This window comes from Corylus avellana, chromosome 1, assembly GCF_965113065.1.
Source record: "Corylus avellana chromosome 1, dhCorAvel1.hap1.2, whole genome shotgun sequence".
In the NCBI taxonomy this organism is placed as follows: Eukaryota; Viridiplantae; Streptophyta; class Magnoliopsida; order Fagales; family Betulaceae; genus Corylus; species Corylus avellana.
The window spans coordinates 28489889-28561977 of NC_142490.1; the positions used below are offsets into that span (position 1 = coordinate 28489889).

General features: G+C 38.8%; 2 protein-coding genes across 3 annotated transcripts; both read right to left on the reverse strand.

Moving 5' to 3' along the window:
- Positions 1 to 2094: 2094 nt before the first annotated feature.
- VPS54 lies at positions 2095 to 58843 on the reverse strand. Of its 2 annotated transcripts, XM_059579893.2 has the most exons (18): positions 57823 to 58843; positions 57463 to 57525; positions 55929 to 56008; positions 45726 to 45843; positions 44436 to 44513; positions 32709 to 32865; positions 32425 to 32513; positions 31334 to 31587; positions 30137 to 30308; positions 29957 to 30040; positions 29446 to 29867; positions 28973 to 29126; positions 28378 to 28459; positions 24125 to 24366; positions 8416 to 8483; positions 6544 to 6624; positions 6134 to 6405; positions 2095 to 2518 (listed from the first exon to the last, which is right to left on the reverse strand). In XM_059579893.2, the coding sequence occupies exons 1-17, from the start codon at positions 58594 to 58596 to the stop codon at positions 6267 to 6269; spliced, it is 3057 nt and encodes a 1018-aa protein (XP_059435876.1). In that variant the 5' UTR covers positions 58597 to 58843; the 3' UTR covers positions 2095 to 2518; positions 6134 to 6266. The 2 variants fall into 2 exon arrangements, with proteins under 2 accessions (XP_059435876.1, XP_059435878.1); XM_059579895.2 differs by lacking the exon at positions 44436 to 44513.
- A 3010-nt stretch (positions 58844 to 61853) lies between these two features.
- LOC148588211 (uncharacterized) lies at positions 61854 to 62832 on the reverse strand. The gene is made up of 3 exons (XM_088514794.1): positions 62386 to 62832; positions 62060 to 62291; positions 61854 to 61963 (listed from the first exon to the last, which is right to left on the reverse strand). Exons 1-3 carry the CDS (start codon positions 62830 to 62832, stop codon positions 61854 to 61856), a joined length of 789 nt encoding a protein of 262 aa, XP_088370920.1.
- Positions 62833 to 72089: the final 9257 nt, after the last annotated feature.

Genomic DNA, 72089 nt, shown 5'->3' on the forward strand with positions numbered 1-72089 from the left:
AAGAACAACTTGATCGTCCACTTGTCTCCCTGACCTCAATGTGACAAGCAATTGCACATATTCTTGCCCGTGTGCAAGACTTGAGGAATTTCCAACCACGTATCGTCCTTTTCGGTTGGGCACAGGCTGACTGGGGAACTTTCCCTTTTCTCTCTCACCCAAGTGATTGGCTATCTGTCCAACTTGACTCTCCATCTTCGCAATTGCTTGGGTGTGTAATGGTGGCATTCTTCACTTCATCTATCGCTTGGGTGTTTGCCATAGTAGAGTTTTTGAGCTCTTGTATGGTTTGTCTATTCAATTGTATGAATGCCTTTATTATTTCTTCCAGCGATGATTGTGACGAAGATGCAGGAGGTTGCGCTGGTTGAGCCGAGCAACAATGATTTTGAGCATGTGGGAGAAATTCAGGAGGGTTCGTGTTTCTCGTGCACTTTAAGAACTTCGAGGCTATCGTGCCGATGTGCAGCACAAAGTGATTCGAGTTTGATTGCCCCCCGATCGGGGTTCTAAACCTCTAGATATAATTTTCGTCCTTTTTGTGAATATCAGAGGGTGAGCGAATTGGAAAATGAATTTTTCCGATTTGCACGAAATTTTTTTATGTGGTTTAAGAACTTCAAGGCGATCGTGCCGGCGTGCTGCAATAAGTGATTCGAGTTTGTTTGCCCCCGATCCTGGGTACCGAACTTCAGGAAATAATTCTCGTCCTTTGGTGAACATTGGGGGGGTGATGGAGCTTGAAAATGACTTTCTCCGATTTCTTGAAGTTCAAGACAATTATGTCGACATAGTTCACGAAGTGATTCGAGTTCGTTTGCCCCCCGATCGGTAATACAGATCTTCCGGAAAGAATTTTTGTCTTCTTATGAACATTGGGGGGGCGAGCAAACTTGAAATGACTTTCTCCGATTTCCTAAAATTCAAGGCGATCATGTTGACATGGTGTACGAAGTGATTCAAGTTTGTTCGTCCTTGATCGGTGATACAGAACTTCCGAAAAGAATTTTCGTCTTTTTGTGAACATCGGGGAGGCGAGCAAACTTGAAAAATGACTCAATTTACAGGAAATTTTTCAAGACTATTAAGAACTTCTAGACGATCGTCTCGACTTGCTACACGAAGTGATTAAAGTTTGTTTGCCCCCCAGTCAAGGGTACCAAACCTCTAGAAAGAATTTTCGTCCTTTTGTGAGAATTTAGGGCCAAGTGAACTTGAAAATACCACCTTAAGAACTTCAAGGCGATCGTGTCAACATGTTGGACAAAGTTATTCAAATTCATTTGCCCCCGATCGAGGGTACCAAACTTCACGAAATAATTTTTGTCCATTGATGAACATCAGGAATGAGTGAACATTAAAATGACTATGATTTCCTTAAGTTCAAGGCAATCGTGTGAACATGATGCACGAAGTAATTTGAATTCATTTGCCCCCGATCGGTGATACAAAACTTCCAAATAGAATTTTCGTCTTTTTGTGAACATTGAGAAAGCGAGCAAACTTTAAAATGCCTTTTTTCGATTTACATGATATTTTTTGTGACCGTTAAGAACTTTGAGGCAATTGTCTCGACATGTTACATGAAATGATTAAAGTTCATTTGCCCCCAGTCAGGTGTACCAAACCAACAACACAAGGTGGTGTTTAACACTACATAACATGAGCCATGTGAGGACATCAAGGGTTTCCACAGGAGAATTTATGACACCCTAAAAGGTTTGTTTTGCATTGAATGAATGGATTACTCCCATAATCACAATGAGTGGATAAATTATAGATATACTCATGTGCGTTACATTTTATCCTCCTTTTTTATTAGAAAAAATTGGAGCTTTAAAAATAATTTCAAGAAACTCCAATTACAATTTGGCATTTTTAATAATAACTCAGATATAAAAGCTAGAATGAAAAAATTTCAAGTAATTGAAAATTTATTGAATTTGAGGGATGAAAATGGGATCCAAGACCTAACTTTAAGGACATCGAGTTTCAGCCAAAATTCTATTACATAATTTTCCTCCACCCCAACCCACCCCCCCCCCCCCTCCCCCCCCCCACCAAAAAAAAAAAAAAAACACAATTATCTAGCGACAGGAAATTCCCCAGAATCAAATAATGAAATCCCTCACAACGTTGACTTTCTCTGCCATATACCATTCAACATCAACAAAAGCCCAATTCAGTCCCAGTTGAGGTTGCTTAACCACCTACCTCACTTATTGTGCGAATAAACGAGGCAGTAACATGTAGACGGGAAAAAACAAAACAAAAAAGCCTAATAAATGATTTAAGAAAGCATTTATAAACTATGCAGATAAACTTACAGCCCCTGGAACAAAACTAAATCAACAAATCAATATATATAAACCCAAAACTACAATCAGGGGAGCATATTCCATCAACATTACAAACTGCTTATCAAGTGTGACGTGACCCGTACAAAACTTCCCTTCCTGCCGCACCAACATCTGAATGTATACAGTAATTTATACATCTACCTTAAACCAACTGACACCTGCAAAAACAAAAAATCCCCAATCACTAATCAAACTTCTATATGAACAACGATAAGTGGGTTATAGGATTGGCATAGCAAAGCAAAATAAACAAAAACAAATAGTACAAAAGGACGGGCACAATACACATGTTCGGCAAGGATGTATACAGTATACAACCCCAAAAAGCAGTAAGAATACTGTATACAACCCCAAAGAGTAATAAGAAAACCTTCAGGAACCAAGAGCAATAAACCAAGTGCTCGGCAGTACTCAAATGCATGGCTATTCATTCCTCTCCATAGCCTCATCAAGCACAAACAGCCCACAGCCCAATGAAACTGCATTTCAAGCTTCTCAAGACTCTACACTCAAATAACTCAAATAATAAGGCATTGGGGGTGGCACGACCACCCCACTTTACCCAAAGTGGTGGCTCGCCCTTTGGTTTCTTTTTTTCTTTATTTTTTTAATTATTTTAATATTTTTAGTTTATATATATATATATATATATATATATATATATATATATTTTGAATGATATTTTTTTTTTTTTTTTTAATCTGGCGCATCGCCACATGTCAGTTTTTTATTGCGCTAACGTAGACTTCCACCAATTTTATGGACGAATTTTTTACGGAAGTACCATTTCCGTTTTTAGCCATAAGCAAGGTACCATCTACAATATGAATTGAAAATTAGGTGGGAAAAATAAAGTTAAACCACATGGAGGTAATGAGCGTTTAACCCTAAATTTAATGCATATATTTACTATTTCCTATCAACTTAAGCTTTTAGGAAAAAATAATGGTTTAACATGATATCAGAGTAAAGGTCTTGAGTTTAAACCATGACTCTATAATTTACCTCCTATTTTGTGTTAAATATTCCATGTGTTGAACATTACTTGTTGAAGAGGAGTTTTGAGCCTACACGTGAGTGAAAATGTAATCAAAGTATTGATGAAATGATTAGATCCGTTATTTCTCATCAGCTGAAACTTTTGAGATAAATGGTAATTATTACTTATGAGGTAAAAAAGGTTTTTGCATAATGTGTGAAAAACGTTCTTCAAGGGCAATTATCCCTAGAAGTGCAAGGTTGAGATGGGAGTAGGACATGTGAATCCATATACTTAGCCCAAAGCTTTACCCAACAATAGTTTATTCTATATGTAGCATTGAAGAGCAATTTCAAAGGAGGAAAGAAATCTAACGAGTATGATGATAGATATATTCAGGGAGAATGAAGCACTTGTGTTAGCTAAAGAAGGAACTGCCAAGCGTAATTGATTGCAATGTAGGCAACCCTTGAGATGAGGTAATATCGAAAAAGAAAAGAATAAGCATCGTCGAAAGTAGCTAGCGGGCAAAGACCAAAGAACAAGCAAAGGAATTCAGACTCACCTATAGAATATATGGAGTTGTGTCCAAGTATCCCAAACTCTCAAGGAGTTTATGCAACCCAATTAAGGGGCATCCCAGGCACTGTCATGTAAGGTAACTCAAGAGCTTCATGACTCGGAATATACGTTGACATGGCACCTATTTTCCCTATAGCAGACTAATAGGAAGCTCGCTCTCAAAATAAAAAAGAGTGTATATATGATGCAGAACACCACATACGAGCCACAGATCACGAGCTGGATCATTATTGGGCTTCATTGTATTTTACACATGAGCGGTCAATAATAGGAGAAAGATTCGTGTTCCAAGGTAAAGGTTTTCTGTCTTCTCATTTCTTGGTATATTACGCCTGCCATTAAAATTATATTAATATTTCTTTGTGCTTAGTAATATTTCTGAATTACCTTTAGATAATTCAGTTGCATCAAATAGTTTGTGCAAAACCTTAGTCAGCATCTCAACCTATCATGGACCCCATCCGATTTGAGACTCTTAGCAAAGGTTTGCCAGATCAATTAAAGAGAATCAGCAAGCAATTGGAAGACCATAATAAGCTAATGCAGAGTGGGAATGAACGAGCTCGAACTCTGCATGGTCTTGCAATACCCATAGTGGGTATGGTAAGATGTGTCTGAACAACCTAACGAGAACCCTGTGAATTTTCAAAAGGAGTCACCATGTGTGTCTGAACAACCTAAAGAGTCTTGTGAATTCTGCAAGAGTCATCGACTCAAGCCCATTAGCCCTATAAGAGTGGTTAATCTACCTAAGTGGATGCAAGTCCATTAGCTTAGGCTTTTGGACTAGAAGTGGTGTCCATTAGCTTAGGCTTTTGGACTAGAAGTGGTGTCCTAGTATGTATATCAACTTACTCTTGTTTGACTCCCTTGGTGTTTCTGTCCTCAACAATGGATATCAGAGCCAATGGTTAGCTTCCGCTACTGCTGATATGAGTGTTTTGGTTTGACACGTTTGGTTTGACTCCAGTAAAAAGAGTATCATTTCTCTTGGAGTACGCGTGACACTCTTGTGTGAGGGGGAGCTGGGTCAATGTGGAAGAGACTCACAAGTGAGAGGAGATTTGTTGTGCATACACTTGTGAGGTTTGTGTCCTATATTGAGAAAGTATAAAAAATAAGAATTGTTAATATACCTATACCCAAGCGCATTAGCTTAGGCTTAGAGATGGTTGTTCCACCAAAAGCAGCCCAAGCTTCACTTAGCTTGTCAAAGTTGGTGGTTGAAAGAGCTCAAGCTTCTGAGTTGACGGCAGTTGTGACGCCTCTCTTTCCGCTGCAACCCAAACCTTTGAAGAGATACAATCAAAAGTTGAAGGACATCAACAAATTTGTGCAGATGGATGGGAGTTTTCGCTGCCAGCGGTTGAGCCTTTAGGCGTATCCCTGCCATTGGTTCTGTCCATAGACCAGTCCCCACTAGCGGCTTCCCATGTTTCAGTGACCGAGTGGTGCTGTCCAAAAATCCTCTCCGGCAAGGTTTCCTCAAGGTGAGCAACTTACTATGGGCCCAAATTTCGCCGATTGCTCAATCTTCATTGGCAGTTGACAAGGGGCAGTGGAAGGGGATTTCCTTAGAAAAAGGATCATCCCCAGAAGGGTAAGGGTAGTAGGAAGCTGTTGAACCTAGAATTCTCCTTAATCTATTGTTTAGGAGTGTCATCTAAGCATGGGAAAGGAAAGGCTCACATTTGTTAGCGTCAAATGATAGGTGTTGTGAGGCTTTTGGGTTGTTGGTTGTTTTTAGGGTTTCAAGTTTGAGGGTTTTGAGGGTTTCTCTGCTTCTGATTTTTCTTTTTGGTGTCCCTGTGTACTTATAGGCGCCTCATGCTTTTTTAATATATGATTGATTATCTATAAAAAAATTAAATAATGATTACAACTAAATATATTAGGACAGAGCTATTATTTTGACTTATGGTCAAAATAAACTGCAATTTGAAGCAAAGATTACAATCCAGCTTACAACATTCACAATTTAACAGCATCATTTTCGATGGAGCAATATTTTTATAGAGAAATTAACTAACACAGCTATTAGTAATCAATTTTTTTTAAGCAAAAAGGCCACCGTATTTCACACCACTTTTAGTTATGACTTTTTGCTGTTAGTGTTATTTACTTTCATTTACGAGTTTATAAAATGGAAAAAATAAATGCATGCAACAGACATATTTTTTGACACTTTAAAAGGTATAAATGTGTCCCTGACCTTATTATCTCACAATGTAATTGTACAAGGCAAACACGTAGTCTGAAAATTGGTTCTGACAACCGCAAAAGCTCCATTGAAATCTGACGGACTTCACCAGAGAAGCAACCAATTTGCTCCTTTAAAAGAACATCTATTGGCCAGCTTCAGGCCCAAATCTTTGCACCAAAAATTCATCAAGGTGCCCCCAGTTTGGAGTAGCAGATTTACTCAAATTATCAGAAGGCAATGATCGAATACATCCAAGAATGTGTTTAACATCTCGATACAGTCTGCAAAGATAGGAAAAGCTATTTTATTATGGAGTCAAAAAACTAATTTCAGTTCAGGGATTAAAAGAAAAAATCACATCCCATAGACACCTAAACAGGATAGCATTTGATGCTCAGGTTAAAACTAAAAGGCTGTACCTATCCTTTGCTTGCGGAGTGCTGATCTCTAAGCGTGAAAATGCTTCAGAAATTTGTGAATGAAAGATAATAACCACTTGCCTGAAAATAGTACACAAAGCAAGCAGTAAAGTAGCAGGAATTATTTTTAAATTTGATCAAAGTAATGGTTTTCTCCTCGTTCGTGTCTACAAAAGACAAAAAATCTGCTATTTTTCATGAAAAGACTAGGGAGAAGAAAAAAAAAAAAAAGAGAAGATGTTCTCACATAGCAGAGTTGATGATAGATTATGTGCATCATAAGAAGTGCATAGTAAACTCTTACTGAGACATGGGAGAGATTATAAGTGCAAAAGTCAGTAGACTCAATAAATTAGGGGCTAAAAGGGATGACTACCTAGCAGCCGATGTATTTATGGAAAGGGGAATGTTAGATGCCACTAAAAATTGACCAAGTTTACAGAGAAACTTTCTTCTGTATGTCGTGTATATAGGGATCAGAACTCCCACAATATCACCTGTTAGATAAAAATAACTAATGGGAGAAACCTTTTAAAAATTTCAAACAAGAATCGAGGGAAGAAAATTGTGCCACAGATTCTTGCTTTAAAATGAATAGTGTCACAGGAAGTGGCTATTGCATAATTTCGTACAGAAATATTCAAGTATTTCATAGTTCTAAACCAAGATGCCATCACCATGTCCACAACACTACAATACTGATGCAACAACTTTTGTTTCCACCAATTCGCCACAACCACCAACAGCAGCCAAGGATCGACCACATCCATTTGGCATACCAAGTTTCATTTGGTGCCAAACTTCCAAATTACTTCCACCACCCCCAGCACCTGCTTTGCCACCATCGCATCAATAAATCACAATTACCATGCCTGCCACTATCATCGTCTTCACTACTGTAAATGCTCCAGCTAACAATCACAACTACCTTTGCCTTCAATACAAACTCTGTAACCCACCATCTCCATTTATGAGCTAATACAACCCCGAAGTCCACTTCATCTGGCACTACAATCTACACCAGCAGTATAACGCCAACTCCTGTCTGCTTAAAAGAATTCATTCAACTGGCACAAAGATTTTAACTCAAGGGAATTTGACTAAGCCTGACTTAAATCCTAAAAGTAAATTCATATTCTGTCATCCAGGCACACCAAGTGGATTCTGGAAGCTATTGAGTAAAATTGTCAGATTTGCAACAAAACGTGAGGTTATTACTGATTAAAGAAAAATTAATCCCTTTAACTCCATGTTCTTGTTTATCTCTCCAAGGTATAAATATTGTACACACACACATACGTATAATTTAAGTTTCAATTCTTAAGTATAACATACAGGATTACTCAGAGGGCAGAAATTTCCTCTATTAGATCTACGTGGGCAGATATCCAAATCTCAGAGCTAAAAAGAAGTCTAACAGCAGGTTTTGTTAAAAAAATCTCATCCCTCCATCAGTGAATAATGGGGTACGACACAGGAAAAGCATCTTCTTACGTCCTAACATAGCAAAATGATTTGAAAAATATAATTTAAAACTAAGAAAAATTTGACAGGTTCCCTAACATTCCATTGAACAGCAAGTAATGTACTTTTAAAAGTATTTTAGTAAAGAAAGGACTAAAAAGAATCCTAAGCAACAATCTATAACAGCTAGTAGACCAGGCCACATATACCAACTTCGTTATTAATTTTCATTGGTTAGTTATACATTCATAATCTCAGTTCTATATAATAAAAAGCATTTCCATGGAAATCATTGAGCCAAGGATAACTAATCTACTTATACTACAAGTTCAAATAAGTTATACTGACAAAACTAATCATTTTGCTGAAACTTTCAGAAACTGAATACGGACTATAGATGAATCTAACCTGAAAATTGCTTGAACATCTACCTCATGTAAAGTCCGAGATAAAACACGTTGAAGGAATCCAACTTCCTGGGAGTGAATAGAAGAACTAATCAGGTCCAGTCAGTTCACAAAAAATAGAGCTAAATAAATAGAAGAAACTATCACTTCCTGAAAAAGAAAAAAGAAAAAAGAATAGCACTAGAATAAATATTGAAACCAACCAACTTAAGTCAAGCTCAAATGTGTTTTTTGGTACACTGTTTTTTTTAGCTAAGATATTTGGTACACTGTTTCATAGAGGCAAAATCCTCTAAAGTAGCAATTTAGAAAGGTATGCAAACGCAACTCAGCAAAAGTTCTCTAAATAAACCTTTTGTTTCATCAAGACTTCCCAATCCGGCCATTCAGTTTTTGCCCAGACCCACAACTGGGAAAGAAAAACAGCAGCCATTTTGGGACAAAATGATTAAACCTGGCCGCCCAAATTTCAATTCATGTCCTTGAGGGCCTACAAATTGCAGAAGCAAAAAATTGAGGGGAATGACCATCAACATGAATAGGAACTTGAAAATCCTTTTCATGTGAACCGAAGAGACCAGCACCTATTCTCTTTGATGGACAGCTGTTGGGATGGTAGATTTAAGGTCGAGATTCCTGAGTTCAACAGTGACCTAAATGGTGAAGTGTTTACTGACTGGTTGTCCACTGTTGAGAGAGTGTTTGATCTAAAAGATGCATCAGAAATTAAGAAAGTGAAGCTGGTTGAAGTGAATCTACAAGGGAGAGCCTCGGCTTGGTGAGATCAACTTATTATGACGCGTCAAAGACGAGGCAAACCTAAGAAATCTAATTTTGAGGAGATGTGTAAGCTTAGGGAGACATTTCTGCCATATAATTACACGCAATTCATTTTTTTGTGATAAGTAATGCAAAATCTTTAGAAAAACACAGAGGGGCACAACCCTATTACATAATTAATTTATTTTTGATAAATTATGCAATCTCATTAGAAAAGCACATAAGGGCACAACCTTAATACAAATGAAGTATACAAGAGAAACCCTCTAAAGGAGAAAAGAAGAACAAAAGTCCAAAATATCAGAAAACTAGAAAAATGCAAACTAATGTCTGCTATTCACGTGTAAATAGATTTGAACATAATATTTTCAGCTCTACCACCAAAGTCTCTTGCTCTTCAAAGCCTTTTGCATTTCGCTCTCTCCAAATATACCACATTAAACATAAAGGAGCCAACCTCCAAAATTGCACAACGTTACAGCTTCGCACTTGACCCCTCCAACTCACCAACTCCTCCCTCACCATTCTAGGCAATTACACACAGTTCATGTATCAATGATTGCAAAATTGTTAACAAAGGGGCAGATTTGTTAATTATTACAACGAGGAATTTTATGAATTTCTTCTTAGAAATGAGTTGAATGAAGAGAGGAGCAAAAAGTGGCAGTCTATTGGTGGATTGAGGATTAGCTTGCAAGATGTGTTAAACCAGCAAAATATTTGGAATATTTCATAAGCATATCAGCACACAAAGGCTGCTGAAATTCAGCAAGGAAGAGAGGCCCTAACAGGGCAGCCTACAACCAGTTCAGTTCGGGTCGTATGGTGGCTTCAAGAGGGCAATCAGAGGGACCTAATGCAGGCAGCAGTTCCACAACAATTGGACCTCAAAAGCACAGCACAAATACTCCTCAACCACGACAATATTAGGGCACCTAATTCTAAACCGCAAACCATAAGTGCAGCTATTAAGTGTAACGAGTGTGGAGAAATAGGACACAAGTCTTCTAATTGTTGAATGAGTAATGCTAGAAGTTCTTCCCATATTTCACTTGTATGCCTCCAAAATTGATGTGGCTTTTAAAATCATTATTAGATTAAAATCTAATAGTAATCTATCACAAATCCAATGGTGATTTTAAAGCCACAAGGAAGGACACAAGAGAGTCACAAGGAGAACTTCTAACATTACTCAAAGCACGTAGTTGTGAATGAAAATAATTGCTTATAGACAATTGTCAAAAGGAAGAAGAGCTGCAAGAAGATGAGCCTTTCCATGATGAGGAAGATGAAGTGGCAGTGGTCAAAGGCGATGATTGTCTCTGTCTTGTCATGTGAAAGGTTCTTATAAACGCGATACAAGGATGATAAGACACAATGTATTTCAGACCACTTGCACTATTTTTTGGTCGTGTTTGCAAGTTAATCATTGAGAGTGGAAGCTCTGACAAAATTATCTCTCAAGAGGTAGCCACCAAGCTGAATTTGATGGTTGAGACACATCATCAGCCCTACAAACTTACTTGGTTTAAGAAAGGCAGTAAAGTAAGTGTTACTAAGCGATGCTTAGTTGACTTATCTATTGGAAGTTGATACTTGATAAGGTGTTGTGTGATGTAGCATCTATGGATGCACATCATATCCTATTTGGTACGCCCTAACAATTTGATAATAAAGTAATTCATTATGCAGGAAGAATTCTTCTTTTTTTTTTTCTTTTTTTTTTTTTTATTTTTTTTTTTTTTTATGAATTCAAAGATACGAAGAAAATAATTTTGGTCTCATTGAAAGAGGAAGTCACACCTTAACCAAAAGCAAGGGGAGGGTGTTAATTTCCTCTCGATTTCCAAATTTGAGAAGTTGGAAGAAAGAAGGGAAACCTGTGGCATTCTCTACTAAGAAGCCAAATCATTCAGGCTGCGGCGATTTTCAACTTATGATGTGGAGCTCTATGCAGTTGTACATAATATCTACAATTGGAGAGAGTATTTATATCAGTGGGATTTCATTTTACATTCAAACAATTGAGGCTTTAATGTATCTGAATGGGCAAACATATTTGAATTGTAGGCATGGGAAATAGGCAGCTCTTTTGCAATAAGTTCAGGTTGTAGTGTTTGACCACTTCAAAGATCTATATTCAACCGACATCCCTACCTAAGACAGATTTACGAGGAGGTTTCCAATGGCAAAGGTAGGCTTTAAGATTTCTATTTGCACTTCGGTTTTGTAACACTCTAGTTCCGTATTAGAAAGATAAGTTAGCCCATATAAAGTGTGGTTTAAAAATACTCATAGTTGCTAATTCTCACATTGATTACTTACTAGGTGAAACTGAGCTTTATTAATAATTATAGAGAAGCTCCGAATTAACTAGTCATTTTGGGGTGATAGCACAGATGTGACTAGCGTTTTTCCTAGGTCGCTACAAATGGTATTAAACCACCTACTAAAGTCATGTGGTATTAGAGCATTGCATAACGTGACCCTGACGAGGATATCAAGGGCTTAAGGGGGGATATTGTAACACTCTAGTTCCATATTAGAAAGATGAGAAGCCCACATAGAGTTTGGTTTATAAGGACACTTATGGGTGCTAAGTCGCACAATGCTTGCTAGGTGAAATTGAGGTTTATTATAGAGAAACTCCAAATTAACTAGTCCTTCTGAGGTGATAGTGTAAATATGGCTAATATTTTCCTTAGGTCATTATAAGTTTTCTCTTCAAGGGAACAAGATTTTGTGTTCCTGCTCTCTTAGAGAGATCTTTTTTCAGCTGCATAATGAAGGGCACTTTTGTAAGGACAAGGGATGTTGATCGACTTACTAATCGTTGTCACATTTGCAATGTGTCAAAAGGGAGAGCTACCAATGCTGGTTTGTACACATTATCCGCCACTCCAAACAGTTCGTGGACAGATGTTAGTATGAATTTCGTTCTCCTCGAACACAAAAGGGTATGGATTCTATTCTCCTATTGTGGATAAATTTTCTAAAATGACACATTTTATGCTATGTCGAAAGACTTTTTACCTATTTTTACTATATTAATTTCTTACCTTTTTTTCTAAAAGGGATTGTTCGTTTGCATAGTGTACCGAAAAAATAGAAAAATAGTATTAGGTTTTAGTTTGACCTTATTCAATGTTCTTTCTCGTAATTCTTCTTGTTTAAAACTTTGGGGAATAGCTTTTTAGGTCTTCAGGGGTTGTCTGAAGAAGCTAGTGTTTTCCCGTCAAAAGTGTCGTTAAAACGGGACATGTAACAGAGAGTTACTAGTTTCCCGTCAGGAGCGCCGTCAGAACGAGACATGTAACGGAGAGTTACTGCTTTCTCGTCAGAAGTTCTGTCAGAACGAGACATATAACCGAGAGTTACTGTTTTCTTGTCAGAAGTTGCATCAGGGACGAGACATATGAAGGGAGCAAAGTTGAAACTATTGTTTTCTCGTCAGGACGGGACATGTGAGAGGAGCAAAGTTGAAGCAATTGTTTTCTCGTCAGAATGGGAAATGTAACGGGACCAAAGTTGAAGATTTTGTTTTCTCGTCGAAAGGGACGTTAAGACGAGACATGTGACAAAGAGGAGACAATTGTTCTTCTCGTCAGAATGGGACTACTTTCTTGTTAGGACGTGGATTTCTTAGATCCACGAATTTAGCCTTCCCATCATAATGAGAGAGCTATCCCGTTAAGACGTGAAGAAGGAAACATCTCCACTATAAATGGTTTTCTTGTCACTATTCATTGCAGACTTTGAAAAAATATGTATGCACTATTCACTGAAGTCTCCATATTTTCTTCACGATCGCTGTGTCTTGGGCATTGCTGTTTTGTATTTTTGGCGTGTTGCCTCTTTCGTTCATTCACACAATATTATGGGTTTGGTTACTTGAAGGAAGTCTACCGAAGAGTCAATAAGGAGATGCACTCCATGAAGATGGTTAAGATGGAGACAAGTTGAGAAGCTTGTTGTTCTTACTAAGTCTAGATGTCCTCAAAGTTGTGAGTATCGTCTAATCTGTAACTTTGAATCTTTATATAGTGATTTCCCGGATTTGGCTGCCTAAAGTAGTTTTTACCTTTGATGTGTTCAATGGGTTTTCCACTTCATAAACAAACCTTGTGTTGTGTTTGTGATTGATGTTTTAAATTCCGTTGTGCATGTTATGTGTTTGTTGTATGGCTTAGTTTCATGATTTGTTTATTTGGCAAATAGAGGTAGAACACGATCCTAGCAATCTTTCAAATAGGATGGTGGGTTGGAAGAGGCTATATATTTGTCAAATGGAGGGAGGTTGACATTGATCAATAATACTATCTAATTTACCGACACATATTAGTTATCTTTGTTTCCTATTCCTTTGTGTGGGCAAATAGAATAGAGAAACTTCAAAGAGATTTTTTTTATAGGGTTGTATCAATGAGCAGTTTAAATTCCATCTAGTTAAATCGTCAACAATTTGTTCTCCTATTACTACATACAGTGGTTTGGGGATTAGAAACTTGAGTAAGTTTAATCAAGCACTTTTGGGTAAAACGTTATGGCAGTTTGCTGCAGAAAGGGACATCTTATAACATTTGGTAGTGTAAGCAAAATAAGGTTGTTTGAATAGAGATTGGTGTACTAAGGAAGTCGAGGGGCCTTTTCGTGTTGTAATGTGGAAAAATATGAGAGGATAGGGAGCTTTCTCAAGATTTATCAGATTTGTAGCAAGAAATTTTAACACCCTGGTCCCATATTTGGGAAGATGAGAAGAAGCCTACATAGAGTGGATGGTTTATAAAGATAATCATGGGTGCTAAGTCCCACATTGCCTAGTTACTAGGTGAAACTGAGCTTTATAATGAATTTTAGAGAAGCTCCAAATTGGCTAGTCCTTTTCAAGTAATAGCGTAGATATGGCTAGCGCTTTTCCTTAGGTCGTTACAAGTGATATCAAAGCCACCTAATAACGTCAGCTCATGTGGTATTGGAGCATTACATGACGAAACCCGGACGAAGACGTCAGGAATTTAAGAAGGGGAGTTTGTAACAACCCGATCCTATATTGGAAAGATGAGAAGAAGCCCACATAGAGTGGGTGGTTTATAAAAATAGTCATGGATGTTCAGTTCCACATACCTAGTTACTAGGTAAAACTGGAATTTATAATGAATTCTAGGAAAGGTACAAATGGACTAGTCCTTTTTTAGTAATAGCGCAGATGTGGCTAGCGCTTTTCACTAGGTCGTTAAAAGTGGTATCAAAGCCACTTAGTAATGCCAGGTCATGTGTTACTGGAGCACTGCATGACGTGGCCCTAACGAGGACGTCAGGAATTTAAGAGGAAAAGTTTGTGACACCCTGGTCCCATATTTGAGAAGATGAAAAGAAAACTCACACATAAAGTAGGTGGTTTATAATGATAGTTATGGATGCGAAGTCCCACATTTCCTAGTTACTAGGTGAAAGTGGGCTTTATAATAAAGTATAGAAAAGCTCCAAATTGACTAGTGCTTTTGGAGTAATAGTGCAAATGTACCTAGCACTTTTTCCTGGGTTGTTACAACCTCATGAGAAATGCGTAATATCATCTTCCTACAGGAAGGGGGTATTACAGAAAAAGTTTTAAGATTAGATTTTTGGCATGATGTTTGTATGGGGATCATTCACGAAAGGAAGTTTAATCGGAGTCATTTAGTATTGCGTGATATAAGGAGGAATGGGTTATGGACAAAATGAAAGTTTCTAATGGTAGTATTCAGTGGAATGTATCTTTTTTACGAGCAGTGCAGGATTGGGAAGCTGATGCGGTGCTTGCATTTTTTGGCGTGTTATATTCTCTTAGGCGGAGACAAGGTGGGGAAGATTGCATTTGAATTCCTTCAAAGAATAATAAGATTGAGGTGTAGTCCATTTTTCACTTGTTATCTCCTTTGGGGTTCTTATTTTCCTTGGAGTATTTGGAAAGTTGAAGTTTAAAAGTGAGTTTTCTTGTGTAGACGGTGGCACCTGATAAGATTATGACTTGGATAATCTGAGAAAGAGAAGAGCAATAGTGGTGTGATGGTGCTGCATGTGTAAGTGAAACAGAGAATCAACAGATCATCGTCTTTATTGCGAAGTGGTAAGAGAATTATGGAATACGATCTTTACACTCTTTGGAACTCAAATGGGATATGCCTTAAAGGGTGATAGAACTATTAGATTGTTGGTAAGGTCAGATGGGTAGTCATTCAATTCTAGTTTTGTAGAGGATAGCCTCATTGCGCTAAATGTGGGACTATAAGGAGAGAGCAGAATGTAAGATGCTTTAAAGATCGTGAGAAGTCGAAGGAATAGCTCAATAACATTTTTGTCAAATCACTTTTTACTTGGACAAGGCCGTATAATATTTGTTCTTGTTCTAACTTTTCTGAATTTGTGGGGTTTTGTGCTTCTTTTAGCCTTTAGTGGAAACTATCTTTTGTATACATCTTATGTACTGGGTTGCACCCCCCTGTACTTTTCAAAGAAATTAATTACTTATCAAAAAAAAAAAAAAAAAAAAGGGAAAAAAGTAATAAGTCTTCTAGGATTCTATTTGGATAGCTTAAGGTTTTGTCGATTCGTTTTTCATTGAGGTTGATCGGTGAGATGGGTTATTTTTACGTAGAAATGAAAGCGTTTGAGATTCGATCCAATGTTCAAGGAGGTGCACAATTCGCAGAGAAGAGCAGAGGAAGAACTCGTTCAGTGATTATGGCATGGCCAACCATTTTCTGGTTCGTGACTGCCTTTGATTATTTGACTAATAGTGAGATAGTACATGAAAATTGGAGGGCATTTCGCATTGGCTGCTTCTTGTACGTTTTTTTTTTTGATAAGTAATGTAGTATATATCAAAAAAAGCGCAAAGCGCCTCTAAGTACACAATAATGTATACAAAGGAACCCAATCAAACACCCAGAAAAACCCAGAAAAAACCCAAACAAACCAATCAAAAACCCAGAAAACCCAATCAAACCAAACACCCATCCAAAGGGGAATACAAGAGACCCAACCAAACCCCAAGAAAAGCCCTAGTGCATCTCAGGTGGAACCCTAGTGCACCTCAGGGGGAAAAGAAAAAGCATTTTTCGATCCCAAAAAACCCCGCCGACGCCGGCCCTTCACCGGAGAGATGGAGCAATCCAGATTATTGAGCTCCCTCAACCCCTTAACCTTAGAAGCCGAAACTTCAACCTTAGGGGCAGAAACTTCAACCTAAGCAAGCAGGTCCTTGTTCTTATGCAGCTGCTTTGCGACTTTTTCCTTCACCCTCCGGGTATAAAACAGTTGGGACGAGGATATAGAGGAGTAAATGAGAGTACCACTCTCTGTCATGCGAGGAAAAGGACGGCTAAGACTCCTCCCCATCTCAGCCGCCCCATCGAGAAGGGAAGTAGTCGAGAGTGAAGTGCATCCCTGCGACGAGAACAAGGAGGTAGTAGCAGGGGAAAGAAGACAGCCAACTTGAACCTCCACCGGCGCAGAGGGAACCAGAACAGGGTCCTTTCCCTTAGAAGACAAAGAATCCTTCAACACCACCGGAGCGGGAGAGACAGCTCTCGGACTCAAGAACCCACGACGAAACAAACCTTTCTCCGGAGAAGAAGGACGAACAACCAGCTCCTCCTCCCCCGAAAAAGGAACCTCCCTGCAAGAGCTCGCCGGAGAGTCCACCTCCCAAGGAACTGCGAAGGCCTCCTTGAGAATAGAAAGACGAGCCGAATCAGAAATCTTCGAAGACACAGTCGCACCCCGGCAGGTTTCAGGCATCGAAGAAAAAGAACCCTCCCCGTCCCTGCGCAACGTGCTCGCCGGTAAAGCCTCCGCAGAAAGGGAAAAAGTAGCCCCCTGAGAGGACCCGTCACCGGCAGACCCAACAATCTCGCCCAAAACTCGCACCGGAGAGAGAGAGAACACTGCCGGGGAAGACCCATCGCCGGAATCCAAACCGGTAACCTGCAAACTCAAAGAAGACCTAGCCAACGGCTCCAAACACTCTTCAGAGGCTAGAGGAATCCCAGCCGATACAGACTCCAAAGGTAATGAGAACGAGTTATGGACTGGATCTGAGAAATCCGGATCCAAGTACTGAACCAGATCCAAATTTTGACCCAAACCCACTTAAGAGACCGACCCGGAATCACAACCCAAAACAGAAGTTGATAGGCCCAAAAAACGAACCCTTTTACTCCTGCGATTGGGCTTCGAGACAACCCCTGCACGGACCCGGTCCAACTTACGTTGGATTTGCCCTAGAAGCCTCAACAATCCACTAATACCGATCTTGCCCTTCTTCTTCTTCCTCAAACTCACTGACCCAGCCGCCTCCGCCAGAGGAGAAGACAAGCTCTCCAACGCAGAGCAATCCACGGCAGAACGCAACCCCAAACCGTCATACTCCGAATCCCAACAAGACGACCCCGGAAGCAAATCGAGAGACCTCGGATACTCAACTGCTCTTGCCTCGACGCCCAGAGAAGATCGAAGGACATCCACGAAAGACCTCCCGGAATCGACCCCCAAAGAAGGACCATCCATTAGAAACCCTGCCGAAGATGGAACCCCCGACTCCGCCGTACCATCCGACTTGATCTGTGCCGCCATCAGTTGCCGAAGTTCTCCCGCGAAACGCCGCCAGCCCCTCCCAAAACGTCCCTCCGGAAGCCAAATGACTCCCTTACGACCACCCTCAGCCAACACCGATACCTCCAAGAACCTTCCGGCCTTATTACCTCCCCCGTGGACGATCGTGGCCTTATCACCCTCACGGTAAGATTTGGCAATTTCTTCCTTCACCTGAACCTGAATCGCCGCTTCCACCGTTTCCACCAACCACGACGAACACCGAATGCTCGCGTAAATATACCCCACGAAACCTTTTCTCCTCTCCTCCAGACGAAGGTTAGGACACCCAACCTTTGCCGAAAGGCAGAAGGTTTTGGCTTCAAAAGAGAATCTGCGTTCCATACGCCGAACCCTAACGCGCAGCACCAACCGCGCCACCGATCGCAGAAAAAAACTTTCAAAAATTCAAATTTTGAAATTCATCCGAGTCTAGAGAGAGAGAGAGATTGTCCGCTTAGTTTTAATTCACAAAAAAAATGCTTCTTGTACGTTATGCAGAGAAGAAAGAATTCTTATGGAAATTATTTGGAGTTGTCCGAGTATGGAGGCAAAGGCCGGAGGAGTTTTGTGATAATACCAGAGGGGTATCAAGGGAAGGGATGGGAAGAATGCCGGAAGCAATTGCAAAGGCTGAAGGTGCACTATGAGAAGCAAAAAGAAATGGCATCCCCTATTGGGGCATCGGAGGGGAAGAAACTAGTAGGATAGACGAGTGGAGCGAACAAGGAGACGCCACGGGTGGGGATCCAAGACTAGCAATCATATGCAGAGGCAGCGGTAGGTGAAAAGGGTAGGTGGGTCCAAAATTGATTATGGAAGGTGCGCAAGACAGGGAGATCGCGGCCGAGAATCTCGCAGAAAATGGACTCTAAAAATTCAAAAGCAGGAAAGTATCATGCAAGGCATTAAGGAGAGTTTACTTTCCTTGTAGAAAGAAATATCCAGCTGTTTGATTAAGCTGTAGATGGGTTGGGGGAATAAGGGGAAGGGGATTCCGCTGGGTCAAGTCAACGAGGGGAATGGGCTGAAGCAATGGGCGGCAAGGGGGGAGAAGGAGGATGGGCCAGGCCTTTCTTAGCCCAAACAAGTGTTGGATCCAATTGACAGGCCCTCTCGACAACAAATCATTAAGAGGTATCACAAAATTTACGTGCGTAGGCACCTACCCAAACGACTGGTACGCTGGCGCCAAAAAATGGTGGGTCAAATGGACCAATCGGAGACTAAGGAGCCGTCGGAGAATTGCCGGAGTAGGACGTCGTAGCAGACAGGATGTGTAACTGCCACAGACAATGCCAACAAGAGCGGGGGACACTCGAGGAAACCTAATATTGGGTTTCGCATGGCCATAGAGGCGGCAATAGGAGTGGGGGTGGCGGGTTCAAGTGAGCAGCCAAAATTGAAGCAGAAAGGGCCAAAGATGGGATAACAAACCATATCGGCGCTGTAGAGGATATGGGTCAGCTCGTCGATTAGGAATTGCAAGCTCTAGACATTGCCGGCAATATTGCCGGAGATTCAATAGGGACCGAGAAGGAAGCAGGATGCACAGAAAAGGCCAAAGAGGTGGCTCTGATTGTCGAGAAACCTATGGAGCAAAGCAAAATTGGGAGAGAGGAAGAAAGGGGAGAGGAGAGGGGAGGCAAAGAAGAGCCTGGGAGATGGAGCTGGGGTTTATGCACTGGTTGAGAGGGCTGATAAAGTAGATGAGATGGGGGGGACAGAGATGTTTGACATTCAACCATTGGCCATTACAGGGGCAAGAGAAACTCATTCATTATCTCCGGATTGGGTGTTAGAGAGGGTTTTAGAGTTTTGTCAGGATTTGGGATTAATTTGTGATGGGCATGAGGAGGATTTGTTGGCGCTGTTTACTGCAATTGAGGACAATAGACATAACAGAAGAGGGGGTAGTGGTCAACAAAGGAGTGCCAAATCGGGGAATCGAGGTAATCGTGAATTAAAGCGATTGAATGCACAGTGAACTATGATGTGAAGGGATCATCTAAAGTGAGTGGAAAAGGGAGGGCTGGTAAGTATTGTTAATGAAGCCAAAAATAATTTTGAGAGGTATGAATGAGCCTGAGAAAAGAATGAAAATTAGGAGGAGGTTACGAGAGTGGAAGGCAGATATTGTGTGTTTGCAAGAGACAAAAATGGAGGTCATAAATATTGAGGTGATTCAGAAGTGTATGGGGGTGTACGTATGTTGATTGGATTTACTTGGGAGCTACGGGTGCATCCGGAGGTATTTTATTAATGTGGGATAGGCAAGTGGTAGAGAAGATTGAGGAATGTATAGGGAGATTTGTAGTAGCCTGTGTTTTCAAAAGTGTTCCAAGAAATTTTGAGTGGGCTTTTGCTGGGGTATATGGTCCAAATGAGGATGGTGTTAGAAGTATTCTATGGGATGAACTGGGTGGTTTAATGAATATTTGGGAAAAACCTTGGTGTGTGTGTGTGTGTGTGTGTGTGTGTGTGTGGGGGGGGGGGGGGGGGGGGGGGTGGATTTAAATGTAGTTCGGACACTCTGGTGAACGATTACGTGCTCCCAGACATACACAAGCAATGATTGATCATATTTTCGAGCAAGGGCTTATAGATCTTCCAATGGTAGGGGGGCGGATCACATGGTCTAATCAGCGTGCAAGGTCCAGGCTCGATAGATTCTTGATATCTACAGATTGGGAGGAATACTTTCCAGAGGTATGTCAAAAGAGGCTGCCTAGGGTACTATCAGACCATTTTCTAGTGATGTTGGAATGTGGAATGGGAAGGGGTCGAATGCCATTTCGGTTTGAGAATATGTGGTTACAAACGGAGGGATTTGTGGAGCAGAGGAAGCGATGGTGGGACTCTTATTACTTTGAAGGTAATGCGAGTTATGTGTTGGCTCGAAAATTGAAACCTCCGAAAGCTGATCTCAAAAAATGGAATGTGGAGGTGTTTGGAGACATAGGAAAACGCAAAAAGAAGTTAGAGTAGGAATTGGGTAAGATGGATCGTATTGCAGAAAGTAGATAGTTAACGGCAGAGGAGTTAATTAAATGAGATGAGTGATCTCAAAACCTAGAGAGGACTCTATTTCAAGAAGAGGTGAGTTGGAAACAGAAATCTAGGACATTGTGGTTGAAAGAGGGAGATCGGAATACAAAGTTCTTCCATAGGGTGGCCAACTTGCATAGGCGGAAGAGCACGATTGCTGCAATGATGGTGGATGGGAACAGGACTGAGGATCCAGCAATTATACAAGATCATATAGTGCACTTTTAGCTCCAACGATGGAAAATATTAATTCCATTGATGAAGGGGAAAGAGTATGGATGGAGCGAGAGTTTGAGGAAGAAGAAGTTTGGGAGGTGGTGAGGAAGTTGAAGGGCGACAAAGCACCCGAACCTGATGGCTTTTCTATGGCATTTTTTTGGAAATGTTGGGAGGTGGTCAAGAAGGACATGATCGCGGTTTTCAAGGAATTTCATGAGAGCGGAAAATTTGAGAGGAGTTTTAATGCTACATTTGTGGCGCTCATTCCAAAGAAAGCTGGAGCGATGGAAATTAAGGATTTTCGCCCTATTAGTCTTGTAAGTGGGGTGTATAAAATAATTTCAAAGGTGTTGGTTAGTCATTTGAACTCAGTGTTGGGGAAGCTTGTGTCACACACACAAAATGCATTTGTTCCAGGTCAAATTTTGGACTCCATTTTAATGGCGAATGAATGCGAGGCTAGCATGTTTCGTTCTGGGGTGCCTGGTCTTATTTGCAAGTTGGATTTGGAGAAGGCTTATGATCATGTCAATTGGGACTTTTTATTATACATGTTAGAGAGATGCGGTTTTGGGGAAAGGTGGAGAGGCTAGATTCATCATTGTGTCTCCGCGATACATTTTTCTGTGCTCATTAATGGAACACCTGCAGATTTCTTTAGTAGCTCTCGAGAAGTGAGGCAAGGGGATTCTTTGTCCCCCTTATTATTTGTGGTGGTGATGGAGGCGTTTAGCAGAATCATGAATGCAGTGGTGGAGAGAGAGCTCTTGTTTGGATTTTCGGTGGGTTCGCGACATCCTGAGGTAATGGAAGTGTCACATTTACTATTCATAGATGACACTTATCTTTTGCGAACCAAAGGCGGAACAACTTCGTAATTTGAGGTGTTTGCTGTTGTGTTTTGAAGCAGTTTCAAGGTTGAAAATAAACTTGGCAAAGTCGGTAATTGTTCCTATAGGTGAGGTGGGAGATTTGGAAGGTCTGTCAAGTATACTTGGGTGTGGAGTGGAATCGATGCTGTTGACGAATTTGGGGTTACCTTTGGGCGCTCGTTATAAGGATCTATCTATATGGGGAGTAAGGTCATTGAGAAAATGGAGACTAAGTTGGTAGGGTGGAAGCGGATGTATTTATCCAAGGGTGGTAGACTGACGTTGATTAAAAGTACGCTTTCAAATATACCCACGTACTATCTTTCTTTGTTTCAAATCCCAGTGAGTGTGGCGAAGTGTATAGAACAAATACAAAGAGATTTCTTATGGGGAGGTGTAGGTGATGAGTACAAGTTCCATTTGGTAAACTGGTCCAAGGTTTGCATGACTAGGGAGGCTGGGGGATTAGGGGTAAGGAGTTTGATTCAGTTCAATTGTTTGTGCGTTGTTAGGCAAATGGTTGTGGAGGTTTGCCAACGAAGGAGAGGCTTGGTGGAGGAGATTAGTGGAGGTGAAATATGGTATGATGAGGGGTGGTTGGTGTTCCAAGGACCTTATGGGGTGGGAGTATGGAAATGTATTCGAAGGGGGTGGGACAATTTTAAACAACATGTGCGGATTGAGGTTGGAAATGGGTCTCGAGTTTTATTTTGGCAGGATGTGTGGTGTGGAGAGTTACCATTGAAGACTGTGTTTCCCGCTCTATTTAATATAGCATCTGCAAAGGAGGCATGGGTGGAGGAGAATATGGATACAGTAAATAGTGCTATTCATTGGAATGTAAGGTTTATTCGACCGGTTCATGATTGGGAACTGGAAGAGGTTTCGCGATTTTTCGAATTGCTGTATTCCCAACAAATTAGGCATGGTGGGGTGGATAAAATTTGTTGGATTCCCTCAAAAAAAAGAATTTTGAGGTGAAGTCATACTATAAGGTGAAAGTTAATTCGGGACAAGTGGATGGCCCTTGGAAGAGTAAAGCTCCTCCGCGAGTGGCTTTCTTCGTGTGGACAACGGTGTTGGGGAAAATACTAACGATTGACAACCTACGTAAAAAAAATATTATAGTGACGGAGTGGTGTTGTATGTGCAAGAAGAGTGGTGAATCTATTGATCATTTACTATTGCATTGTGAAGTTGCTATTGAGGTTTGGAATATGGTTTGTCAGTTGTTTGGTGTTAAGTGGGTGATGCCGAGTGGGTTGAAGGAATGCTTGGGAAGTTGGAGAGGACAAAAGGGTAATTGTACAGGTCTGCAAATTTGGAGAATAGCTCCTTTGTGTGTAATGTGGTGCTTATGGAGAGAAGAATGCACGGAGTTTAAAGGACCGTGAACTTGGCATTACAGAATTGAAGAAAAGGGTGCTTCAAATACTTTTCTCATGGAGAGTTTTGTGGCATTCTTCGCAAGTTTCAACGCTTGCGGAATTCCTAGATTTATGTGCATTATTTTCCAATTAAAAGTTTGTATATGTGGGCTCTTTTTGTATATTTCCTGTGTACATGGATTGCGCCCCTTGCGCTTTTAATAAATTGATATTACCGATCAAAAAAAAAATGGAATTAGGGCTTTACACAGGAATGCACATAAAGAACATGAAAAAAAAAAAAAAAAAAAAAAAAAAAAAACAGAAGAATAAGAAGGCTTTTTTTTATATATCTTTTTTTCTAAGCAAAACGAAAATATATATATATATATATATGTATATATGTATATATATATATATATATAAGAAAAGGCCAAAATCTTCTTTTTTTCATGATCTTTTGAGATCTTTTAAAGTGAGCATCTTACTGTCCAATGCATACTCATTATAATTTCACATTAGAAATTATAGTAGTAAAAATAGGTAACATTTTTTTCTTATAAAGAGGGCCCCATTGAGCATACATGTGTGCGTGTCACCAAAAAAGAACATGCCCATATTGCAAAACATTTTTTGTTTTCTTTAGAACTTCATACACATTCTTTCACACTTTCTCCTTGGTAATATGCAAATTGGGCAAGCAGTACTTTTTAATTGTAAATAATGATGAATCAAGGTGCTCTTCAAGGTCAAGTAATAAATAACAAAACCCCAGCAGAGAGAAAGTTACCTTGGTCAGGGAACGAGCAAACTGACTGGGTAGTGCGTCAGCATCTTCAGGTCTATTCCAGCTCTCAACAATTTGAGGCAAGCCACGCAGATGAACCAATAACCTTTCTCTCATTATCTGAATCAGCTTTGTATGTATTTCATCTCGGTGAACCTTAAAATCCTGAGCTACTCGATCAATCTCTGATAGCAATAATGCTTTCCGTGTCTCAGGTACTTTCAGAAAAAGAATTCTCCTGATATCTTAGTCCAGACAAAGAAAAAAGTCATAACTCATCCAAGAACGTTTTCTGTCAAACACAGACAATGAAATATTCACTGACTACATGTTTCTTGATTTACAAAACATGAAGAAAGAAAGCCCAAAAGAACAAAAATAGTCAAGTCAATGAAAGATTAGATATAGATATACTTATCAAAATATATATATATATACACACGAAAACATATAGTCAAGATAGCATAGGTGAAGAAAGAAAGAGAACATGCTAAATTGTGGTCACATTATTGGGAAAAAAAAAAAATCGAAACGCTAAAGAACTAAGCCAATTGTTCTAATTGCAAAATGTCAGACTTTATCTATTATTCACTGAACAAAAGATAAAGGTGAGGGTTCATTTTGGAAAAGATAATTTGTTATGTAAACCTTCTTATATGTCTATGAAGAAAGTTTTATAATATCAGCAAGACCAATAAGGAAAAGTCTATCACACTCATAAGCTCCTCGCCCGCTAATTTAACCTAAGGGATCAACAGATGTCTATGAATATGATTGAACCTTTCTATGCATCTCATTATTAGTGGTTTTCTTGATCTATATTTCACAGGAGTTCTTTCACCAATTCTCTTGATCTACTACAAATCTGAATCCAACCATTAATATGTTAATATACAATATACAATATGTAGCTTCAAATAAGTACACCTGCAACATATGGCAACAAACAAGCCACACATGGTCTATATATGTGTGTGGTTGTTCAAGGCATGATTCAATATATATGACACATTTCATTCTTCATGAATCTGTATGCCTAGCCATTTATTCACAGTCAGATGCACCTATATCACCTCCCACTCCCCTCCCCCACCACCACCACCCCCCCCCCCCCCCCCAAAAAAAAAATATATATATATATATATATATATATATATATATATATATATATATATATATTTCCCACCTTGAGCTAATTATATCATCATTAACAATTACCACATGAACAGTTAGTTGTATGTGAAGTTAAATAGAGAATCTTACCTTTGTCGGCTTATAGAACATGAAAATAATTATTTTGAAGTTCATCTGTATTACATAATTTCTAGTTGGCTAGTAAGATTTAGTTTAAGCATAGAATATAAGAACACTGTAGATCCACAATGTTTCCATGTCAACACTCACTGTTTTATTTGTTTGGATGGGCTAAAATACATTTTAGCTATTCAAACTTTTACATTTCTGTCAGTTTGGTCCCGCAAGTTTCAAAACTAGCAAGTAGCACCTTGAACTTTTGAATTGCTATGAATGTGACCCTTCCGACATTAACTATTGGGTTCTCATTTTCAAATTAGTGGCGTTTTACCTTCTTTGTTTTCATCAACCCTCTCTCTTTCACTCTCTCAGCTGCAGCCCCACTCTCTTCTTTAATCTCTTCTCACCACCCACACAACAATCCACACACCCCAACAACCCCAAATCAAAAGGATAAAGAAGGATGAAATAAAATCGGCTTTGATTCGTCGTTTTCCAAATTGCCAGGACCAGCTTCACAGTTTCATCATCATAATAACCATTTAATCAAATTGTATATTATTTCTCTCTTCTCACACACACACACATCAAGTTCACCCACCTTTTTATTGTGGGCCTTGCAAATACATGGAGCCTGCCATCCATGCCATGGACACCAAGTTCACCACATCAACGTCCATGAATTATCTTACATATTTTTTATATCTTCTTCTCAATCTTTATATTTCAATGATCTAATTATAATGAAATAGTTTCGAAGATAAAAGGTCCAAACCAAATTTATTTTACCCTTACTTCTCCCCTCATTTTGGGGTGGGGTGTTTGAAGGCTAGACTTTGGATGAGAGAGAGAGAGAGAGAGAGAGAGAGAGGAAACAGGTCGAAGGAGAGAAGGGGCTAAAGCGTAATATATTTGAAATTGGCCAAAGCGTCTTTTTTTAGGCACGCCAAAATGAAACTCAAAGAATCTTGAAAGCGGTAAGAAGCCCACCATTGTTTCACCCTTTCCACAGCCCCAACGATCTTTCTGACTCTCGACTTAAGAGTGGGTTTGGATCTGGGACGATACTAGTTTTTAAACCATGACCCATTAAGACATGCCTAAACCTTTAGTTGTCACCCTATTGGCTTGGACCAACAGTGGGCAGGATCTCAAACTTGGGCATCGACAAAAGAATTAGAAAGGGCCCTCCTAACGAGTTTGGGCTTCAGCTAATCGACTACAGCCCTGTCAAGGCCTACACCACTCTCGGGGCCAAGAAGACCCTAGCCCAACTCTAATATGACAATTAAATGGTCCACTTCCCCCTTTAGAGAAACCAATAGGTTTTTAAGGGCGTAGAAATCCAAGTATACACCCAAATCACTCGTCAGCACCGGTTGGATTTCAAGGATGCTTTGAGCTTTCCCTAGACGCTCCCCTACCTCTGGCACCTCGTGCCACCAGTTCACTTGCATCAAAGTGCCCCTATGCTTTGTAGTAATTGCCGAGTCTGCCTCGACCCTACCATCACCTCTGTGTACGTCCACTTACCTATAGCCTCATTCAAGGCTTTGAGCAACAACGCCGATGGATTACCATGTTTGTCAAATGAGAACCACCTTGAATCTTCAGGGTTGACAACCCTATATTCCCAGGGCTGACAAATTACTAGAAAAATATAAGTCTTCAGCAACTCGAAGGCAAAGCCTCTCCAACCCTTACCTTCTCTGCCTTCTAGTATAACAATGAATCTTCTACGACCACAATTTCCATACTCTTCAAGAGCCAAGAAACGCCTATGATTGTTAGAAAAACGCTGGGCAAGGTTGGCCTTATTTCCAACCCTAGAAGAGACTTCACAAACTCCTTCAACCCCTCCACTTGAGATAGAGCCTCCAGGATAGCAAACAGCCAATACACATTGACTTTACTTAAAATACCGATGGCATAACACCCCTGCTTCTTTCAATGATCCGTAAGAGAGAGACCCCCCTCAACCGCAAACTTGAAAGACTTTGCTAGAATAAAATTTATTTCAGCCTTTTGGATATGTAACACTATATCCGGAGCATTACAGGTGGGCAACACACATGTACATGAAAAGTATAAAGGGAGGCACTCTTAGACTAAATAAGCATTCAACAACTGGAAGAATATATACATAATGTATAATCCATTCATGTTTACATAGCATTTTCAATAAATTTGATTACGATTCTGAGATGATGATGGCAGATGATGGAGACTACATTTACCTAATCATTCTTTCTCTCCTCCTTTCATTTTTGGGTAGAGTTTGTGGTTGGTTGAAAAGAGAGGAAGAAGAGTGAGGATACATTTGAGAGAGAAAATTAAAGGGGGCACCACACATGTACATGAAAAGTATAAAGGAGGCACTCTTAAACTAAATGAGCATTCAACAAATGGAAAAATGTATAAATCATGTATAATCCCTTCATGTTTGCAATGTATTTTTCATATATTTGATTATGAGTATGATGATGATGATGATGATGATGATGAAGCGGTGAAATTGATTTCGAGCAATTTCAGAGATGACAAGTCCAAACTAACTTTACTTCATCCTTCTTTATCCCCTCCTTATGCTTTTGGGTAGTGTCTGTAGTTGGTTGAGTGAGAGAGAGATTAAATAATACGGGCCAAAACATCAAAAATTCAAAAGATGGTTACAATGTCATCATTTTGGGAACTTAATGGCTAATGAATCCTAATGGAAAAGCCACTCTTCGACTAAATGAGCATTGACCAACTGGAACAATGTATCCCAAACCACCCTCCACTACCCCAAGAAGAAAATGAAGAAAACAAGAAGATTAATAAGCAAAATTAGCCAACCAAGAACTTGCCATTCAGGAAACTTAAGAGTTCAACCAGAAGGTGCTCTGGAATAGAAACAATTTGTTATTAGAGTCTAATATACCAATGAATACGGATCAAATTCTCACAACAATGGTACAAATTTCACAAAAGTAGAAGCGTGCTAATTTACTATCACCTACCAGGGATAATAGCATAAGTAAAACTGATTACTTGACTTGCCAGGGCCAAGTGTTTAGACGTGATAGACTTCAAACCGGACACCTGCCACACCATTTCAACCCAATCAAAAGTTACAACAATGACCACCCTCAAAATTGAGTTCACATTGAAAGCATGAGATAAAATAGAACAAAGGGCGCCTAACATATAAGAAAGAAAAATACAATAGTTTATTGCTCTATAAAAGACGCAATAAGGACCAAGGTTTGTAAATAAAACCTATAGAAAATTGAAAGGAAAATCATTCATTATTCCTTTTAGGATTTTTGAACCTGACAAATAGTCGCAAGTAAGATCGCCAAAAAATTCCATGGTACCATTACATGCACGCAAGAAACTGTTATATTTGATAAACATGTCTTTCGATAACTATTCATATTGAACTAAAAAAATATAAAATATAAAATATAAAAAAAAAAAGACAGCATAACCCTAGAGTACTTGAAGTATATCAGTTTATATATTCTGAACCCTTTCAGAGTTTTTATGCGTCAAATTCAAAGGAAAAGTTTTGAGAATTCACAAATCATCTATATTGGGACAAAAAATTAGTACCTGCATGGCACCTGCACCAAGAACAAGCTGACATGTCCTTGTATTGAAAAATTTTAAAATTTCAACAACACGATGAACAATTTCTGAAGACAGTGCTGGCAAAAAGTTGTTCATATCAATGAACTCTGACAACATCTTCACTAATATTAAGCCACTGGAAGGAAAAAGAACAAAGAAAAAGATTACAGATAAAGAATAAAAAGTTTTTACATGAGATTAATATTACACGAAGAGACTCTCAATATGAAAATACTTAAAACAATTTCACATAAAACTGAGTTATCACAAAATATAAAGCAGAGCAAACACCTCATAATATAGATGAAAAGGTCTTTATAAAGACCAATAGATGCCATTAACTAAACATAAACTGGAAGTATCAACTACACTCAGACTACTTTTTCTTTCAAAGCAGACAAGAAAAAAGATTAAAAAAACAAAAAACAAGAAAAAAGTAAAATAAGATAACTAACCAGTTTACCATGTGATAACCAACATCTTTGTACATAAGAGTTTGAGAGGTAGATTTTACATGCTCCTTCATTTTATTATTGCTATTATGAGCCGAATTAGTTATGGCATCAGCTTTATTTCTTTCAATAGCCTCAGCCAAGGGAGTAGATTTCACATGTGCATTCTCTATAGATACTCCAATAAAATTAGCATCCTCAATTTGCTGCTGTGCTTTCCGTGGTCCAGTATCTGCCATGAGTGAAAAGTCATTGTTTGTGATCACTTCACTGTAGCTTGTTTCCACATTATTTTGAGCATCATGGAGGTTCTCAGAAATCAATGCTTCAGAACAAAAAAGTGAAGTGACAATGGCCTGAAATTCATCAGGAACATCTACTTCCACCCATGTTTCTTGGTCAAGCACTGCCTTAATTTTTGCCATCTACAATAACAACAAAATAATTAGTCAAGAATGACATACATAGGGTCCAGAAATAGACTTAATGAATGCAAGCAAGATCAAAAACTAACTCGAGATTCATGCTGAAAGTCAACAAAGGCTTTCGCCTGAGACTGCAGTGTTCCACGTATGCTATATCCCAACCTTCCACCAATCTGTTTATGTTAGCATAAAACAGTATTATAAATATAAACGAGAAGTTGTATCCTTCAATTTAAAAAGAAAAAAAAAACTGAGATGAACATGAATACCTTTTCTGTAGCAGTTATAAACTCTTGGGTGATGTTGTATATGCTTAAAAACTCCTGCAGTCTCAACTTGGGATGAATAAGAGCACGGACCCCAAGGAGCTTCGCCCATCTTCCATGAGCAGCATCACAAGCTGCAAAAACAGCTTCTGTGTTTTCTCTCATTACATCAGCCCTGTTTGGGGGACCACATTGTTCAGGATGTTATATTTCTTTGCCAAAGCACTTAATACAAGGTCAGGACAGAGTTTGGAAACTGAACACTTGATAAATGAGCCACAAATAATAAACAACCAATTTGAGCCAGAAATAAGGTTCTGGAAGGATTCCAAGAAGGAATTGGGAGCTGGCTTCACAGCCTATCTTGCATGTTCTATCCCAACAGTCGCTATACAGTTCCATGAGGGCCATCAGTTACAGACCATTGCAATGACATGACAAGTTTGATTTGAAAGCAGACAGATTGGTTGCCACTACCTGCCTTGGTAGTGGATGATACCATAATGTGACAATAATGGTTACTTAAAACTATTATAAACAAAGACAAGCTTGTGATCATGAGAAGTTCAGTTGAATGTACTTTCGAAAAAGAAAATGCAATGTTATCTTTTTCAAGTAAAAATAAAACAAACATAGAAGCTCAAGTATAAGTGGTTATAACATGTGAACTGTGATCCTCTTTAACCATTTACCTTATACATCCATACTATGGCAATGGGAACACAACTCATTACCTGCACGATTGAACAGGTAAATGCTGTAGTGCAGCATTGTGTTGGGCTAGTAATATATGAAACTATAACAAATGTACTGCATGCAACATTGTCATTTAATATATGACCCCACAAATACAATATAATATGAGTTAATTTCATTACCAACACAATTTTCTTTTTTTTTTTTACTGTAAGTTAAACACACACACCCAGCATGTCTTTAACCCACAACCTCACCCTCCACCCCATTCTTAACAAAACAATCATGTTTTTTCATCTGTGCCTCACCCATATTAATTTTCAAATGGATAATAATGTGCAAGTGTAACAAGGAAAAAACAATTTTGGAAATTCCTAGTAAAAATTTAATCTCATACAAACAAAATGAGCACATAGCTAAGCACCTCTGTGCCAAAACTTAAAAAATCAAGGTTTCATAAAATGTGAACAAATTTGTAAAATATAACCATGGACAAGGATTCACCTGAAATTTCTTGACATATTTGAGGGACTTGTGGCATCATTTGCTTTTCCCTGAAATGAAGGAACCTTGGCAGCTCTCTGAGGTAAATATGGCAGAAGAAAAGAACTTTCACCCTCGCTGTCTTGAGATGTTTCTGCAGTTGCAGCACCAAGTGCAATTGCAGCAGCAACTGAATCAGCAGCATAGTGACCATCAATGCTGGACATGATCCACTCAATGGCCTTTTTCACTTCGGCAGCCCGCACTAAATGTGCCTGCATTCACTAGAAGAAAATAAATCATATTACACAATACTTGCATGGAAATTATCAAGGAAAGGTTAGATGCTTCTTTGGAAAGTTATTTTGGCTAGCCCAAAAGCAAAAAATTCAAAAAAAAAAAAAAAGAAAAAAAAAAAAAAAAAAAAGAAAGAAACAAAGAAAAAAAGGCTTCACATCCGGTAGCCATTTTAACTAAGGATTTGACTAGCTGCTCAACAAATTTGACTAGCTGTTACATTGCTGAGCATTGTAGCTGAACAACACATCAATTAAATTTTTTTTATATAAGTAATGTTGTATATAACAAAAAGCGTAAGGTGCCCCTAAGTACACAGGAAAACCTACAAACCCACAAAAAAGACCCCAATTAAAGAGCCTTGAAACCCAAAATACCCTGAGGTAACTATATCATTCCCCTCTAAATTGTCAAATCACAAGCCACTTTCAGTCTTTTTGTCAAAGTAACTACCAGCTTCAATCTACAATCATATCAAAAAATAAATTTTGTAATTGGGTCATACATTCAATCAATTGGTTAAGCTGCGAATTTACATCTTAAAGCCTCAATGTCACCATACCAAAGGCATGTTCAAAACCTATCTTTAAATGCTAACTCACTACCATCAATATTACATGCTAATTCACTCAAGCAAACTTGTCAGTAGTGGTCAGTTTCTAGTCTCAGAACTAAAGCAAAAAATATATATTATGAAGCATGCACTTTACAAGTGGAAAACTCAACATTTTCCTTCTTTCTTTTTTTCGTTTCAGTCAATTAAAATTTAACCTAAATGCATAGAAAGTATACAAGTATAGTCATATACACATTACCCGTATAATCAAGAAAATAGTACTCAAAAGTTGAACAAAGCTTTCAGATGACAGGTTCCTCAACTTGCTTGCGAGTGATGCACCTCCACCTGAGTCACCACACAACCGCAAAAAGATTGAAACGAACAGAACACAAGCTCAAAAGAACCTATTGTGTCTGTAGAGAAGATTGGCAGATATTTAATCATATAAGAAATGTATACGATCAAATAATAATTACATTAGGTGCCTCGTTGCTAATAAACATGACAGACTAATAATGTTAGAACTTAGAAACTTCTCACCATCTGCATCAACTGTTCGCTCTCCAGGCGTGAAATCTGATTCCAATGGCCGGACAACAAGAACAGGAAGCAGCTCTGCAACTGCAGTCTTAATTGCAGTTTTCATATCAGCAGTAAGTGTGTCACGATATATCCTCAATACAGAAGGGAGCTTAGCCTGTTATTGGTTACCATACATCAGATGTTTACCCAAACTGAATCCAGATCTAACTTCACCATTCAAAAGTGGACAATAAATTCCAAAGCATAGAAAATAATTATGTTCCAAAGATGAAGGTAAACATGTTTAATAACAATGTAGTAAAGAACATTGACGATAATTTGATCAAATGTAAAGCACCTAGAATCATTGGTTAGCTTAAACCAGCAAATGGACTTTGGATCAAAAGGAAAATACTGAATATATCCAACCAAACATGCCCCTCTCCTTGGAGTAAATTACTTATCAAAAAAATATATTTCCAACCTAACATGCCAAGATGTTCTGCAAAAAAAATTCAAGCAGGCCCAAATTACTAAATCAAACTCTTTATTAAAGTCTGCTTAACTTCATTCATTTATCATATTACAGAATTCATGATTACTGCAGATTTTTCGAATATTAGGATACGTTTTATTTTCAACAAAACTTCTGGCTTCTTACCTTTTTCTTTTTCTAAAACTCATTGCTTTCGCCTCTTTTTACACAATTTTTGTACTAAATTCCTGAGATGTTTGATACAAATACAAAACTCAAGTCTTGTCTCCTAAATCGCTTAAATCATATTTAGCAAAAAGACCAATCTTCAATGGCAATACATGCACACGATACTAGCTTTCCAATATTCATAGCCTCAAGCTGAAAAGCGTTTTTTCCCATATTAATAAGATACCATGAAATATAGTTAAAGTCATGTCCCTTAACACAACATATACAAGGGACATATGCAGTATATATTGAATATAACTGTCAGAATGCTAGGCTACAATATATTTTACTCTTCTAGAAGGAAATCTGTCCCTACCAGCTATGATTCTCAGAATATTCTCCCCAATCATTGTAACTAATTCTCCTTATATGTGGAATGGATTGAGAGCTGCTGATAGTAAGATACAGCCCTTCTTTGTTACGTTATCTTCTATTTTCTTTCCTCTTGTCATGGTACCAGAACTTGGTTGATTATTCCCTTGCCTCTGGTAGCTTAAACTTCTTCTTCTTCTTTTTTCATTTCTATGTTTTCCTCATTTTTTTCATTTTTGGGTTGCTGTATTTGGTTGATGCGAGTTAAACATGTTCAGCATTTGCATAGCGTAGTGCAGTATATAAAGACAAAGTGGGGTACAGTCGTCTTCATCACCACGGTTGACATTGGTGAGGAGTCCATAGATCATCTTCTTCTTCTTCATTGTGAAGTGACAAGAAATTATGAGTTTTGATCTTCCTTCTTTATGGTGTAGAGTGCGCAATGCCTTAAAGAGTGAAAAATTTGTTGGCTAGCTGGAGAGGTCAGTTGGGAAGTCATAACATTTTTTTTTTTTTTTTGATAAGTAATGTAATATATATCAAAAAAGCGCAAAGCGCCTCTAAGTACACAATAATGTATACAAAGGAACCCAACCAAACACCCTAACAAACCAAAAACCCAGAAAAACCTCTAAGAGCACAAGAAGGTATACAAGAGGCCCAACCAAACACCCAAGAAAAGCCCTAGTGCACCTCAAGGGGAAACCTAGTGCACCTCAGGGGAAAATGAAAAAGCATTTTTCGACCCCAAAAATCCCCACAGACACCTGCCCTTCACCGGAGAGATGGAGCAATCCAGATTTTTGAGCTCTCTCATCCCCTTAACCTTAGGAGCAGAAGCTTCAACCACGGGCTCCCTCTTTTCAATGACGGAAAAAAGGTCCCGAAGTTTTTTGTCTTCAACTCCCCAAGACAACCCCACAACGGGAGTGAGATTCATCGCATCAAGCCCCCTATCAGAATAGCCCTCCTTCCCTTCCACCGAAGAATCAACCACAACCTTAGGAGCAGAAGCTTCAACCACGGGCTCCCTCTTTTCAATGACGGAAAAAAGGTCCCGAAGTTTTTTGTCTTCAACTCCCCAAGACAACCCCACAACGGGAGTGAGATTCATCGCATCAAGCCCCCTATCAGAATAGCCCTCCTTCCCTTCCACGAAGAATCAACCACAACCTCGGCAAGCATGTCCTTGTTCTAATGCAGCTGCTTTGTGACTTTTTCCTTCACCCTTCGGGTATACCACAGTTGGGACGTGAATATAGAGGAATAAATGGGAGTACCACTCCCATGAGTCGTAACATTCTAAAATGGGTCGTAACATTTTAGAAGCTTGAAAAATGGCACCTATGTGTCTAATGTGGTGCATTTGAAGAGAGCGGAATGCAAAAAACTTTGAAGATTTGAGATTTCGGTTGTAGAGCTAAAGACCGTTATGGTCAAAGCTCTTTATGCTTGGATGATGGCGTACAATAGTCCTCAGTTTTCTAATTTTACTGAATTTGTGGACTTGTATTCTTCTTTTTCTCCCTTTTAAGGGATCTATCTTTTTTTTTTTGATAAATAAAGATATATATATCAAAGGTGCAGAGGGGCGCAACCCTAGTACACCGGGAATATACAAGAGAGCGACTAAGAAAAAGAAAAAGAAGAAGAGAACATAAAAAGAAAATCTTAGAAGCTGATCACCATAGGCGCAAGCCAACTAGCAGTCCAAGTGAAGAGGGTGTACAAGAAAAAATGCATAAGGTCCTCTAAATTCCTAGCCAAGTCTTCAAAACTTCTTGCATTTCTCTCGTTCCAAATGCACCACATGAGGCAGAGAGGAACCATCTTCCACACAACTATCTTGTATACCTCATGTGTACTCAGCTTGCACCCCTTTGCGCTTTTCAATGAGATTGAATTACTTATTTCAACAACAAAAAAACATGATCATTAGCTTTTTCAATATCCAATTTGCAAAGCACACACCTATCTCTCCAGACCTGATCTTGCTATTAAGGCATAGCTATGAGAATGAAATCTAGAACCTGCATAACCCTAATGAACGTGTTCTAAGGCTTGCATATATAATCTTCTCCACAACCACTTTCAACATGTTAGCTAGAAATTTGGTAACAATTTTGTAAACTCCACCCACTAGGCTAATAGGACAAAAATTCTTAATATCAATGGCCACTGATTTGTTCAAAATAAGACCAATGAAATTAGCATTAAGACTTCTTTCAAACTTGCTTTTGGTGTTAATAATGAAAAACATTCATTATATCCTCTTTAAGACATCCCAACAAGCTTGTAAGAACACCATGGTAAAACCGTTAGGGCCCAGGGCCTTATCAGTGTTTCAGAGATTTCATCACCCCAAATACCTCATCCACCTCAAATGCCCACTACAACCATATGGCCTCAACCACACCAAAGGAGTCAAGAGAAATGCCATCCAAGTTAGGTCACCAGTCGCACTTTTTGATAAACAAACTATTATTAGTAAACTACACAATGTGCTCTCTAATCTCAGTATGATCGGAAGAAACTGTACCATTAACCAACAAAGATTCAATGCAGTTCTTTCTTCTATTCGAGTTGGACACTAGATGGAAGAACTTTGTTTACTTGCCACCCTCTCTTAACCATAATGCCTTCAATTTCTACCTCTAATTCACCTCTTCCATGTCCTCTCCAAATCACTAACAGCTTTATCCATCCTCAATATCTACTCATCACATAAAGCACTCTCTTATTCCAAACCATCAGGAATTCGTAATTCATTTAAAATAAGCTTTTTCTATCTCTCTACATTCCGAAACACCTCCGCATTACAGAGTCTTGAATTAGTTTTAAATGCCCTAAGTTTGTGAGCAAAAATGAGAGAATCTTAAAAGCGGTAAGAAGTCCACCACTATTTCTCCCTATCCACAAAACTCTCTAATTTTTAACCGCACATTCTCAAACCTAAAATACCTTCTACCTCCGTGAATGCCTCTACAATCAAGAAGAATGGGGAAATTATCCGACAAAGTTTAGGCAACCTCTTTTTTTTGATAGGTAAAATTGTATATATCAAAAACCCAAAAGGGGCGCAACACGATTACATAGGGAGTATAAAAGAGTGCGTCTAAACACCCAATAAAAAACCCTAAGCTCCCAAGGAGCACCCACAAGGAACCCAAAAAGATCCACCCAAGAACTCAAAACACCCTACACAAAGGCTAACCCACATAACCCAACAACTCACATGATCACCCCACATCCCTAACCCTACTCGAGTCACCGCCCCTAGCCTCAAAGTTATCGGAGCATTCCAAATTCTTCACCCCCAACAGCATCTTTTTCTTATGTAGCTGTTTAGCTTCCTTATCCTTCGCTCTCCGTGTATACCCCAAATTAGACTTGGAAACATAGGATTGTTTATCTATCAAAACTTTGGCAGGTGCAGGAGGAAAAGAGAAAACTGGAGGAACAATAGCCATCACCGGAGGAACAGTAGCCACCACCGGAGGAACAGAAGCCTCATCCCTCATCCTGCACTGAAGCCTCGCCGGATAAGTAAAAGCAACCGCAGGAATCACCAGAGGAAAAGAGAACTGATTCACAGGCGAAACAGAAGCCACCGAAGAAACAGTAGCCACCACCGTAGGAGCAGTAGCGTCATCCCTCAAACTGTGCCAAAGCCTCGCCGGAGAAACAGAAACTGCCACAGGAGTCGCCGGGGAAGATTTCCGTCCAAAATCCCCAATTTGAACATTCTTAGCAAACCCAAGAGACTCCGGCGAAGACTTATCTAAGTGCAACAAAAACCCATCGCTGAACTTATCGGCATCGTCAAGAAGCTCCAACAATTCCAGCGAATCGGGATCCAAAATAGGGCCGCAAATGGGAATTTGAACCACAGCCGACCCTGAAACCGACCCGGAAACTGACCCAGAAGTATGCCCATCATAACCCAAAAAAGCAACCCTAATCCGCACCTTTGGGCTTCTCACCCAGCCCGCCAAGGATTCAGTCCAACTTATCACAGAAAAACCCTAATCGCCTCATCGACTTGTTCCTTCTAACCTTAGCTGCCGCCGCCACCGGAGACGAGAAGCTTTGCTCAATCAAAGGATGAGCTTTCTCCATTTCGTAACAATCCATCGCGAATCGTATTTCCACTCCAGCGTTCCCCATCTCGAAACAGCTCGCCACCAGGAACAAGTCAATCTCCTGCGACAAAAGAAGCCGTGCCCCAGCAATGTCTGCCACCTCGCAGGAAGAAGAGCGCAACGCTTCGACGAAAGACTGTCCATCTTTTATCCCCGGAGAGGAACTCTCAGAATTCGAAAACCCTGGAGAACTCGCCTACGCAGCCAGCAATGAACGCAGCTCCACCATGAACCACCGCCAACCCCGCCCAGAACGGGCCTCTGGGATCCAAATGATACCTTTCCATTCGTCCTCCAAATAGGCAACCACCTCCAGGAATCTCCCAACTTTGTTACTACCCCCGCTCACCGACAAAGACTTCCCTTCCTCGCTAAATTCAAGAAACTAGGTTTTAGGCAACCTCTTCTGAGACAATTCAAGAAACTAGGCTTCCCAATCAAGAAAGACGAGAAATCTATCAATTCTATATCAAGAGGGAAGATCCCGATTATTCGACCATGTAAAAATTCCACCTACATGGGGAATATCCATGAGACCCTGATCAAAAATGAAAATCTGAGAACTCCACTAAAGCTTGACAAAAGCAAACTTCACATCTCTCACATAAGCAAGATCCCACCAGAAGACCCTCTTGAATCTAAACAACATCAATCCACGTGTTGGCCACCCCACAAATTACGAACAATGCTATAAGACATCCTCAAGGTTAGTTTATTGAAAATGGATAACATTTCCCTTCCACTCTCTGTCAAATTGCTCACTTTTAGGTATTTATCCCTCATTCAACCCTCTCACATTCCAAGATAGCAATTTAGGGTTCAAAAGAAATCAAAGAAACCCATCCCTTTAGCTCTACCCCAGCTAGAACTACCACCTTTAAAATCATAAATTAAGTACAAGACAATCATGTTAATTCTTTGTTCTCTCTATTAACCAGGTTTGGGATGCTTTGGGTTATGCCTTGCAGGGTAAGGGACTTGTTCGATTGCTGGTGGACTGGAGGGCATTCTCGAAGTGCGGTTGTGTGGAAGATGATCCCTCTTTGTCGTATGTGGTGTTTATGGAGCGAAAGAAATGTTAGATGCTTTGAAAATTCCACTAGGACTTTAGAGGAACTTATTCATTTTTTCTTTTTCACTCTTTACTCTTGGACGGCCGCTTGGCTAGCTCCTTTAGTGATTAGTTTTTTTTTACTTTCTCTTTCATTTTTCTCCCTCTTAAGCGCTCTCCTTTTATACTTCCCGTGTATATGGGTTGCACCCCTCTGCACTTTTGTTTTATATCATCATTACTGATCAAAAAAAGAGCTAGAGGCTGAATCCATCTGGAAGCAACTTGCTTCGATGGCTATAAGAAAAGCCATGAGCTCCTCTTCTAAACCCTCACACGATAACCTCACATGATGACGAAATTCCTTCATTTTCCACAAGACACAAGCTTAACGTAGCGGAAGATTAAGGTAACTAATCAAATAGCAGCATCTTTGATTCTGCAAGGAGAAGTGTCTTCGTCTTCTACCCAAAAAGATAAAAAAAAACCAGCAGGCTAAAAGAAAGATAAAACTCCGGAGAGTATTTGAGAAATAATTCTCTGATTTGATAATAATTCAATGAGTTGAGTTTTACATAATAAACAAGCCTATTTATAGAAGATAAATACTTGCAGAGAAAGTAAACCTACTTCTAGTAGGAAAAAGTAAATCTAATCCTAGTAGAGAAAGTAAATTTAATCCTAGTAGGAAAGTAAACATAATCCTAGTAACAATAATAAACCTAATCCTAATAAGGAAAGAAAAAAAATTAAAGCAAATCTAACCCTATTAAGGAAATGAAATAAAGTCCAAATAAAATTAAATAAAATCCTAATATAAAATTGACAATCAGCGGGAATCGTGACAATCTTGCCTTTTGTACTTCCATTGTCTGAAAACGGATAAAATTCTGATCAAGTGGCGCTGCTCCAATATTATTTTTGATATTTTTCTTATTTTCGTTTTTACCGAAAATATAGGTAAATATCGTCCTACATCAGACACCCCCACTTGAAAAAAACTCGTCCTCGAGTTTTCTTTAGGACATGGCATGCGCAGCTCCTCTGCATAAATATATTTGGAGAAATCTACATAGATTTCACACATTTTCTCCTTTTCGTCCTTTTCCATAAAAATTCCCCCAACAATTTCTTCATGGACGTCATCTTCAACTTCACCGTTATCTTCCAAAGGATCGCCAATTTTTGTGGTGATCGTGATGAGTTGCACCTGTGGGGGAGGAGGTTGCATCTGTGGTGGAGAAGGTTGCACTTGTGATGAAGGAGTTTGCAACTGTGGTGGAGGAAGTTGCACTTGTGGTGGAGGAGGCGGTAGCTGTTCCTCCATTGATGTAATCATTGGAATCAATGATGGTGGCTGCACATATGTTTTCTCTGACAACAACTCTACTTCTTCAACCAACTTAACATCTTCCACAACTTCTTCACCATAATTAAAATTCTCTTCATAGGTGAAGGACCTATTTGGAGAGTTTTGAAGATGATTATGGACATGACGAAAGTGGCTTACGTCATCCTCACGGAATCGGTCAACATAAGGATACCGAACGGGTTCCCTTCGAATCCCATAGTCATATGGTGGTAGGAACCGAGCATTGAGTAACCACTTCATCTTGGGCCAAGATGTCACGAGTCTTTTTCCTTCCCTAGATCGAGAGAGCTTCGACCATTCCCACCAAGCGGATGCTCCACCTTTGAGCTTATAAGCCACCAACTTCACCTTCTTTTCTTCCGGAATACACATGTACTCAAAGAATCTTTCTACCTCCATTATCCAGTCAAGGTAATCTTCAATGTGAAAATAACCATCGAATGAAGGGAGATCGATATTCATCTGGTACTCCCGGGTGTCTCTGTGATTCCAATGGGCACGCATCTGCCTGCGTTCAAACGACTCGCACAACTGGCGCACCTCTTTTTGCATCATCTGCGCCGTCTGCCGGAGCTCTTGGAATTCAGCTCTCAAAGGAGCCTCTAATCGCTTGATGTATTGCTAGTAGTCAGATCTCGAAACATCTCTCTCACAAACGGCGTCGTTATAGAAGTTGTTGTAGTATAAGTTGGCCATCAAATCCGGATAATGCCAGCTTGGATATCCCATGAATTTGGCTCTTGAAAGAGCCTCTCCCCTACAAGCAGCGTTGTTGGAGAAGTTTGTCACCGTTGCGCTGATAGGCCATGATCAAGATAAAGCCTGCTCTGATACCAACTGACATAGCGAAAGATTAAAGTAACTAATCAAAGAGCAGCATCCTTGATTCTGCAAGGAGAAGCGTCTTTGTCTTATACCCCAAAAAATAAAAACAAGCCCGCAAGCTAAAAGAAAGATAAAACTCCGCAGAATATTTGAGAAAGAATTCTCTAATTTGATAATAATTCAATGAGTTGAATTTTACATAATAAACAAGCCTATTTATAGAAGATAAATACTTGTAGAGAAAGTAAACCTACTTCTAGTAGAAAAAAGTAAATCTAATCTTAGTAGAGAAAGTAAATCTAATCCTAGTAGGAAAGTAAACATAATCCTAGTAACAATAATAAACCTAATCCTAATAAGGAAAGGAAAATAATTAAAGCAAATCTAACCCTATTAAAGGAAATAAAGTCCTAATAAAATAAAATAAAATCCTAATATAAAATTGACAATCAGCGGGAATCGTGATAATCTTTCCTTTTGTATTTCCATTGTCTGGGAACAAATAAAATTCTGATCAAGTGGCGCTGCTCCAATATTATTTTTGATATTTTCCTTATTTTCGTTTTTACCGAAAATACAGGTAAACATCGTCCTACATCAAAGCTAAAGACTCTTACCCAAGCTATTGAAATATTACCGAAGAGTTAGGGAAGCCAGGGGCAAGCCGGCGAAAGATTCCTTAGTGTTGGAGGAGTTGGAGATTCTCAATGCTCCTCCGTTGCAATTTCAATCCTTGCCTACTGCTGGGTTTTTTAAACAGCTATCTTCTAAGGCTATTCATATTGGAGCTGCAGCTAGGATTAAATTGGAGACTCTCAATGCTGAGGTGGGCTATCCGGCGAGTATTCCTTGCTTGGTGGTGGAGGATGCGGTGGTTTCTGCTTCTTCTCCTTGTTCGCAGGGGCTTGATCTGGCTGTTCTCAGGTCTAATAAAGCATTTGGGCTGTCTTTGGGGGTCTGCAACTCTAACGCCATAGCTGTGGAAAATGGTCTGACCAAACCACAGAAGTGGCTGCTTGAATGGTTGAGGGAAAGTGTAAAGCACGATGAGAAGCATTTGGCGTTTTTGAAGGTCATGGAAGAGGATACACATCGAGCAAATAAGGTTGCACACCCCCCGGATGGTGTTGAGGAGTTGGCGTTGATGTAGGAGGTGATATGGAATTGAAAGGTTGGGCAACCTCGGACTAAGAGCAAGAGAGAGCTGCTAAATTTAGAAAGCTCCATTAACTATGGCATAGCTAGCGGGCCTTCTCGGGGAAGGAAGGGCAATAATATGGTTTGATGGGTTTGCTTATGTGTCTTTGGGATCTTTTTGTGGGAGCTCATAGTGAGCTTAGGGTTAGAAACGTCACCACAAACACCCACATCAGAGTGCCAAGAGCTGAGAACGACTGTTGTAGCCTCATCACCAATGAAATCCAAAGGTTGGAGAGTGAGAGAAAGTCTGATTGGCTGTCCAAAGACACCACCAATGAGAGGATTCTCAATGTTTGCACCCTCAATATCCACGGACTCCCCTTCTGAACACCTCCCACACAAGAACCGAGGTCAACAAGACTAAATGGTGAAGCTACTGGAGAACCAACAAGCTGGACAGAGCTTGTGCCCAGGCCCTTTCCAGAGGAAGAGGCAACCCCAACCCATGACTTAACCATCAACTTAAGAGTGATTTAACCCTGGCCCAAAATGCACGTTTTACTTAGGGGGCAATCAGGCTACTCCATTTTTTGCAAAGTTAGATTAGCCAAACGACAGTGATTTTGGGCCTTGGGCTACAACAGAGGTCTTTTTAGAACGTTGGACCTTCGCCGGTTTATTGGACTTCAACACTTCTGCATTTTTTATATCATTATTACTTATCAAAAAAAAACAACGGCTTGTTAAGATCCAACCCAAATGACTCTTGGCTCATGTCCAACCTCTCAATAACCTAGTACACTTCCCCCTCTTAACAACTCTAGCTGGTTTCTTAAATTTTGAAGGGCCCCACTGACATCCTTACAACCCCTTGAACCGCTCCCATGATTACGCATTTTTCACCAGCATAAAACCTAAGATTCACTGTGTCCCCAAGCACTCCAGGACCATTGGCCTTTTGCACTTCCAACATAGTATCATCGGGTTGGTTGTAGCCCTCCCTAAGTGATGCGGTGCTTGTCATACACTGCCCCAGTCCTACCAAAACCTTGAGATACAACCTATTATCAAGTTATCAACATCATATGTCGACGCACACACCACCGATGCCATTGGACGCACATTTGAGCGAGACGAAGAGTACCACCAAGGGTTACCCTAGGATGAAGAGCTTTTTAACCATCGCTGAAATATATCTGGAAAATGTCAAGGATCTTCCATAACTCGAGAACAAATGCTGACCATCCCCTACCACCTCTGCCTTCTCATACAACCACAAAGCCCCTCCAATAGCTGCCTCCACATTCCGCGACAACCAAATATCATCCAAACTTCTTCACACACCATTGGGCGATAAAGGCTTTAGAAACTACCCTAGAGGATCTCAAAAACTTCTTCAAGGCCTCTGCTAGAAGCAAATCTTCCATGGTGGCCAACAACCAATTCACGCTAACTATACCAGGGATATAGAGCGCACGATGCCCTTACTCCTTTCGAAAACTCATTAAGACTAAAACCCCCTCTTCTAATGCAAACTCAAATGACTTAGCTTCCATGTAGAGCCAACTCGAATAACCCATTGCAGAATACCAAAAAGAACAAACTACGCTAATGCCATTGCTAGAGAAACTATCAGACAGCTAAGGAGAGAGAGGAGAGGCAAAAAAGGCATTTTTTGAGGGCTTAGTAATCAGCCAGCATTACCATGTAGGATGATGCATGGATATGAAAGAGAAATGTTTGGTTTCATTCTCTGACACATCTCTTGTCAATCTCCATACAAGAGATGTGCAAATACACCATTGAATATGTGAGACCCACACATGGGTCCGATAGATTCAATGGATGGTTTAAAAATAAAATAAAAAAGGGGCAAGGGCTGTATAGGAAAATGACACCAAACACATATCGCTATGAAATGGGAGTCTGATAATTATCACAACTAAGGAAAGAGTATTGATCACTCTTACACTTCTATGTTTTAGACATTGCAGTCTCTTACACGAAACTACAGCCAAAGGCATGTTTAATCAAAGTCAAGCAACATTAACTTCACCAAATTCGCAGCTTAATAAACTTTCCTACTCTATTATCAGAAACAAGATGTGTGACATAGGCGCACAAAAAAAAAATGCTTACTAATATAGTTAACAGTCTAAACACAATCTCAGGACATCTGCAAACAATTACTCACAGTTCTGAGCAATCCAATTATGACAGGAAGAAGATGATCTCGAAAATTAGTGGTCTCTTCTTCATCCAACTTAACCTGCTGACATGTCAATTCAGTTATCAGTTCATGGCTTCATCCAAAATTAGTCTTGGAAGTCACAAAAATTCTAAATAAAATACTTGTCAAAAACAAAAAAAAAAACAAAACCAAAAACAAAAACCAAATACAAAAAACAAAACCAAAACAAATAGGATACAGAAGCAACTGTACAATGAAAGAAAACAGTGAACCAAAATTTCAAAACATGCGACTGTATGCATGTTAAACACGAGGAAATGAAATGAATGCAACGATCAAGGCACCCAACCAAACAAGTAAAAAAATCATCTTGTATTTCAGGCACCAAAGGCTCCAAATAGCGAAACCATTAGAGTTGTGAACGACAGGAGGAGTCTAGTATGAGCCAGACTTATGAGCCAAATTTATGTTTACCAAGAAGGGGAAAATTGAGGAAAGGGGAGAAGCCGTAGATAAAATAGAAGACAGATAACTCCAATCTAAGATATGCTAAAAATAGAATTGTCAATCAGAAAGGAGGTTCTAGTTATGAAAATGGTTGGGAATATTAGAATATAATATTACGGCTATGAGGGCAATCTTATAGCATTAGATTATAATATTACAGTTATGACATATATTAGAATATAATATTCCTTTGATGGCCTTATCCGAATTTTTCAGGCCCAACAGATATATGGCAGAAAAGAATATATAGGTGCAAATGGGATTATGATGTTATGCTAAAGCAAGTGATCATCAAAAATTTGAAACATAAGCAACAACTGAAGATAATCCTAACCCAAAAGGTAACAAACAGAACCACCACTGGGTAGATGATTGACAGCTGCTTGTGGAACAAGATGGAACATTAGTAGCCAAGACAATGATACTTGCATATTAGGATCAGCAGTCAGCCTTTTATGTAAAAAACTATAAATGAATGTAGAACTTTGAGTAGAATCAGAGTGTTCCAGCTAAGATGAATGTTTGTTTCATTGTCCAAACTAGAAAGCCTTCACAGGCTTGATATTATTTTCTAGTATTCCCGAATATATTAGCAATTGAAAAGGACATTCAAGACATGTTTCCTCTGATCAGTAAAAAGCTCCCAAAGGAGAACATTACAATCTCTAGCACGGATGCAAGATTTGTTAAGTGTACCAAATAGAAGAATCAGTACAGAAAAAAATTTAAAAATTATATATATATATATATATATATATATATATATATATATGCCACTGAGCTTACATCATCATCTTTCCCATTTATGGGAACGGAAGCCCTTGCTTTCACTTGGGACAAAATTACCACATCTGAACCTCCAGCATCATGTATTGAAGCACGCATAAATTCTGCTGAAAGAATGCTACAAGAATAAATGTAATCAGTTACTGTTGACCTACACATTCATATCTCTTTTTTATTTTCATTTAAATGAAATAGTTAGTCTAGAAAAGAAGCAATATGTCAATCAGTAATACTAAGTTTTGGCAGAACTGAGTCATAGAAAAGGGCCAAATTAACCGTAGGTCTGATTAAAAATCCAATATATCGAGAAAAGTGTATTTCATGAAATTATGGCATGCAGAAGATGGTGTAAATTATGAAAGATTATATACAAAACAAAATTTAGTGTCTGAAAAAAAGAACCTCAAAAACAAACCCAAACAATCATACAACTAAGGCAAGCATACCAAATTTCCAAATTTTAACGCATTACCTTGGCCAAAAAACAGATCAAAAGAAAAAATATACATGAGGCAAAGATATAAACCCACTAGAAAAATAATGTATTCATGTGCTTATTCACATAACCAGATTCACTCTATCGAACAGCTCCCAAAAGGTATTTGATAGACAATGAAAAATCAGTTAAAAGAAAGAGCACCAGAAATAAAAAAGGCCCTAGCAAACAGCACATGGAGGAACAATCATGGTTCTTAAAACTTAATTCCACAGGATAAACCCAGTTTTTGGGTTAAACTGGCTGTTGTCAATAAATTCTTCACTAGTCAAAATATATAAATACAGAGCCAATTTGCGGAGGGGAAAAAGGAAAATTGTTAAAAAACAGTATGCAAAAATATGATATTCATTTGAATAGTAAATATACATTTTATTGAGCAATAAAATTAAGAGAAATAACTCAAGTACATTGGATGTTGTAATCGAGCCAAGTCGAGCCAAATATTAAAAGTTCAAAATTGATTTATTTAATTTTATTTCAAGTGTGAGACGAGCTCAAGCCCTCAACAAAGATAGATTACATATTCAAGCATAGTTCATTTATTTTTTAAAACAAATTCAAACAAGCAGGTTGATTAACTTATTCTTGTCTCAGACAGACTAAACACCATCACTACAATTTTATAGCTTTTTATAAATCTATGCTAATTATTAGTTAATTATTATTTTTTTCGTAAGTAATAACTTAATTATACTTATAGTTATATCATTCAAGTTTATTAGATATTATGATCTTACAAAAAGTAAATTTACCGCCTTGTATCATTTGAGCCCATCAACTATTTCAGCCCAGATCTAAATCTCATGTGGAAAGTGAGGAGCATTAGGGCATACTCTGCGAGCTCAGGTGCAAACGCGAGCTTGAGTACTCATTCGACTCATCCCACTATTGCCCCGATAACTTTGAAGGAACTCCCTAGAGGCAATGCCACTCTTTCGGATGGAGATCAAAAAGAGAATCTAAGCATCTTGAGGGGTATCTCAATAAAGAGTCTCTCGATAGCGGTCTACTGTCAACGTTGGTTTAGGATTCCCAGCCGCCACTAGCACTTCAAGCACCCTCCTTTAGCAAGAGCCTCCACTCCAATGACTTAGTTACTAAGGGAGACTCATATGTAACCTCATTAGTCGGCAAGGTTGAGCAATCATAGTCTATCCCCCAACACCCAAGTTCAGCAGTTACTAGGGATTTAAGTAGTGCTAACAGTCTCCACCTCTAGGCATCCCGATTTTGGTTCCAGTTACGGGTGACAATTCATGTTCACATATCAAGTTTGGGTCGTGTCTAAGCATAAATATAAGACTATATAAGTTAACCCTAACCCAACCCATTTAATTAAAGGGGTCAAATCACTCAACTCTAACCAGCTAATTTCGTGTTAGGTCATGTTGGGTTCGCAAGTAGAGTAACAAATTGTCAACCCTAAATAGCATGTCTGGTTCAAGTCACATTGAAGTATAAATATAAAGATTATATAGGTCAACCCTAACTCGACCCATTCAATTAAACGGGTCAAACTTCTCAACCGTAACTAGCAATAGTTCATGTCGGGTTGGCAAATCAAGTCAAAAATTTCTAGCCCTAGTTCCACTATTATGGATTCTAGTCTTGGGAGGATGCCTAGCCTTGTCAGGCATGTGAATTTTAGCGTCGACATGGCTAGTTGCTAACGGCATTCGGGCTACTAAAGCTAATGCGATAGCCCAAGATATGTCTATTGTACTTAGTATGGGTCAATTAGGCACTAAGGCATCTTCAAAGTCCCCTTATTGGGTTCTCGTGGAAAGCGGGAGGAAATGGGTCCCTTGTTGAGGCTTTGATCCTTTCCTTTTACCTTCTCTTTCTAGGTAGGGGGCGGGAAGAGAGAGAGTCAATGTTGGGTTCGAATTGGGTTGTGTAGAAGATAATTGTCCACGCATTGTGGAGACAAGGCACTGTCACACCCAGATTTGGAAGTTTACAGGAGCCTATTTTCTATGAACCTTTGAATTCTTTCCCCCTTGTGTAATCGAAGAACTTGATTGTTAAGAACCAGTAACATCAAATTGAGTACTGCAAAAAGTGATGGGTTTTTATCGTCAGATGCGGCTATCATGTGAGGGGTTTGAAGGCAAGCTCATGGCCTTATTTACAGCCTTCGAAGCAAGTCATTATTAGAAGGAATTGGCTTCCAACACCAAATGAGTTAATAGAGGTAAAAGATAATTAAAAAGAATGGCTTCCATTATCAACTATGATTTTTTAATGGTGGAAGTTCTAGTTGAGACAGAGTTAAGATGAGGGTTTTTTTTATTCTTTATTAAGCCTAAGTTGTTATCTTGAATGAGGGGACAAATGCCCAAGGGCCGCAATTTACTCAAAGAGTGGAAGGCAGATGTTGTTTGTTTTCAGAAAACTAAATTGGAGCATGCCTTGTAGTCTTGGGCATAGTTTGTAGGGTTACCAATATGTGGGTCAGTGTTGCTTAAATTCTAGAGGGGCATTCATTGGGAATCTACTTATGTGGGATAGGAGAGTGGTTGAAAAAGTCAAACAATGTGCGGGGTAGTTTGTTGTAGGTTGTTCCTTTGGGTTTTGAGAGTGTAAATGGTCCTAAATTTTGATTGCTATTTTTTATTTTTTGGTAAGTAATGTTGATATAAAACAAAAGCGGAAAGGGGCGCAACCCAAATACACGGGAAGTATAAATAGAGAGCGCCTAAGAGGAAGAAAAATGAAAGAGAAAGTCAGAAAAACTAATCACTAAAGGAGCTAGCCAAGCGACCGTCCAAGAGTAAAGAGTAAAAAAGAAAAAATGAATAAGTTCCTCTAAAGTCCTAGTAGAATTTTCAAAGCATCTAGCATTTCTTTCGCTCCATAAACACCACATAAGACAAAGGAATCATCTTCCACACAACCGCACTTCGAGAACGCCCTCCTGTCCACCAACAATCGAACAAGTCCCTTACCCTGCAAGGCATAACCCAAAGCAACCCAAACCGACTAAAAATAGTATGCCAAAGAGCACTTGCAATCTCGCAGTGAAGAAGAAGATGATCGACTGACTCTCCGTTCTTCTTACGCATACAGCACCATTCCACTAGCACAAAATTCCTCTTACGCAAATTATCGTGAGTCAGAATTTTGCTGGGGGCCACAGTCCACCCGAAAAAAGCCACTCGCAACAGCACCTTAGTATACCAAATACTCTTCCAAGGAAACACCTCATGGTCGAAGTTGGACAAGGCCTTATAGAATGACTTCACCTCGAACTTACCCTTCTTGGAAGAGGACCAGCAAATACGATCCACAATACCAAGGGAGATCTTACAAGAGTACAACCAATCAAAGAAAGAAAGGACCATATCCATCTCCAAATCCTGGACAGGCTGCACAAAAATGACATTCCACTCGACGACCCCATTCCTCCAAGTAAAATTATCCTTCACCCAAGCTTCTTTGCATCTAGCAATACTGAACAGGGAAGGAAAGGCATGCTTCAAAGATTGTTCCCCACACCAATTATCATGGCAGAAACGAACTTTCGAACCCACCCCCACTTCAAACCGAATACCTTTGGCAAAAAAGTTCCAACTTGTCAGATATGCTTCCATAAAACCACACCATGAGAGCCCGAAACCTCCTTCATACACCATCCACCATCCTAATCTTCATACTTGGCTTTGATAATCTTGTACCAAAGAGCCTCACTCTCATTTGCATATCTCCAAATCCATTTCCCCAAGAGAGCTTGGTTAAACTTATGCATCTTCCAAATGCCAAGACCACCGGAGCGCAAGGGACGACAGACTTGATTCCAACTTACAAGATGCAGCTTAGGCTCATCTCCCATCCCTCTCCACAAGAAATCTCTTTGGACTTTCTCAGGCCTTTTTGCTACACTCATAGGAATAGGAAACAGAGACAAAAAGTAAGTCGGAAGATTAGACAATATACTCTTAATGAGAGTTAATCGGCCTCCCTTAGAAAGATACATTCCCTTCCAACCAGCCATCTGACGCTCCGTCTTTTCAGTCACATCATTCCACATAACCGTATCCTTATACGATGCCCCAAGAGGCAGACCCAAATACTTCATAGGCAAAGCAGCAACACTACACCCAAGGATATAAGCTAAAGCCCCAATGTTCTCCACCTCACCAATAGCCACAATTACTGACTTTCCAAGATTAACTCTCAAACCCGAAACAGCTTCAAAACATAAGAGTATAAGGCGCAAATAACGGATTTGCTCGAGAGAAGCTTCACATAAAATCAAAGTATCATCAGCTAATAAAGAGAGAGAAACCACCAACTCTGAGAAGACCCTTTCTCTCACAGAGAAACCAGTCAAAAGGCCTTGCTCAACAGTCGCATTCACCATCTTACTCAGGCCTCCATAACAAGCACAAAAAGTAATGAAGGGAGAAGATCCCCTTGCCGAATTCCCCTCGAACTGTTAAAGAAACCTTCCAGAAAACCATTCACAAGAATGGAGAATCTTACCGACAAAATACACCACTCTATCCAAGCCCTCCACCTCTCACCGAAACCGCACCGATGCAGCAAATACAAAACAAAGTCCTAGTTTACGTGGTCATAAGCCTCTTCCAAGTCCAATTTGCTAAGAACACCTGACACCCCTAATCTCATACAACTATCCACACATTCATTTGCAATGAGCACAGAATCTAAGATTTGACGACCACCGATGAAAGCATTTTGAGAGTTGGAAATAATCTTACCCAAAACAGTTCTCATCCTATTGGCAAATACCTTGGAAACAATTTTGTACACCCCTCCACCAAGCTAATGGGCCGAAAATCCTTCATCTCCACCGCATCCGCCTTTTTCGGAATCAAGGAAATAAAAGTTGCATTCAAGCTCTTCACCAACTGACGTCTTCGATGGAATTCAGCAAAAACAGCCACAACATCATGTTTTACTACACCCCAACAAGCTTGAAAGAAAGCCATGGAGAAGCCATCCGGACCCATTGCCTTTTCACCCTCCATACCTTTTACCACCTACCATACCTCCTTTTCTTCAATCTCTTTCTAACCAATTATTATCCTCCTCATCAATGGACAAAAAAGACTGGTTATCCATTCTAGGTCTCCAAGTGCTTCACTCTGAATATAAGCTTTGATAGAACTACACAATATGATCTTTTACCTCAATGGGATCGTCGAGCAAGACATCATTGATACAAAGCACTTCTACACGATTATACCTACGATGAGAATTAGCCACCTTGTGAAAAAACCAAGTATTTCGGTCCCCCTCCTTCAACCACAAAGCTCTCGATTTTTGACGCCAATGAATTTCTTCACACAACAAGGTATTCTCCAATTCTTTCAACATATCCGCCTTTTTAAGCTTCTCCTCCTAAACTAAGCCCCTAGACTCTGCCAAAGCATCCAACTCCTGAATTCCTTCCAACAACTCCTTCTTTTTCCTCCCAATATCACCAAACAGCTCCTCATTCCACTTTTTCAAATCTAGTTTAAGGGATTTTAGCTTATTAGCTAAAACAAAACTAGATAAGCCCTCAAATAAATATGACCCCCGCCAAGACTTGACCTTGTCAACATACCCTTCAAATTTAAGCCACATATTCTCAAATTTAAAACACTTGTTACCTCCGCAAGGAGCCCCACAGGCCAGTAACAAAGGGAAATGATCGGAGAGTAGACGCTAAAAGTCTTGGTTGTTATAGAAGGTTTTTATGGGAAGAGCGGACCGGTTTGCTTAATTGGTGGGACTTGTCGTGGAGCATTGGGGGATATTTTAATATCACTCGTTTTCCTAGTGAGAGATTGGGTGAAGCCTATTTTTATCCAGTTATGGTTGAATTCTCATATTTATTTTCAACCAGGGTCTCATGGATATTCCTCTTGTAGGTGGTAATTTCACCTTGTCGAACAATCGGGATCCTCCCTCTTGGTCTAGAATAGACAGATTTCTAGTCTCCCCTTATTAGGGAGGCCTAGTTTCCTGAAGTGTCCCACAAAAGGCTGCAAAGACTTTGCTCGGATCACTTCCCTATTCTTCGTGATTGTGGAGACTTACATGGAGGTAAGGCATTTCAAGTTCAAAAATATGTGATTGAAATCATAGGGTTTCGTGAAATGAACAAAACAATGGAGACTTCTTACCACTTTCAAGGTTCTTCGATTTTTATTTTGGCTCACAAACCAAAGGCTTTGAAAGCGGATTGGAAAGTCTGGGACAAGGTGTTTGGCAATGCAGAGAGACAAAAAATGCTTCTTTTGGATGAATTACACTTGATCATTTGAAAGAAGAAAGAGCTATATGTAATGAGGAGAAAATGAATGCTTTACTATTAGTGAATTGGGTCCACTCTTATGGAGGAAGGAGTAGGAGGAAGAAATCAAGAGCATTGTGGCTTAGAAAGGGTGACAAGTGCACTAAGTTATTTCACCAATTGGCCAACTTGATCAAACGAAATAACTCCACTGAATCTTTGATGGTTAATGGTACAATTTCTACTGATCATTCTAAGATTAGAGAGCACATTGAGCAATTCTACAATAGTTTGTATACCAAACAATTTAGTTGGCGGCCTCATTGGATGGTCTTTCTTTTGATTTCCTTGGTGACGTTGAGGCTAATTGGTTCGAGAGGGCATTTGAGGAGGATTTTGAGGTGGTGAATACACTAAACAATGATAAGTTCCCAAGCCCAACGGTTATTCTAAGACGTTCTTCCAAGCTCGTTGGGATGTTTTAAAAGAAAATAGTATGAATGTTTTCCATGATTTCCATGCTATAGGCATGTTTAAAAGAAGTCTTGATGGAACCTTCATTGCTCTCATCCCCAAAAAAAAAAAAGGGACTATTGATATTAGGGATTTTTTTACCAATTAGTTTGGTGAGTGGAATTTAAAAATACGTTGCCAAAGTACTTGCCAGCAGGTTAAAAACAGTTTTGGAGAAGATTATTTCCAACTCTTAGAATGCATTCATCAAGGGAAGGTAGATTCTAGATTCTGTTTTCATTCTAATGAACGTCTTGGTAGTAGGATCTGATATAGGGAGTGAGGTGTTCTTCGTACATTGGATATTTAAAAGGCTTAGTATGATCATGTTGATTGGAGTTTTTTGTTGTATATGCTGAGTTGTGGTTTTGGGAAGAAATTGTGTAATTGGATAGTTCACTATATCTTCAATGCGATTTAATGTTTTGTTCACTACAAAAAATCAATATATTTGATGTGATGGAAAAGTGAAAAAAATTTGTTTTGTAGTGATTTTTTTTATTTGAATAGTAGTAAAAAGTGATTAATGTGATGTAAAAAGTAAGAATGTTGGGAGTTAAATTTTTTTGATGAATAGTAACAAGCTCTTGCCAAACGGTGCCTTAGTGCCAGTACAATGCTCTAGCCAAGACAACCAAAAACACTTCCAAAAAAAATTATTAAGTAACACCCTTTTTCAATAAGATAACCACACACAGAGAGAGGTGGCAAAAAGAGCACTAGTAAAGAAAATTTAGTGCATTAGTTGATAACCTACAATGTCAAAGGGCACCTATTGTGTATATATCCGCATAAATCATTCTTCCTGAACTGAACCCAATTGTCAAAATGGTCAGTTTGGCCCATAACAACATATAAACATGAAACGGTCCTGCAATTCCAAAATGCACGATCCACATTGCACACTCATGAGCATACAAAATTTAAATACATATAAATTTTTTTTTTTTTTTTTTTTTTTATGTCAAAGAACCTCTCCAAGGCAGGGCCCTTCTAACCCACCCCTGCAGAGTAAACCCCGATCCCGTGCACCGCACCCTCAGAAGTTTCCCTACACGGAGCTGGTTAAATCCTTAACTTTTCACCAGGGGGTGTGACCCCAAGGAATTGTTTGCACCTATGAGGTGTTGAACCTTGGACCTTGAAGGGAGAAACCCCAAGACCAAGGCCTCCACCACATGGGCCAACCCCTTGGAGTTTTTAAATGCATATGTACTAAGAAAGGAACTACTGAAAAATAGTATCTTGATGGGGGCTAGATCTCAGATTAAGAAAAGCAACATAGACAAACCCCTAATACAGCATTGATCAACATATCCCATCTAGGGCATCAGCTTCTGATGAATCATAGACCAATATTATCTCTTTCTTTATACCATAATCAAAATTCTTTCCACATTCTTCCTTGTAAACTCATTCCACTTTACTCACATTACTCGGCCTCAAAGGTTCAATCATTGGTTTTAAATGTTCATCACCAAATATTTAAAATAACTATTTTATCCATGAATGTGAATATTTTTCTTGCTCATTACATTTTCTATTTTTTTTCCATCCATCCATCTCATCATCCTCCTTCCTGCAACATTAGACATGTTCAGTGATGAACAAGAGTGGATCACTGAGGGTATGATGTGCTCATGCTATGAAAGGAAGAAAGGAAATGGGAGATGATGCTGAGCAAAAGCCAAAAGATAACCAAACTGTAGGGGAAGATAGCGCAGTCATGCTTAAAGCAAGTAAGGGGGATTAAGGAAAGGAGTCAAGGAGCATGGCAGCAAGTGCAACTGTGTGTGGTTCTTTGATCTTCAAGTGGCAGATAACACAGCCATTTACCTAGTGAAGGACTACTATGACATGAAAGTAGAGAAGTGCAAAAAATAAAGAAAAAGCATTCATAATGTGGATGGCAGATATTTCAAACTTACTAGACTTATATATGCATAAATGTCCAAGCAAACCAAAGATAAAGAAGGGACCAAAACATCAGGTGAGGAAAATAGTATTACAAGGCACAGAAATGACTCTTCTGGCCCGAAAGGACAATCCTACCAGCTGGATCATTCTGATACAATAGGTTTCAGATACTTGCTACAAGCAAAACTCTGGTTCAGGATACCCCTTTATTTCAGCATTCGTGCCAGCTTGGCAGCTGTTGATTATTTTTTCTATAGGATACATAGGTCATTCTTGGTGCCATTGTCCTTGTAGCTCAATACTTCAGTGTTGATACACAAAAAATACAGAGAGAGGTTTTTCAACTACCCAGCAATATGTACCACAAGGCGTGGCTCCCATTTCATATAGCCTTTTAATGAAATTATTCATTCACTTTCAATATAACTTTGTAGATTTCACCACACCCCACAAGTACAAGTCAATTTAATTCTGCCTCGATTTTAGGGCAGACAAACTACTTTACCTTCTCCTCTTTAATGATCAATCCAAGAGAACTAAAAATAGACATTTTTGGCTATTTGTTGGCCACCAAATTATTTCCACATTCCTAATTCTAGGTATTATTTACACCACATTCCATATAAATTGCCTCCACACTTGATATCCTGCAATCATTCAATTATAAAGTATCTCACCAAAGTTCTAGTCTATTTTTCAATCTTCTCTTGTTTCTAAAGAACATTATAAAATCAGAGAAGGACAAGCACCCTGAGCCATTGTTTACTCACATCCCCTAGGAGGAAAATGGAAAAAGGGAAAGAAACAAAAACAAAAACAAAAAAAAAAAAAAAAAAAATTCCAAGAACACAATACTCTTTGTCCTACATCCAACGAGAGATTAAACATCCCCACCCCAACCACCAAAAAAAAAAAAAAAAACTGGAAGGACAAAAGCAAATGAGCGAATAAGAGAATCCGAAGCAATGCAAAAACTGTGGCACATGTTTCTTCAAAATCCAGTGTTACTATTTTTACAAATATGTACCTGTTTATAGACTCTATTGAAGCTGCTACATGATCTCGAAGGTGACGAAAACAGTGTAAACCTGTAAGTTCATCCCCATCCTATCAAACATAAAGAAGATCAATAAGAAAGATGAAAGTGGTTCTCCAACTGATTCTTGTCTCCTTTCTACAAATGTGAAGCGCAAAGGTATTTACTTTCAACGATAATGAGTAGGTGATACGTAAAAGCAATTGGGGGAAAAATAATAAATATATAAGAGATGCTAAAAGCGATTACAATAACTAAGAGTCAATTTAAATACAGCCATCTAAACTGGAAATGTAACAAGAGGAAAAAGGGATGTAACCTATTCTATATGTTTATATCTGTGCAACTATTCGCTATTCATTAGAACTAGGTCAAGAACGAGGAAAAATGAAAAATAAACAAAGAGTACTCATAGATATAATAGTCAAACTTCAACCCTGAGTTCTACAAGTCCAATCATCCCTAACACAAAAAGCAGCCACTCTCCGGATATTCCTACAACATAGCAGCCTTTTTTTTTATAAGTAATCAAAATATCATTAAAACTGCAAAAGATGCAACTCAGGTACACAAGAAGTATACAAAACACTTGACTAGAAAGAAAAAGACAGTCAAAAGAACCATGAAAAGAAAGCAAATAAGTCGAAACCAGCTGCCCGGAGGAAAAGAGTATTGAAGGACTTTAAATCCACCACCATCCTCTTACAGTCTTCAAAACTCTTGTCATTTCTTTCCCTCCAAATACACCATAAAAAAACAGGACAGCACAATCTACCACACTACAACTATTTAATTTGCCAGTGTTGCAATTAAAAATTAGAGATTTTTCTACCTCTATTTGAACCCTCCAGTCTTCGACCCGTAATAAGTCTAGGGTAAACACATTTCCTAAACTCTAGCCCATTCCCTTGAACATGCTGTAGACACCTCCATAAAACTCGGCATTACCATCCTCAATTACAGCCACATCTTGAGACCAGAAAAGAAAGAATGCATGACATAGGAAATAATGATCTTGTGAACGATTCAAATGTTTAACTTTATTCACTAACGAATATAGCCCTCGGCAGTTGAAAAATGCACCGAATATGTTTCTATAGTTTCCAAGTAGGCTACTAGTAAACAATTGTTTCGGTCAGTATTTTTCAGTGTCAGGAGAACCTAAAACCTCATGGACTCACTCACTTAAAGCATCACAACATCCTCAGCAATGAGGATCATAAGAAAGCAACCTGTAAGAGAATTGCATGCATGATTCACAAATGGAGTAGCCTGTCCAATTCAATTAAGTAAAATGTCTAATTCTTGGTTCTTCTGAGTAGAAGCAAACCCTTCTTTGTTTTTTAACACTAGTTGGGACTTCCACCAATTGGAATGAAAAAATAAAAAGAAAGTATGAAATAGATCACAACTCTCTAACGAAAAACTTTGATAAACCATGGAACATCAAAAAGAAGAAAGAAAACTTGAACTTGAACCTCGAGAATAGCAACAAATAAAAGGATTCCATGAGTTGAGAGCATACCAGCAAATGCTGCAAATCATCAGTGATGTCCAAAGCTCCGGCACAATCTGCAGATGCAACAAGCTGTATGACAGAAAAATGTATCACTTATAGCATATTGACAAGCATCAATAAAGCTACTACCTATGACTCAAACAAAAAAGATCTTTAACAGGTTCCTCAAGTTGACAATCTTAAGCCATGACAGAGTAATTTCATAACCAGAGTGTTAATAAAGGATATTTGTGGAATAAACGAATTACTCTGTGTTATAAAAGTAATTTCATAGTCAAAACTCCATTGTTGAAATTCTAAGGAAAGAGGATTATGAGTGGAGATAAATTCTGTAAGGTCTGTAGAGCATGTGAGAAGGGTGAATACCAATTTAAGAGCGGAGAGAGCCTGGTTGACGTATAATATGAGCGTCAGTTTCTGCTGAAGAGCCAACAAGTTGGTCCTCGTGGCATTCAAGTCCTGAATCAGTCTGGCGGAGTCCACCAAATCCACATCCAACAGCCTTATCGTCTCCTTCAACTCTCGAATGCGACTACACCCCTCCACGATCTTAACATTCAAGTCCTGCAGCTGCCCCTGGGCCTCGAAGAAGGAGTTGGAGCGCAGAGAGATCTCTTTCACCAGGTGAAGCTCCACCACGTCCAGGTACTGCGTCAGCTTATCCTGCAGCACCAGGTTATCCGTCACGTTCGAGAACGGGCACGCCGCGCGGAACGTGCCCCCCTCTTCCAGCGCGAAATCCTCCTTGAAGAAGAGCGCGGGCACTTCTCGCAGGCACGCCACCAGCGCTTCGCCTTGACCGCCGATGCTCTCCAAATCCACATTCTCTTTGCTCGCGTGCTTCCGGATGTCCTCGAATCTGTGATAGGGCTCCGAAATCGAAGCCAAATAGCTCTGGAAATCGGATCGGGAAACCTCGCAGGAGGAGGTCAAAGACACGAACTCAGGAGGGGCGACGGAGGAGGAGGAGGAGGAGGAGGAGTACCACCACCAATCCGATTTGGCCACGTGGGGATTGTTGAGGATGGATGACAAGCTCTGGCTACTCGAGAAGGAGGAGGAGGAGAGGATTTTACCGGCAAGCGCGGGAGATTCTTCGATTGATGGGGACCTTCCCAATTGGGAAGGCAGCGAATCCATATTCAAGATCTTAGAAGCATTTAGAGTTTGAGCTTCAAATTTGAAAAGATAATTCGATAAACCCTAGCATGAGATTGAGAGACGGCGAAATGCGATCTTGGACGTTACGCGATTGGATCTGCACGAATAAGGAAAAATCGTGCGAGAATTTGGGGCCTCTCTGTTCTTGGTGATGTCAGAAATGGAGAGCGAGAAGAGAAACAAAAATGGCGACTAGCGAGTGATTTGTAACCGGGCCGGACCTACTCTTCTGTTTATTAGCACTGAGTTGGATTAAAATTATTGTTATTTTTCCTCGTTTGGATGTTCATTTGTTCTCGTTTCAGTGGATTTTCTTTTGACTAATATTTACTGGGAAGGTGTGTTTATTTGAATCGCTTGTTTGGAACTGTGATTCCAAAATAATAATTTTAAAATGTGTGATTTAAAAATTGATTTTTAAACACATAGTTAAGTGTTAGGTAAAATTATGATTTGGCCTTTAAAATCATATTTTAGTTTTTAAAATTGTGCATTTTTAAGAAAGTACCACAATACCTACGGTTTAAAAAGGCTTAAAATTTATGTTTTTTAAATCGTAATTTTTTTAAAATGTAATCTCAAATATTCAAGTAGTAGGAATTGAAACAAAAAAAAAAAAAGTCACAAAATGCTCAAATTTTCTTGTCTATGCTTTTTTATTTGTAACTAAGCATTATTCTCTCTTGCCTATGATAAAGCACAATTCACAAATCTTACAAAATCTCTATTGCTCTAACTTGGGCTTACTTAGGAGTTGTTTGGATGGCACTTTTTTTGGATTTGTTTTGAAATTAGGTTTTTTCGATATTGTAAAAATTTTTGGTTCAAACTTCTGGAATGCAAAAATTTGCATGTTGACCATGAAGTACAATTTTCATTTTCAAAACCTCATTTTATCCGAATTCCAAAATTGTGACTAGCATTAAATGACAATTATTGGGTCCTGATTTTCACCCAAGTGTGCAATTATGTTGTCCTAACATGTTTCAAAAAAATCATGTCAAAAAAAAAAACCCGTGTTTCAAAAAATTGATTACCGAAGATCAACTTCGGCTTTGAAAATGTATAGAAAATGTGCATGGATGCTGTTGAGTGAGAAATGGTTTTTTTTTTTTTTTTTTTTTTTTTAAGTAAACATGTAAACTAGCATGATAATAAAATGTGCATGCAATATTGTTTTTAGATATTTTTGTTTTCCTAACAATGACTAATAAATGCATTTTGCGTTCAATTGGGTGAGGTTAGGTGAGATTGCATTTGATAACGATCAATTTTGAGGTAAGTTTTTGCTAACAGAAATGAGAAAAAGTAGTTGCCTATTCCGCTAGATACCAAAAAACACACATAATAGTTAGCTTGGATTTGGTTATTCTTTTGGAGATGTTCTATTCACTATTTCACACTATAAACCTTGTTTATTGTTACTTTCCTCTCTGTTTATTATTACTTTTCTCTCTCTTTATTTCTTTCACTCTCTATCATTTTCTTTCCTTAGACTCTCTCTCCCACAAAATAATATTTAAAAGAAAAATAAAGAATCTATTGAAAAAAATTAGTAGGTCAAACAAAAGATAGAAGGTAAGTTGTGCAGACATGAGGTTAGTTGTGCCGCCGGATTTGAATGAGTGGTCATCTTCTTCGATTGCATTATCATCACCATTCCAGTAGTTTTACTGTTCCATGTCAGGTGGGGTAAAAAAGTTGGTCACAGATTTGAAAAGTGGGATTTGGAGTTAAAAAGTTAGGAATGTCAGAGTAACAGCACACGACCGAACCAACACAGCATCGCATAGCAGTATTGAGCCACTGGTTGCCCAATGCACCGCTATTACCATGTTCACCCACTTCTAAGATATCGGCCGATGGTGTTGATATATTTTCCAACAACTCATCTTCCCAATCTACTCGCCCTTGTTGGGATGTGGGTGGCGGCAAATTTTGTAGTAGCTCATATTCCCAATGGAAACTACCTCGATGATTCTGCAATAACACCAATTGAGCATGGATATAATACCAATGTATTAAAAAAAAATATAAGCATATTAATAGTTGAAGCACCTCGGTTAAATCAGCTAATGTTGTGTCATTCTTAAAACAAACTATTATGTTGATAGCCAGAAAAATTAATTACAAAACACACCACCTTTGGATCTGTTTTATTCCCATCCCACTAGCTCAAAGGTGTCTACTATATGTGAACATTTATTTTTGCATCATTGTCAATGCTAAGTCACAAACAAGATGCAAAAACAACCAACGAATTATTGATACAACAATAAATTCAAAAGCCAATGATAATTTCTCCATCTATGTAAGTCTAACGACGCAATAACAAGATTTATTGTATAGGTAAAGCAAAAACATTGCATACCTTATAGAGGGGACACTTGTAAAAGCGCCTCATGTAGTTTCTGTCGGTTCTAGAAACGAGTAGTTTCATCGGTCCAGCACCACATGGACATTGCATCTCGAGCTCCATAACTAATTTATTTAACACATTTATGAAGCCAACGAAAATGACATACATGTACAATATACGCCTAACAACCGACATAGCAATACAAGAACAATTATCTTAATGGCATAGACATAGATATGAGACCACACGTTTTGATAATTATACATAGCAATCACCAAAATGACATAGTCATATATGTGTCCACAGCTGACATAATTATACATAGCAAATACCAAAATAACATATGCCATCCATAGCGAGCATGTTGGCACACACAAAAGTAGTTTAGCACAAGTAAATGTGCTATAATGGTGAGTCATACAAAGAAATAGTCCCATTACACAACACATACCATAAACTAATAAACGGTACTGTAGGTACCGTAACAAAACATGAACTATATCACCATAGTTCCATTGCAATACCCAACACCACGTCAATTCGGCCCAGACCTATTATCCCACATCAACTGCGCAATTTGGTCCCTAGTGTTTGCCATGTTCAAAGCAGAAGCATCAGAGAAGTCATAGTGGTTGGGGTAATCAGCACCATCGCCAAGAATCACAGGAGGGGCATGTTCAAAGAACATATCATTCTGGTTAGCTTGTCGGATGAAGTTGTGTAGTATGCAGCATGCATTGACTACCAGGGGCTGGCGACAGACTTTGTACTTAGGCATGCCGTTCAAAACATGGAAGCGTGTTTTCAGCACTCCAAAGCATCGTTCAATCACCATACGGAGTGAGGAATGACAATAGTTGAACAATTCCTTGAACCCCTACGGGTCCCCACCATTATGGAAATCTTGTAGGTGATATTTCTCCCCACGATAGGGCGGAAGATAACCCATATAGCATGGAAACCCCGAATCAACCAAGTAGTAGTGATCTGAAAATTACCATGCAATACGTGTCATGATTGAGACCAAAGTTTAAAACATAAACATAGTTAATAGAGTTGGTTCGTGTAGTGAAGAATGCTCACCTTCAGGCGCTGTAGGAAATTCATTTTCAGGTCTCGTTATAGCATCGTAGAAGACCCTCGAGTCATTAGCGGTTCCCTCCCACCCGGTATACACGAATGTGAACATCATGTCGAAGTCACATGCGTACACCACATTTTGAGACACGACCCCCTTCCTCCCCCTGAAGGCATTTTGTTTCTGTGCCGAGACCCAAGCTTTGATATGGGTGCCATCAATAGCTCCAACACAATTCTACCATACCAGTAATTGTCAATCAGTGTAATGACAAAGTATGGCCCCAAAGTCAAGCATATAATTGAAATTACATATTACTATTGTTTCATACCTGAAACCAGGGGTAATATTTCGGATTTTCTTGGATGTATGGGTGCACACCGTCAACATTCCTAGGCCTTATAATGCTCTTGCCCAAGTTGCATAAAGCCCTCATGACACACTTGAAATGGCGTGAAATGGTCTCGGTGGAGTGTTGGAACCTGTCCGCCGCAACCCTCATCCCTTGGCGGTGCCCAACTATCAAGCAAAATATGGCTAGCGATTCTTCCACACTAACGGTGCGAGTATCTTGTATGTAGTTCGCCCTAAGGACATCTGCTAAGGAGATAAAAGTATCTCTTTTCATGCAAAATAGCTCGTAGCAAGTGCCCGGATGCCCATGTAATACCTCATGCACGAATGCAGCACCCATGAGGGCTGACGTGCGCTGGGGTATCCTGTCCACTTCGTTTTCTTCATCACACAAAGACTCAATGTGAAGCAAATTCAAGAACATCTCCTCAAACTAGTCATCGTCATCCATGACATGGTCAACAGCACCATAGAAAACAAAATTGGGGACATTTGGGTTCATCCTGTTTGGAAAATGTATAAAATGGCAACGTCAAACACAAATGATTGTAATTACATGGTCATTACCAAATATTTTGCCATTTTTAATATTGTTGTTATCTCTCTTTTTTGTTTTTTTTTCCCCTCTGCACAGTAAGGAGATAGAACAATTTATTAGTGCAAGTATGGTTCTTTCAAATACAACAAATGATCGGTGTTCCCTTTTGATTGGTGGTATGTCGTGGATTTGTGTTAGTCAATACTGTTATATCTATCAAGTGACCCACAATTAAATTAAATTATTAAATAATAATATGTAGTAAGTCATAATGTGACTTGTAACATTAATTTTTGAAAAATATATAATAAGTTATTATTTTATGAATAAATTAATACCTAACAAGACATTACTTCATGCATAAAAAATTTCTTGAACCGAATTCTTAGACAAAACAGTTGTATGCTTGTCAAATGATCAGTGTAAGTATTGATTATTCAATATTGGGTACAGATGGTTTAACCCATTTTACACAATGTCTTAACTATTCTCATTTTAACACGAGTTAAGGTAATTACAACAATTAAATAAAGTAAAAAAACCAAAAAAATTGAATTAGGTTTTGTAGTGCGAATATAATCGTTAACTTTTTGTTCTTGAACAATTTTTTTAGGTAAAAAGTAATCCTAACAAATGAATATCAAAATAAATTTTTTGATATTGTTATAATATTAATATTAATTAAATAACTTAATTTATTATTTGTTTAGTATTTTTTTTGGGGGGGGGGGGGGTTGGTGAACATTAATTTCATGCTATTAACACGTGTTGGGCTTTACGGGTTTAGACGATAATTTTTTTTCCCATCTTGTAAAATGGGCAATTTAAACACAAAGTGAATTATACTTTTCCTACTCTTATGAACTTCAACTATTGTGTGGTCATTTAACATATCTACCTACTAAAATAGAAGCATACAACAAAATCTATTGCAAAGTAGAACTCAAAACAATTACAATCAAAAGCTTTTAATTTCAAACCACGTATTTATATTAATTTTGGTACTTGGATATTCAATAAGTGTTAATTAGATAAATTTTTTAAAGTGTTTTGCATAACTTTTATTATATATTGTCAATTTTCGTTTATAAAAATCACAAATTTTTTTTTTTTTTTTTTTGGGTTTTTTAAACGAAGGTAGCAAATCTTTCTTTTTTCTATTTTGAAGAATTTCTATAAAATTTAAGATATTTTAACATATATACACTTAAGATTATTGATACAGTACTCCGTAGCTACAGTCTTAAACTAACGCTTATATTGTTTTAAGCATAAATTAACTAACTCTAGAAATTGAGATACAAAACACTTTAAAAAATCAAATAGGCAAAGTAAACACAAGGTGAAGTATACTTTTCCTACTCCTATGAACTTCAACTATTGTGTGGTCATTTAACATGTCTACCTACTAAAATAGAAGCATACAACAAAATCTATTGCAAAGTAGAACTCAAAACAATTACAATCAAAAGCTTTTAATTTCAAACTACGTATTTATATTAATTTTGGTACTTGGATATTCAATAAGTGTTAATTAGATAAATTTTTTAAAGTGTTTTGCATATCTTTTATTATATATTGTCAATTTTCGTTTTTAAAAATCACAAATTTTTTTTTTTTTTTGGGTTTTTTAAACGAAGGTAGCAAATCTTTCTTTTTTCTATTTTTAAGAATTTCTATAAAATTTAAGATATTTTAACATATATACACTTAAGATTATTGATACATTACTCCGTAGCTAAAGTCTTAATATAACTCTTATATTGTTTAATATAACTCTTATATTGTTTTATATAACTCTTATATTGTTTTAAGCATAAATTAACTAACTCTAGAAATTGAGATACAAGGGATAAAATAAAATGGGAAATTTAAACACAAAGTGAAGTATATTTTGCTATTCCTATGAACTTCAACTATTTGGGTGGTAATTTGTGTTTAGCTCTTATATTGTTAAATAGACATAATTCCTATGAACTTGACCTATTCCTAATTTGTGTTTAACTCTTACATTGTTTTAAGCATAAACTAAGTCTAGAAATTGAGATACAAGGGATAAAATAATCATTACCAGATGACAATGTTCATTCTAATATTAATATAATGTACTAGAAGATAGAAGGATACAAGTATTATTAACATTAATCATAGGATTTCCAACCAGACAAACTAGCAAACCATAACAAATGCAGAAAGTTGAAGATAAAACAGGAGGTAAACAAGAAGCAGGGTATAGAAGATAAATCAAACATGTCACATTAGTTAAGTGCCAGAAGTTCAAGCAAATATAAAAAAGGTGCCAGTGGCACTAATATTACATGCCAATTGTTCTTGGAAATAAGCAAATATAAAAAAGTGCCAGTGGCACTAATATTACATGCCAATTGTTCTTGGAAAATAACATAATTAAACAAGCCGACAAACCCATAGAAACATGCTGAAAAAACAAACAATGCCATAAGTAGCATTAGAAACGGTACAACACTGGACTATGCAGTCAGCATGCATACAAACTTAAACCACAAGCCCTACAACATAGTTACAGCTTCTCAATCCAAGCCTTCTTCCTTTCTGGAGGTAGTGCAATAAAACCATTACGGACATTCTCATCCCTAAAGAGCTCAAATGCCCTAAAATACCTATCATCATCTAGGTTGGGGGCAATCTCATCCAACATGCCAATGGCCCTACTCATGCCATTGGAAAAAGATGCACCACTACCCCCAGCACCTGCACTACCTTCCCCACTACTCATTCGCAGTTGATCTTGTAACAAGATTTCTTTCTTCAAACGGCTAACCTCGGTAAACTCTTTTAATGCATCACTTCAAAGAGAATCTATATGAGATTTACCCTTACCTTTCCTCTTGTTTTCCGTGCTAGGCCCAGAACTATCAACTGGACGCTTACCACGTACGTTACCCCCAATGACTATACCCCTATTTTGAGGAGGAGGTTGGCCACTCCCCTAACTCGAACCACCCACAGAACCAAGAAAATCCCCACTCACACTGTTATCAACAGCCGCATTGGTTGCTTGACTAACATGCATTCCAAACCGCAAGAGTTGCTCATTCAACTCGTCCTCTTCGTCACTACTCGGTGGTGTCCTAGCGGATGAATGGCGGAGGACCCCAGTGGCTGTTGAGCCATTGAAGAGTAGACCCAACATTTAGTAGTTTGGACAGCCCTTCCTTCGAAAACGACTAGCCTTCGGCTTGATCTAGGACAGACGAAAAAATAAAAAATAAGAACGCTTCTATGTGACCTAAAATTAGAGTGTGGGAACTGATATATTAGGCAAGGGTTACCGAACTTTACCCTAAGATACTGCTGCCACTGGGTCTCCGTCCCCAGGACTGTGTTTGATACTGGGTCCCAACCAAATCCAGTTCTGTGCTGGAGGAGGTCAGAGAAGTCACGGTGGTTCATCCTAAGTCTGGAAAATTTAGTCCGACACTGGACGGCAGTGTAGGTCCGACCGGTCATTGTAGAAAGCTGGGAAGCTATAGGCGACCACAAGTTCATATTAACTGACCCATTCACTATTCTCCCCGTATTGGACAATTCGACCAACATTTGCACAAACATACGTTCAAACTCAGGAGACCAAAGTGATGGGTCCTCGCCTTCAGCGGGTTCCATCTATGCATAAATATACCAACGTAAAAAAAAAAAAAATGTTCATGTCTACACCTTATGAAGAAAAAAAGGTTCACTGCCAAACAACAAAAAAAAGACCCGAATAGCTCGTGTGAGGCATACCTTACGCCTTTTGTAGGAGATGGGTGTCTCTGGATCCCAAGATCGCTTGCTACTCCTTGTCCAATACGCCTGCACAAATATAGGTCACAGTGTGTGTAAATGATATAGAAACTAAACAAATTGAACGAAAAAGAGCATAGAAATTGAGAGGGAGTGCGATTATAACCTTCCAAGACCGTGTCTTCGAAGGGGTGCCCGTGTCCGTAGATGCTGAAATGATACAGGGTCGCCGTTGCTTACGAGGTGACTGCGGAATAGTTGTAACGGAGTAGCTATCGTAGGATTTCACAGACCCCTCTGAAGAAAGGTCTATGAAGATGGGCTTCTGCATGTCGTTGTGGAGGAGGATTATATGGACGGGTGATTACTATTCACATATCAGCTCAGCTCCAGGGAAAGTGTACTAGGTATTGATGAGGACTCCATTAGCGCGGCGCTCGGGGTGGAAGAAGTAGAGGGCATACGTACTGCAGAGGACGCTGGAGAAGACGGGTGTAATTGCCCATTGAAAAAATGCATCGCAGCTCTCGTTTGTGGAGATAAGCCAAAATGGTTCAGACAATAACAGATCAACGATGATTGAAAGGGCACGTTGTGCTCACATATCTGGTATGGACGGCCCACATTTGTTCAAAAAACAATGGACGGCCTGATGAGCATGCACAAATCAAGATGCCACTAGACATATGCGGTTCGCAATTCACGCAATGGGTGTGATTCGGTGTGGTGTAGGTGCATGGCAAAAGTCTGCGCGAATAGATCACATACGTTTGTTAGACACAGGTTACATGATGGGTGAGGTGGCATCCATCCACGAGTCGATGGTCAAGAATTTCATCCCTTTACCGTGAGTGCAAGTCCATCCTAAAATTCTCTAACTCTGAAAACCGACGGTCAGATGAGGTTTGAAAGAAATCGGACGTTGCTCAGCTAATGTTGGAATTCCCGCACATCAGTTTTGCTTTTTGTTGGATTCGCCAACTTTCACGGCAACCAACGCATGGAGAACGTTCGTTGGTTGCCGTTGTACATCTTGCAATGGATTTTGTTCCTTCTTATTAACCCAAGACAGCAGTGGCGCATGATTCCGTGGGTCGCGGATTTGAATGGAATTACAGAGACCTGCCACATGTCATCGTTGGTATTACCGAATACCGATTGACGGTTAGGATTAAAGCACCTTATTTCTTACAGATGCATCTCGTCTCCCAAGCCGAGTTCAGCGTGACATTGGGTACAGATGGTTTTAATTCATTGTTGCAGAGCCGCCTGACTTCAGTTGATCTTCACGTCAAGTAGTAAATCCGCTGCAGTGGGTTGGTGTGTCGGTGCGTGTGAGTCGGTTACCAAGTGTTGAATCTGAACCCCTGTAGGTACTGTAGAACACTGGCCTTAAAATCAGGGCTAGTCGTGCTTGGGGTTCGAGTGTGCGAACGGGCCGGTTTTGGAATTTGGACCTGAATCACATTTCAGAATTAAATTCCAGTTGGGTTTTGTGACGAACGGGCCAAACACCAAATCTGCATGGGTTTTTTAAAATATCCAAAACAAAAACAAAATTTGGCTCATCCAAACAAGGCCTAAGGGACCGTTTTGGAGTGCGTTTTTAAAAAAATAATCTGCATTTTTAAATCAAATTGCAATTTTGTAGTGCTTGGAATTGCGATTTTAAAAACGTAAATTTTAAAATCGTGAAAAAATTCACGATTTGTATAAACTGACTAGTGGGTGTTGATTTGAAAAAGTGCGAATTTAAACCAAAATTACGATTTCGCTTAAAAAAAATATTTTGCACAATATTTACCTATTTTCGAGCTGGAATGAAAAAAATTTCATTAATACCCACCAAAAATATATTAAAGCCATTATTTTCTCTTCTTTTTCTACATGCTCTCTCTGCCCAGCATCCTCTAACTACCTCTGTGTTGTTTCTCGTGTCGTTGTAGTTCATCCTTTTCCTAATATTTTCTTTTTCTCCATAGAACTCTTTTGCTTTTATAAAACTCTCTACCGTTTTGTGTTTATGATGTTTGATGTTGTTTTCTGTGGTTTCGTGGTTTGTGTGCTTTTTTTTTTTATATGCGTTTATGGTGTTTGACGCAGTTTCTATGAATAAAAGTTTTGATTTTTTTTCTTTTAAAATTATATTTAGATTATCCTGCACCGTGATGTGTAATCCATCACGTAGTATGCAATGATGGATCATTGTGCACTATGCACTGTGCAGTGCTCAATGATGTGTACAGTAATGTCTTTTTTTTCACAGAGTGCTCAGTAAGGTTTTTTTCCCGGATAGGTTTTCTTTTCCTCCATAGTGACCGTGCGTTTTTTTTTTCTTTCTTTTTAATTTTTAATTTTATTTTTTTTATGCTCAGTATAATTACAATTTTTTTTTTTTATGAGCACTGTGCACTATTCAGTGATGTGCACACTAACCGTGAGTTCTTTTTGCAATGCAGTAAGGTTTTTTTTGGGGATCACTGTGCATTGATCACTGCGCAATGCACAGTGACGTGCACAATGACAATGTGCACAGTAGTACACTGCATAATAATCCATCATTTACGTTGTTTTTTTTTATTATTTATCAAGTACTAATTTAAATTATTGGTGAATTATGTAATAGTTAAATTTCATAAACATTATTAGTTTAATTTGATGGATTGTTGTTCTATTTTCTATTATAAGTCTGTGTGGATTATGTCTCAAGAAAAAAAAAAAAAAATACACACAAAACAAAAAAAAAAAGCATATAGAAATAAGTAATATAGCAAAATATGTCCCAAAATTTTAAAAAATAAAAAATAAAAAAAATAAAAAGTAATATAACAAAATATAATTGCCTAAGTAAAAAACTCAAAGTTAATATCAAATTATAAGTCATACTTTTGTTTGCAGATGTGTTAAAAATGGAGGCTTATAGACAATGTTAGTTATTTTACTGTCTTTTTTGGTAATTTGGCCATAAAACCACGATTATATGCTAATGTTATCCAAACACTCAATTGATAAAAAAAAAAATATACTTTTAACATGTTTTACTAAACTCCTGTACGATTTTAAAACGTAGCAATTTTAAAAATACATTTTTTAAAATCGCACTTATTGAAATCGCACCCCCAACACAAGCACTAACAAGTTCTCTCCCAAATTTATAAGAGTGTCGTTGATTTTTTCACATTGGTAAGTGTCTGTTTGGACCTAGGCCTACAGCCCAAAAGCCCATTAGCACTCACAGGCCTTCCCAAGGAGAGGTCCATTAGGAAGAATCAAGATCCAATGCCCCAATTGACTAGGCCGCTCGATTCGTGAGAGTCCAATGATCACTCCCTTTGAAGGAGTAGCGATCACCATACCCAAAGGGTTGTGGGGAACCTATTGTCTGAGCTCTTGCCCCAATCGCTCCAGAACAACCCTTAACAATTGGACATTGCTGTGTGGGACCCTCGACAGTCAAATCCGCCACTCTTGGAACCCTAAGCTCGAGAGGAACTACACCTCACATCAATCAAGCCCATTCTTAAGGCCCTTCACAATCCACACATGGGAAGAATGGAGACCATCCCTTTTATTGGCACTTGGTGTTCCAATCACATCGCACCATACGTCAAGCCACCAACTTCAAGACAGTGGGAGAGGAATATCCAGATCATTAGATCCCCGATCAATGTACAAACCTGCAAAAAATGGAAAAGCAGCGTCAAGACGTGGATGTCGTTTGGTTTCTTCTCAGCTTGAAACCCGAGTTTGAGTCGGTTCGCGCGCAGATTTTGGGTGGTTTTGACCTCCCCTCATTTCTTGAGGTTTTTTCTCGGATTCAGCGTGCTACTATTTTTTTTTTTTTATCATGGCTTTCAGTTGAGTTATGAGCTTATTGGTGAGTGCACTGCTTTTGTTACTACTCATGGCAGCTCTAGTAGTTATCGTGGCGAACGTGGCGTTTGAGGTGGTTGTGGTTTTCGTGGGGCCATGATTCTCGAGGCAATGGTCGAACTGGTGTGAGCCTCACAAATGTACTCATTGTGGTCGTAGTAATCATTCTGTGGATTTTTGTTGGGATTTACATGGCAAGCCATCTGGTTTTGCCAATTAGGCTTTTTTTTTGGAGGATTCTCCTGCTATTTCTGGATCACCTGCTAGTTCAAGTCCTGCTCCAGATTATGATCTCATCTCCATTCCGAAAGATGAGTATGCTCAGTTGTTAGCTCATAAGCGGGCCACTTCCATTTTCATTACTACTCTTGCTCAGTCAGGTACTGCATCTGATCACTGTCTTTTATCCTCCACTTGCGACCCTTAGATTATTGATTATGGTGTCGATGAACATATGACTAGTTCGTCTACTTCTCTCTTTGATTATCATATTGTTGATACACCCCACAGTGTCACCCTAGCTAATATTTCCCTCTCCACTGTAGCCGACTCAGGCCACACACATCTGAGTCCAGAGATTGAGTTGTTGTCTGTTCTACACGTTCCTGGTTTTCCTTTCAATTTATTATCCATTAGTAAAATTACCAAAGCTGTTAATTTTTCTGTTAGTTTTGACCCTTCTTTATGCATTTTTTCAGATCTCAAGACACGGAAGATGATTGGTATGGGGCATGAAGTTGGTGGCTTGTATCTGGATCTCGCACCCTCATTTCCCTCTCGTGCTTTACAATCGTCAACCCCAGCTCTTCAATGGCATTCTCGTCTTGGTCATTGTTGTGAAAAATTGAATACTTGCAAGTGCACAAATCGTTTACAGTAAAAGAGTTGCAAGTGCGAGGTCGATCCCACAGGGAATTGTGTTTTTGAAAGTAAACTTAAGTCTAAATCAATTAAACCCCAACCTAGTTTCAAAATTTGAGGGATTGTTTTGTGAATAAAAAATCGAAAGCATAGAAAGTAATTGATTAACGAAGTACTAGGGTTTTGAAATCCGCACTCACAAATTCATAGCAACATATTTCCATTATCAATAGTATTTCCCGAAGTTCTCACAATAAAATCTTAGGTATGTTTTACTTTTGCTTCAACGAATTAATCAAAACCATCCCATGTATCCATTTATTACCCAAATTACAAAAGAAATACAATATCAATTAAACATCAATTGAGTCTATAAATCACAAAAAGATATCCAATATCAATTAAAACATCAATTATATTCGAAGAATAAATCACAAGGGATATCAAATTTTTCACGAAGAAAACCAAGCAGTCAATCATATTAAATTATCTCAAATCATCAAATGTATCATTGAATCACAAAAGATATTCAAGAATCATTCAACACAATTGATTTAAAGTAAAACAATAGGAAAATCAATTCATTAAATTGGAAAATACCACATACATGAAAACAATGTTGCTAATCCTAGGTGAGGCTTCAT

Coding starts and splice junctions, on each gene's coding strand:
- VPS54 (XM_059579893.2), bottom strand. CDS start 58,596: ATGGATTCGCTGCCTTCCCAATTGGGAAGGTCCCCATCAATCGAAGAA. Junction 45,844..55,928: donor TCAATAGAGTCTATAAACAG/GTACATATTTGT, acceptor TTATTCTTGTAG/CATTCTTTCAGCAGAATTTA. Junction 32,514..32,708: donor GCGAACAGTTGATGCAGATG/GTGAGAAGTTTC, acceptor GTGGTGACTCAG/GTGGAGGTGCATCACTCGCA.
- LOC148588211 (XM_088514794.1), bottom strand. CDS start 62,832: ATGTTCTTGAATTTGCTTCACATTGAGTCTTTGTGTGATGAAGAAAAC. Junction 62,292..62,385: donor AATATTACCCCTGGTTTCAG/GTATGAAACAAT, acceptor CTGGTATGGTAG/AATTGTGTTGGAGCTATTGA. Junction 61,964..62,059: donor ATTTCCTACAGCGCCTGAAG/GTGAGCATTCTT, acceptor GGTAATTTTCAG/ATCACTACTACTTGGTTGAT.